The 72,089-nt window shown below is 48.5% G+C and overlaps 1 protein-coding gene across 1 annotated transcript; it reads left to right on the forward strand.

Moving 5' to 3' along the window:
- The first annotated feature begins 15,969 nt into the window (after positions 1 to 15,969).
- LOC123170967 (2-isopropylmalate synthase A-like) lies at positions 15,970 to 43,571 on the forward strand. Its single transcript, XM_044588658.1, has 9 exons — positions 15,970 to 16,111; positions 18,014 to 18,092; positions 18,271 to 18,361; positions 18,454 to 18,540; positions 42,323 to 42,423; positions 42,828 to 42,861; positions 42,961 to 43,038; positions 43,313 to 43,369; positions 43,467 to 43,571. The coding sequence occupies exons 1-9, from the start codon at positions 15,970 to 15,972 to the stop codon at positions 43,569 to 43,571; spliced, it is 774 nt and encodes a 257-aa protein (XP_044444593.1).
- The last annotated feature ends 28,518 nt before the right edge of the window (positions 43,572 to 72,089 follow it).

Raw genomic sequence — 72,089 nt, forward strand, 5'->3', positions numbered from 1 at the left:
GAAATCACATACTTATTGCAAAATCTATTAGTTATCGAAACAAACTACTACGCGCATGCTCCTAGGGGGATAGATTGGTAGGAAAAGACCATCGCTCGTCCCCGACCGCCACTCATAAGGAAGACAATCAATAAATAAATCATGCTCCGACTTCATCACATAACGGTTCACCGTACGTGCATGCTATGGGAATCACAAACTTTAACACAAGTATTTCTCAAATTCACAACTACTCCACTAGCATGACTCTAATATCACCATCTTCATATCTCAAAAGAATCATAAGGAATCAAACTTCTCATAGTATTCAATGCACTTTATATGAAAGCTTTTATTATATCCCTCTTGGATGCCTATCATATTAGGACTAATTTCCTAAGCAAAGCAAATTGCCATGCTGTTCTAAAGACTCTCAAAATAATATAAGTGAAGCATGATAGTTCATATATTTCTTCAAAATAAATACACCGCCGTGCTCTAAAAGATATAAGTGAAGCAGTAGAGCAAACAACAAACTACTACGAAAGATATAAGTGAAGATCGATGAGTAGTCGAATAATTATGCAACTATGTGAAGACTCTCCCATTTAATAATTTCAGATCTTGATACTTTATTCAAACAGCAAGCAAAACAAAACAAAATAAAATGACGCTCCAAGCAAAACACATATCATGTGGTGAATAAAAATATAGCTCCAAGTAAAGTTACCGATGAACGAAGACGAAAGAGGGGATGCCATCCGGGGCATCCCCAAGCTTAGGCTCTTGGTCATCCTTGAATATTACCTTGGGGTTCCTTGGGCATCCCCAAGCTTAGGCTCTCGCCACTCCTTATTCCATAGTCCATCGAATCTTTACCCAAAACTTGAAAACTTCACAACACAAAACTTAATAGAAAACTCGTAAGCTCGTTAGTACAAGAAAATAAATCACCACTTGGGTACTGTAATGAACTCATTCTAAATTCATACTGGTGTAATATCTAATTTATTCCAACTTATCTATGGTTCATACCCTCCGATACTACTCATAGATTCATCAAAATAAGCAAACATCACATAGAAAACAGAATCTGACAAAACAGAACAGTCTGTAGTAATCTGTATCAAACATATACTTCTGGAACTCCAAAAATTCTGAAATAAATTGTTGGACCTGAGGAATTTGTCTAGTAATCATCTTCAAAAAGAATCAACTTAATATCTATCTCCAGTAAAAAGTTTTAGCTAATCTCGTGAGCGCTAAAGTTTCTGTTTTTTACAGCATGGTCATAAAGACTTCACCCAAGTCTTCCCAAAGGTTCTACTTGGCACAAACACTAATTAAAAAAACCACATCTAACAAGAAGCTACATATATTATTTATTCCTAAACAGAACCAAAAAGCAAGAAATAAAAATAAAATTGGGTTGCCTCCCAACAAGCGCTATCGTTTAACGCCCCTAGCTAGGCATGATGATTTCAATGATGCTCACATAAAAGATAAGAGTTGAACCATAAAGAGAGCATCATGAAGAATATGAATAGCACATTTAAGTCTAACCCACTTCCTATGCATTGGGATTTTGTGAGAAAACAAGTTATAGGAACAATAATCAACTAGCATAGGAAGGCAAAACAAGCATAACTTCAAAACTTGAAGCACATAGAGAGGAAACTTGATATTATTGCAATTCCTACAAGCATATATTCCTCCCTTATATTTATTTTCAGTAGCATCATGAATGAATTCAACAATATAACCATCACATAAAGCATTCTTTTTATGATCTATAAGCATATAATTTTTATTACTCTCCACATAAGCAAATTTATTCTCATGAATAGTAGTGGGAGCAAACTCAACAAAATAACTATCATATGATTGAAAATTAAGATCAAGATGATAAGTTTCATGGTTATCATTATTCTTTAAAGCATACGTGTCATCACAATAATCATCATAGATTGGAGGCATGCTTTCATCATAGTAAATTTGCTCATCAAAGCTTGGGGGATAAAAAATATCATCTTCATCAAACATAGCTTCCCCAAGCTTGTGGCTTTACATATCATTAGCATCATGGATATTCAAGGAATTCATACTAACAACATTGCAATCATGTTCATCATTCGAAGGTTTAGTGACAAACTTCTATAGATTTCTTCTTCTAGCACTTGAGCACAATTTTCCTTTCCATCATTCTCACGAAAGATATTAAAAAGATGAAGCGTATGAGACAAACTCAATTCCATTTTTTTATAGTTTTATTTTATAAACTAAACTAGTGCTAAAACAAGAAACTAAAAGATTCAATTGCAAGATCTAAATATATACCTTCAAGCACTCACCTCCCCGGCAACAACGCCAGAAAAGAGCTTGATGTCTACTACGCAACCTTCTCCTTGTAGACGTTGTTGGGCCTCCAAGTGCAGAGGTTTGTAGGACAGTAAAAAATTTCCCTCAAGTGGATGACCTAAGGTTTATCAATCCATGGGAGGCGAAGGATGAAGATGGTCTCTCTCAAGCAACCCTGCAACCAAATAACAAAGAGTCTCTTGTGTCCCCAACACACCCAATACAATGGTAAATTGTATAGGTGCACTAGTTCGGCGAAGAGATGGTGATACAAGTGTAATATGGATGGTAGATATAGGTTTCTGTAATCTGAAAATATAAAAACAGCAAGGTAGCAAGTGGTAAAAGTGAGCGTAAACGGTATTGCAATGCGTTGAAACAAGGCCTAGGGTTCATACTTTCACTAGTGCAAGTTCTCTCAACAATAATAACATAATTGGATCATATAACTATCCCTCAACATGCAACAAAGAGTCACTCCAAAGTCACTAATAGCGGAGAACAAACGAAGAGATTATGGTAGGGTACGAAACCACCTCAAAATTATCCTTTCTGATCGATCTATTCAAGAGTCCGTAGTAAAATAACATGAAGCTATTCTTTCCGTTCGATCTATCATAGAGTTCGTACTAGAATAACACCTTAAGACACAAATCAACCAAAACCCTAATGTCACCTAGATACTCCATTGTCACCTCAAGTATCCGTGGGTATGATTATACGATATGCATCACACAATCTCAGATTCATCTATTCAAACCAACACAAAGTACTTCAAAGAGTGCCCCAAGTTTCTACCGGAGAGTCAAGACGAAAACGTGTGCCAGCCCCTATGCATAGGTTCATGGGCGAAACCCGCAAGTTGATCACCAAAACATACATCAAGTGGATCACGTGATATCCCATTGTCACCACAGATAAGCACGGCAAAACATACATCAAGTGTTCTTAAATCCTTAAAGACTCAATCCGATAAGATAACTTCAAGGGAAAACTCAATCCATTACAAGAGAGTATAGGGGGAGAAACATCATAAGATCCAACTATAATAGCAAAGCTTGCGATACATCAAGATCGTATCACCTCAAGAACATGAGAGAGAAGGATCAAACACATAGCTACTGGTACATACCCTCAGCCCCGAGGGTGAACTACTCCCTCCTCGTCATGGAGAGCGTCGGGATGATGAAGATGGCCACCGGTGAGGGTTCCCCCCTCCGGCAGGGTGCCGGAACAGGGCCCCGATTGGTTTTTGGTGGCTACAAAGGCTTGCGGCGGCGGAACTCCCGATCTATTATGTTCCACGATGGTTTTAGGGTATATGGAGATATATAAGCGAAAGAAGTCGGTAAGGGGAGCCACGAGGGGCCCACGAGGGTGGACGGCGCGCCCAGGGGGGTGGGCGCGCCCCCCTGCCTCGTGCCTTCCTTGTTGCTTCCCTTACGTACAATCCAAGTCTTCTGGATTGCTTCCGTTCCAAAAATAACTCTCTCGAAGGTTTCATTCCGTTTGGACTCCGTTTGATATTCCTTTTCTGCGAAACACTGAAACAAGGGAAAAACAGAAACTGGCATTGGGCTCTGGGTTAATAGGTTAGTCCCAAAAATAATATAAAAGTGTTTAATAAAGCCCATAAACATCCAAAACAGATAATATAATAGCATGGAACAATCAAAAATTATAGATACGTTGGAGATGTATCACTCTCCACTGCACCAGTCCTGGCTGCACCGGCCGAGAAGGAGCCGCTGTTGCTCTATATCGCCGCAACCTCGCGGACGGTCAGCACGGTGATGGTGGTCGAGCGACCAGAGAAGGACAAGGTCCAAGACATCCAGCGTCCCGTCTACTACTTGAGCGAGGTTGTCACGCCCAAGATGCGACCCTATCCTAAAGGAACACGAAGGTCCCACCAAGGATAGAAGCGCATCTTGAAGACGCTTTTGCAAGGTGGATATCATTACATCAACATTACGTAATATATGGGGATACATACAAGGCATACAAATGCCGCAAGAATACAACAATACATCATACATAACTCAGCATCCGACTACGGATGAAACATAAACAGAAACTCAAACGACATCCACCCTGCTAGCCCAGGCTGCCGACCTGGAACCTATCCCCTGATCGAAGAAGAAGAAGAAGAACTCCAAAAAAAGTAAACATCGTCTCGCGTCAAGATCATCGCAAAACCTGTACCTGCAACTGGTGGTGTAGTAATCTGTGAGCCACGAGGACTCAGCAATCCCATTACCATGGGTATCAAGACTAGCAAAGCTTAAAGGGAAAGGAAAGGATAAGGTGGTGAGGTTGCAGCAGCGACTAAGCATGTATGGTGGCTAACTTACGCAAATAAGAGCGAGAAGAGAAGCAAAGGAACGGTCGTGAAACTAGCAATGATCAAGAAGTGATCCTGAACTCCTACTTACGTCAAGCATAACCCAGAAACCGTGTTCACTTCCCGGACTCCGCCGAGAAGAGACCATCACGGCTACACACGCGGTTGATGCGTTTTAATTAAGGTCAAGTGTCAAGTTATCTACTACCGGATATTAACAAATTCCCATCTGCCACATAACCGCGGGCACGGCTTCCGAAAGATAATACCCTGCAGGGGTGTCCCAACTTAGCCCATGATAAGCTCTCACGGTCAACGAAGGATATTCCTTCTCCCGGGAAGACCCGATGAGTCTCGGAATCCCGGTTACAAGACATTTCGACTATGGTAAAACAAAACCAGCAAAGCCGCCCGAATGTGCCGACAAATCCTGATAGGAGCTGCACATATCTCATTCTCAGGGCACACCGGATTGTCCAAGCTTCCGATAGGCCAGCCCAGAGTTGCCCCTGGTGGCCACCGGCGACTGACAGGTTGGACCAACACTCGGAGGAGCACTGGCCCGGGGGGGTAAATAAAGATGACCCTCGAGAGCGCGACTCCCAAGCGAAAAGAAATAGGCTAGGCAAATGGTAAAACCAAGGTTGGGCCTTGCTGGAAGAGTTTTATTCAAAGCGAACTGTCAAGGGGGTCCCATAAATCACCCAACTGTGTAAGGAACGCAAAATCCGGGAACATAACACCGGTAAGGCGGAAACTAGGGCGGCAAGAGTGGAACAAAACACCAGGCATAAGGCCGAGCCTTCCACCCTTTACCAAATATATAGATGCATTAATAATATAAGAGATATTGTGATATCCCAACAAAACATAATCCAACATGGAGCAATCTTCATCTTCACCTGCAGCTAGCAACGCTATAAGAGGGGCTGAGCAAAGTGGTAACATAGCCAAACAACAGTTTGCTAGGAAGGGTGACAAAGGTTAGAGGTTCATGGCAAAATGGGAGGCTTGAGGAACAAGTGAATAGGTAGCGCAGCAAAGCGATAGAACGAAGCAACTAGCATAGCAATGATAGTAATGAGATCCAAGGTGACGGTCATCTTGCCTGAAATCCCGCTAGGAAGAAGAACGAATCCATGAAGAAGATGAAGCCACGAAGACGAACGAATCCTCACGATCGCAACGACACGGGAACTATCGAGAAGAAGCACACAACAAGGTAAACACACCACACAAGAACAAGGCATGATGCTCAACCAAGAATGATGCATGACAAGGCTATATGAAGCTACTCATGACAAGAGAGGATGCATACAAGAACAACACATCAAGGCAAGTTTAAATGAGGCCGGAAACAACATATAACAAATCCGGTAAGTCCTCATATGCAAATTTCGAAATTGGTCCAGAACTGAATAAACCTTAAGTTGAAGTTGTTAAACAGCAAGTTAAAGAGCACCATGATGATCTACACGAAATTCTAGTCAAGTTACATATAAAGTTCATTAGATTCGGAGCTACGGCCTAGAAGATATGAGCAAGACAAGTTAAACATGGCATTGGTGCAAAATGCATATAAACATCAAGCAAACACCTCAAAACAATGATGCATCATGATAATATGATACTACATGAAAAACTAAGCAAGTTTCATATAGAGCATGCTCGAAACGGAGCAACGGTGCAACACATACACTCCAAACAAGACATAGCAATAATCTGTCCAAAACAGCAACTAAGTATAAAGCAAGCATCAAAACAATATGCTACAGCAACTCAACATGAAAACAAAAGGCATGGACATGATGTACAGGTAAAGCACAACAAAACATGAACACTGAGCTATCTCTAGAAATCACTAGAACATGCTCAAAAAGGACATGACAAGATTGCAAAATAATAACAGGTTCACAGACTTAGAGAAATTACTGGACATGACAGAAATAATATCAGGTTGCAATGTTCAGAGCACGAAATCAACATGCTACAGGAACTTAACATGGCAAAACAAGGCATGGACTGAATCTACTCAAAGCATAAAACAAATGTCCCTTACTGACCATAAGCCAAAAAGGATCAGAATATATGATGGCAAGCATGTAAACATAGCAAGTTTCGTTATCAGGTTTCAGACTTAGCAGAAAACAGAGCATGGCAGAAATATTAATATGTAGGCCTCTTTGTGAGCTTGATGCACTCACTACCGAGCAATGCATGACAAACCAAGAACACCTAAAGCAAGATGGCAAGTTTATGAAGCTAACCATGGCAAGAGTAAAAGCATAGCATGTATGGATCAACTATAACAAGCTTGGCAAAAATGAAAATCATGTTAAGAATCTGCCAGGAATATTTTATAGCAAAAGTAGAGCAAGATTTAGTCATGCTATGGTACTCTACAATTGCAAACAATTGCAGGAATGGATCAATTAAAACAATAGGTACAAAACATCCTTAATGAATATCTCCAAAATATTCATAGATCTCTCTGTAGCATCAAGTTTACATGGCAACAAAATTACAGCAGACAAGGACTTGGAGAAATCACTGTCTCTGAAATCAGAAACATTACGGGACCTACTTTGCATGCTTGTGCTAGTGATCACAGAGGTCGCAAAAATACGTGGACTACACCAATGGAAAGACGGCATGGCATAATTCAAAACACATGTAGAGATCATGCTCAAAAGATGCACAGATTTAATGATACAAAAAAGACAAATCACCAAGTTCTGATAAGAACCAGAGAATAACAGCAACTAGCCCTCTTCCAACAGAGATTTGAGCATCAAGATGACCTCTAATGAACATGGTGAAATTGAACAAAATGAAGAGCATCACGAGTCGAACAATTTGACATATTACACGCGCGAAACGGAGCTATATGCAAGAAGTTACACACAGTTGAACATGCACACATATTAACAAAATTCAGGGACTTAGAGATTTCGAGGGGGAGGGGAAAAGTCAACGTACGGGCAACCGGATCGAGATATGGCCGAGGCGACGCTCGAGCTCGGGCCGGAGGACGGCGGCAGAAGCACGCCGGCGGGGAGAGGAGGGTGGACGCCGGCGGCGGCGGTTGGCGGCGGACGGAGGCGGGGCACGGGAGGAGGCGCTCGCGAGCGCGCGGCGGAGGAGAGCCGACCGGGCGGCGGCGGTGGTCGCCGGGCGGGGCGGCGCCGAAGTCGGCGGCGGAGGGAGAGGCGCCCGACGGGTGGCGGTCGCCGGGCGGGGGCGGCGCCGGCGGGCGGAGCCGCGGCCTCGGGCGGCGGGCGCGTACGGGCGAAGGACGGCGGGGCGGCGTCCAGTGGCGCGGAAGCTGAGGTGGCGGCCGGCGGAGTCCGGCGGAACTCCGGCGAGCGGCGCGGGAGGCGGGGCGCGCGGGCCCGGGGCGGGCCGGCCGTGGGCTCGCGGGCCGCGGCAGCGGGGCGCGGGCAAGACGGCGGCGGAGGACACATGGCGGCGGGGAGAGGAGCGGAGCTAGGGTTAGGGTGGAATTCATCCGCGAATTTCGGAGGAGGGCACCTATTTATAGATAGAGGGAGCTAGGAGAGTCCAAACGAGGAGCGGTTTTCGCCCACGCGATCGTGATTGAACGACCGAGAGCATGGCGGAGACTTAGAGGGCTTTTGGGGCTGTTTGAAAGGGGGTTTTGCTGCAATGCCAAAACGGTCTTCGCGGATGCCCGGTTAACCGTTGGAGTACCAAACGACCTCCACATGGGACGAAACTTGACCGGTGGTCTACCGGTAGTATACCAAGGCCACTTGACAAGCCTCGGCCCATTCCGAGAAAGTTTGACACACGCACACGAAAGAAAACAAGAGGGGTGCACCGGAGGAGATAGGAGCGCCGGATTGCAAAACAGACAACGGGGAAAATGCTCGGATGCAAGAGACGAACACATATGCAACTGCAATGCACATGATGACATGATATGAAATGCAGATGATGACATGGAAAAAAGCAACACGCAAGCAGGTGACATGGCAACGACAGCGAATAACTGGCAGACACCTGGCGCATCGGATCCGGGGCATTACAGAGGTGCTCTCCGCCTCGAAGCAGAATTACCCGCACTACCAGAAAATGTGTTATGGCATGTACTTCACCGCCAAGAAACTCAAGCAGTACTTCCAAGAGCATGTCATCACCGTGCTCAGCACGGCCCCTCTCGGCGAGATCATCGGGTGCCGGGACGCCTCCGGCCGGGTCGCCAAGTGGGCACTCGAGCTAGCCGGCCACACCATCCTCTACAAGCCTCGCACCACGATCAAGTCCCAGGCTTTGGCCGACTTCCTCGTCGACTAGACCGAGACCCAGTACCTGCCGCCGCCGCCAGACTTGACGCACTCGCACATGCACTTCGACGGTTCGAAGATGCGACTCGGCCTGGGGGCCGGCATCGTGATGTCCTCCCCCAAGGGTGACCGGCTCGAATACGCGCTGCAGATCCACTTCACCGCCTCCAACAACGTCGCCGAGTATGAAGCCCTTGTGCACGGCCTCCGGCTTGCCAAGGAACTCGGCATCCAGCGCATCCTATGCTACGGCGATTCGGACCTGGTGTTGCAGCAGAGCTCCGGGTAGTGGGACGCCCACGACTCCAACATGGCGAGCTACTGCTTCCTCGTCCAGAAGCTGTCTGGATTCTTCGCGGGTTGCGAGTTCCTCCACCTCCCGCGTGCAGAGAATGAAGCAGCCGACACACTCACCAAAATCGCCTCGTCCCGGCAGTCCGTCCCGTCCGGCGTCTCCCTCGAGCATCTGCACAAGCCGTCCATCAAGCCGTCCCCGGACTCCGAGTCCATCCATGTCCCAACCGACCCGGCCGCGCCTCAACCCGGCCCGGGGACTGCTCCGAAAAACCCGGCCGCGCCTCAACCCGACCTGGGGACTGCTCCGACCGACCAGGCCACGCCTCAACCCGGCCTGGGACTGCTCCAACCGACCCGGTCGTGCCTCAACCCAGCCCAGGGACTGCTCCAACCGACCCGGCCACGCCTCAACCTGGCCCGGGGACTGCTCCAGCCAGCCCGACCACGCCTCAACCCGGCCCTGGGGCCGCTGAACCCGGCTCTGGGGCTGCCACCACGGAACCCTTCATGATGGCCGTCCTTGCCGGGGTCACGGCACCATCCTGGGCCCTGCCCATCTCGGAGTTCCTAGAAAACGGGGTCCTTCCCATGTACGAAACCGAAGCCCGTCAAGTGCAGCGTCGGGCGTCCGCCTACAGCATCATCAACAACGAGCTCGTCAAACGCAGCTCTACCGGCGTATTCCAACGCCGCGTCAAGCAGGACAAGGGCATTGAGACCCTCCTCGACATACACCAGGGCGAGTGCGGGCACCACGCCGCCTCGCGGTCCCTGGTGGCCAAGGCTTTCCGCCATGGTTTCTACTGGCCCACGGCCCTCGAAGACGCAGAGTCGCTCGTCCTTAAGTGTGAAGGATGCCAAAGCTTCAGCAAGCGCGGTCACCAGCCGGCGTCAGCACTCCGGACCATTCCGATCGCCTGGCCCTTCGCGGTCTGGGGACTCGACATGGTGGGGCCTTTCAAGACCGCTCGAGGCGGCATGACACATCTGCTGGTGGCAATGGACAAGTTCACCAAGTGGATCGAGGCAAGGCCAATCAAGAAGCTGGACGGCCCGACGGCCTTCCGATTTATCAAGGACATCGCGGTGCGCTATGACATGCCAAACAGCATCATCACGGACAACGGCACCAACTTCTCCAAGGGCGCGCTCGCGTAGTACTGCTCCGTCTCTGGCATCCGCCTCGACCTGGCTTCCATGGCACACTGCAGTCCAATGGCCAGGTCGAGCGAGCCGACGGTCTCATCCTGTCCGGCATCAAGCCGCGACTCATCGAGCCACTTGTCCGGTCACCCGACTGCTGGCTCGACGAGTTACCGGCCGTCCTTTGGAGCCTCCGCACCACGCCAAACAGGTCGACCGGGTTCACCCAGTTCTTCCTCGTCTATAGAGCAGAAGCCGTCATCCCAACCGACGTCGAGTTCGACTCGCCGCGTTTCATGATGTACACAGAAGCCAAAGCAAAATAAGCCCGCGAAGACGGCGTCGACCTGCTCGAAGAGGCACGTCTCCTAGCGCTCAGTCGCTCAGCCATCTACCAGCAAGGCCTGAGGCATTACCACAACAAGAAGATCAAGCCCCTCGCTTTTCGAGTGGGAGACCTCATCCTCCGACTCATCCAAGAGCAGACTGGCCAACACAAGTTGTCCTCCCCATGGGAGGGCCCTTCATCGTCAGCAAGGCCTTATGCGACCGCAACGCGTACAACCTCATCGACGCCCGCAAGTCAAACAAGCGCAAGAGGGATATCGTCGGCGAAGAAACAACCCGACCATGGAACGCGGAGGTCCTCTGTCCGTTTTACAGTTAACCAAGTGCACGTATGTATCACTGCCTTTTGTAACTATCTGAAACTATGGGGTCCCCGAATGATGCTTGGGGGCTGCCCTTTCTGCGACCAAGCTATTGTGTCTCCTACATTTGTGCACCACTTTACTATTAAGCCAAACCCGGCCACCGGGTCGACTCGCTCAAACCTGGGGGCTCGGGGGCTGGCCGGTTTGGCCACCCGTCGTTTTTCCTTAAGCAGTTCTAAAACGCGTTGGGTCGCCATAAACCTATCGCTTCGCCCTAAGCCGCAGATCCGGCTCCGGCTGTCAGCTGGCAAGCACATGAGTCCAATGCACCAGCGCACCATGAGCGCTAAGTCAAAAACCGCCGAGTCGCCCAACCCGGTCCCGCCACTATAAATTGCTGCACGACCGGCTGGTCGCCAACCCGGCCTTGCCGGATTGCCGCAAGCCGGCCCTGTGGGTGTTTCGCTCGCGCTCAACATTTTGAAAGACCAAGTATTGAACACTCCTCTCAAAGGCCGAGCCCCTTGTCACGGACCAAAGCCCTGGCCGTCAGACTCGCGGGGGGGGGAGCCCAAAGGGGGAGAGTTACAAGAAAACGGCTCTAGAAACGAAAAGCAAAGGCGCCGGCACCTACGAAGTTTCTACACACCGCCGGATCGCTTGACCCGGTCTCACCTTTTCAAGTTGCCGCATGACCGGCTGCTCGCCAACCCGGCCCTGCCGGATTGCCGCCAGCCGGCCCAGTGGGTGTTTCGATCACGCTCGAAGTTTAGAAAGCCGAAGTACTGAACGCTCCTCTCAAAGGTTGAACCCCTTGTCACGGACCAGAGCCTTGGCCGTCAGACTCGCGGGGGGGGGGGGACTCGAAGGGGGAAAGGTTGCAGGAAAACGACTCCAAAAAAGAAAAGCAAAGGCAAAGAAATTCACGCAGCTCATGCATCATAAATTTGAAACAGGCCCAGTGCCAGACTTCATTACACCCAGACAACCCCCAGTGGGTGGGTGGACCTACTACCTAACGGAAATCTATGATAAGTTAAAAATTCAGGCGTCTCCATCGCCGGATCACGTAGCTCCCGGGTCCGCTGAGGTGCCGGTATCTTCCTCCCCAGCGTCTGCATCGCGGTAGAAGCGCGTCTCCTAAGAACTGCCCTCCGGGTCGTCCAGAAGCAGGCCATAGTCATCAGCAGGCATGACTCTGTCGTCTACCGCCCACTCCGGCCGAAACTCGTCGTGGAAGGCGAACCCGGCGATATAGCTGTCCCGAGCAGCAATCCGACCAGCTTCTGCCTGCAGCTGGCTCTCCGAGCCGGCTCGCTGGCCCATCAGCGCGTCCAGCGACAAGTTCGGATGCCAAGACATCTTGAACCGGAGCGCTATCTCGGCGCCCGCACGGGCGGCGGAGACTCGCCACTCATGGAGCCGCTCCGGACCCGCCTCCAGCCAGCGCGCGAGCCGCGTGAAGCTATTCGGCCCAACGGAACCCGGCCAAAGGGCCGCCGTCATCGCTGCGCCGGCCTCAGAAAGCCGCCCCATTTGTTCGCTCAGAACTCGCCGGCGAGCCTCGGCAGCTGCGATGATCTCCGGGAAGGTCCAGGCCACCGGCGGGTCCGTCCCAGAGCCGACGATCCCTTGCGGGTCAAGCTGGAAGCGGACCGCCTCCACCGCCAGCGGGTGCGTCTCCGGGAAGGCCCCTGCCAAGAAGAAAAGCAAGTCAGAAGAAATTTACTAAGGAAGAAGAGCCGGAGTCCCAACCCGGCAACGACAAAATTCAAAAAAATCACTTACTGGAGAAGGACTCTTCTAGGTGCTGCGCGTCAAGCAACGTACCGCGCCACTCCCAGGCAATAGTGCGATCGCGCTCCTCCAGCGCCTTGTCCAGGTGTGCGACCTTAGCAAGGGCCGCCTTTAGCTCGGCGTCCTTGTCCTCGGCCGCCTTCACGGCCTCTTCATGGAGTCGGGTCTCCCCCTGCCGGGTCTCCTCCGTCGTGGCCACCAGCGCCTTCAGGCGCTCCACCTCGGTCTGGAGTTGCCCCTTGTCATCGACAGCTTGCCGTGCTGCTGGTCCGCCTTGGCAAGGGCCCGCTGCGCCTCCACGACCTTGGCGGCCTCCGCCTTAAGACGCCCCACCACGGCCTCGAGGTGGCTCTTGTCGCCCGCCAGCTGCTCCTGCAGTCGGCTGGCTTCGTCGAGCGCCTGTCGGGGTCCCGTCGCCTCCTCCTTCGCCTTCTCCACTTCGGCCCCGAGCCGGCCGACGTCTACGACAAGCCGGTCATAATGAAAACCGGCCCGGATCAGCCGGGTCCTCCAAGACAGCACGTCAGCTGCAGAAGAAAAACTCAGCAATAAACTACTGTTTTTAGATTCGACCCAACTGCTACGCAGTTGGCCCGAATCTCGGGGGCTACACCCAGTGGGTGCGCTAGCGTGCCCCCACTAGAAAAGAGAATGAAGAAGAAGCACCTGCCGCAACGCGGAGCTCCTCCTCCTTGGCGGCAAGCTTCTCCTTGAGACGTCAGTGCGCCTCGAGGAGCCGGTTGAAGATAGTGACTCGGTAGGAGTCCAGTTGCTCTGAGAAACGACGATCAGCGCAAGACAACAAGATAAGATTCGACCAAACTACTACGCAGTTCACCCGAATCTCGAGGGCTACACCCAGTGAGTGCGCTGGCGCACCCCCACGAAGGAGAAAACAATGAAAAAGAAAAGCGGAGCAAATGAGAACTTATGAAGATGGCGCGCTCCAGCTCTTGCGTCGCCTCGACCTCGGCCTGGGCGAAGGCCTGGATCCGGTCCGTTCGTCCCCGCAGGCGGCAGGTCACGGCGGCCATCGCCGCCTCCTCCTGGGTCGGAGGACCGAAGAGGACCTCACCGGTCCCACTCCGCGCAGGCCGCGGCTCGGCGACCCGGCGCCCGCCGGACCTGAGCACCAGGGCGTGCTCTCCGCCGGCCGCCTCCCCCGAAGCCGGCGCCCTCTCCGGCGCCAATGTTGGCTCAGTGGGCAGAGCGGCTTGAGGCTCCACCACCGCCGGCGCCTCGCTCGCCAGCGCCCGGGACGCCTCCTCTGGCGCCGCTCCTGCCACGTCCTCCAAGACGGCGTTGCCGTCGCCCCCATCCCTAAGGACCACAACCTCCCGGTCGAGGTCCATCACATCCGCACGGCCGCCTTGGCCATGCTCCCTGTCCGACGCCGGCACGAAGACCGTCGTCGCCACCACCGTCCCCGCCGGCATCTCCGGCCATGCCGCCTCCTCGCCGGCTCGCGGCCACGCTGTCGCGGCGCTGACCCAGGCCTGGATCGATGCCGCCTCCAGCTCCGCCTCAGCCTGGTTCCGGTCCCGCCAGGCCAGGCCCTCGGCATCGGCCGGGTCCAGACCAAGGTCCGGATGCACTGGTGCCTCCTCGTCTCGGTCGACGGTGCCAGATCGGCTCCTCCGGAACGCGGCGCCCTCGGCAGACGCGGCATCCGCCGCCGCCAGCGCCAGCGAGATCGGCAAACTGAAGCACAAGACAAGAAACAATCACGCCGAATCGAGAGGAGCCACTCAGCAACTCAGCTCAAGCAAAAAGAGTTACTTACCCCGGCACTACCGGAATGGCGTGCCTTTCCGCCCTCTCCTGCGGAGCGTCGCGCCTCCTCTTGGTGGGCGGCCTGGCAACCCCAGCCGGGTCCGCCGCGCGCTTCACAGACGGGGCCCGCGGCGGGACGCTGTCCTTCCTATGCGGGCGCCTCGCCGCCGCCCCCCCGGCACGACCCGGCTCCGGCCAAGCCGCCGCCTCCTCAACCCGGCGCCGCTACATCAGCAGCTCACGTCAGCATCCGCAAAGCCATCCCACAACTGGTGACTCAAGCAACACACACAAGACTCACCTACTCGGCGCCCTGCGCCCATGTCGGCGGCCGCCGCCTCCCCTCTGCCATGGGCCTCGGGCTCCTCCGAGGCGACCGGCACCACCTGCGCCCGCGCTCGGTGGTAAGGACGCCGGATGGCATTCAGAAGCACCTCGCGCGTCGCGTCGGGACGAACGAGACGATAAGCAGCAGCGAAGTACGGGGACCAGGGACTCACCAGCGGTGCCGGGTCCGAACGGCTATACGGGGCCTTCCCGAACTCCCAGTTCACCCCCAAGTTGGCCTTGGAGATGTCATTAACCCGGCGCGCAACTGGGTACGCCGCCAACCGCGTGTTCCCATGCGGTTGGGATCTTGGAGGCCGGTCATCTGACCGATGAGATGACTGCGCTGCTGCAGCGGCAGCACTCGCCGAGAGATAAAGGCGGCGATGAGGTCGGTGCCGGTGAGCCTCTCCCGCTGCTTCATCACCAACACCCGCTCGCAGAGGTTGAGCACCTCCTGCGACGGGCGCTTGGGGTAAAACCCCCAGTTCTGCTTCCCCCACGGCGGCGAGTTTTGAACGGCGGGAGGTTGATGCGGTCCTCGCCGAGGTTGTGGACGTAGAAGAAAGAATTCTGCCATTTCTTGGCAGAATCCTCCAGCGGCACCTTCGGGTGGTCGGCGCCCGACCACTTGGAGATGACGGTCGCCCCGCACTTGGACATCTCCCCGGCCTTCGGCCCCTGCTGCTTCAAGGAGAGGAAGCGCACCCAGAGGTCGATCGAAGGCTCGACCCCCAGGTACCCCTCGCAAAGGGTAACAAAGCCGGATAGCTGCACAATGGCGCCGGCACCAAGATGGTGCGGCTAGAGCCCGAAGAACTCTAGAAAGTCGCGGAAGAAGCCGCTCGCGGGAAGCCCAAACTCGCACTTGAAGTGCGGCAGGAAGACCACCCGCTTCGAGCCCTCGGGCCGCGGCTGCCGCTCGCCCTGTGGGAGGCGCACCTCAACCTCCTACGCCCTCGGCAAGAGCCTGGTGTCGTGGAGGTAGGTGATGTCGTCGAGGGTCACGGTGGAACCCATCCACGATCCTGACGGCAGCGCCATCGACTCGAGCGTGGGGAAAGAGGGAGGAGCAGAGGAAGAAGATGGCGAGAAAGCTCTGCTCAAGATTGCGGGCGTCGCGGCTAGCAGTGGTCGTCGGAAGTAGATCGAGGATGAAGAGGCAGGGGCGCGAGCGTGAATGATCTCCGCCGCCCCTTTCGCCCCCAATTTATAAGCCACGGTTTGAAACGTGGGGAAGTGGGATCGTTTGCGCTGCCCCCCCACTTCCCCACAATAAGTGCGCACGTACACGCGCAGTAACAGTTTGGGGAATAGAAACGACCGACCCTGGGCGCTGCAATAAATCCGCCCGCGCAGGCCAAGGGCGCGCAACGGCGGGCCCCCTCCCTGGCCATCGCCCAGTCCTGTCACGCGCGTGGCCTGTGAGGCCCCTCCGGCTCCCAGGTGCCACGTGGTGACTACGCGAAGCCCGAAAGATTGCCCAAGATTCGTCGAACCCCTCGGTTCCCGCCGCGGGCGGGATGCCGCGATCCGACTTCCGGAAGCCGGCACACAGTGGGTGTTGCCGGACCCGGCGCTTACCAAAACCCGCCTCTGCAAGTGGGGGAAACCGCGAAGGCCCTCCCATCTGAAGACGGCGGACCTTCACAGCTTCGTTGACTACTGTCGGGGGGACAAACCCCAGGCAGGCAGCGGAACCCGGATCGTTTTAAAAACAACAGGGGCCAGCACCGCCCCTTGATCCGGCTCGCACTTGGCCGGGTCGCTCGACCCGGCCAGGCCTCGCGAGCCGGCAGGATCAGCAACCCGGCCGGACACCTCGACCCGGCCCCAACAACCAAGCTCAAGACTTCTCCAGCAAGCCAGCACCGCCCCTGGCGTGTTCTCCAAACCCGGCCAAGGGTCAGTGCCCGTCCCATACCGGCCGTATGATGGGACGAGTCTCCACCAACTGATGAGCGAAGCCACAGTTCCCCGCCCATGCCTCTGGTCAGCCGGACGAGGCAACAGTGCCCCCCACCTACTCGCTGACCAGGGCTGGCGTGGCAACAGTGCACCAGACGTCACCCATGACGCCAGCAAGCGGTGACCTGACGGAGCACCACTGTGGATCGACTCGACTCGGTCATGCCCTCACGGTCGATAAGACGGCGCACAATACCCCCAGGCGCATGGGGCTCGCGCCCGGAGAACCCGGCGAGGCCTGGTACCCGGCGGGTCCCAGCACCGGGTTCCCTGGACACTAACGACCCGGACCTACGGCCTTGTAACATTACCATTTTATCCCTCGGTGGTTGACCTATAAAACCCCCCAGGAGCCCTCATGCATACGGGCAACTCCTTGGCTCACTCATTCACACAGGCAGCGCCACACAGACCTAGCAAGCAACACCCGAGGAGAGGGAGCAGCCTAAGCTTTGGCCCGACCTCCTTCTTCCTCCATACAGCTCTAGGAGCAACTCTGTACTGTTACATAAAAATCACACTCAGCAGGACTAGGGGTGTTATCTCTCCGGAGAGCCCTGAACCTGGGTATGTCTTGCGTCCCACGCTCGCTCATGCCGACCTCGCCTCGGCAGCCCACCAGTGCCCTCGAGCCTCCTCCTATCTTTAGCCATCCCATGGCATCTTATGTGCCCACCACGACACAGACGGTTTCATTCTCCATTTTAATGACTCTTTACGAGAACTGCCTATGCATCAGAAAGTTATTGTACACCCAATAGTTCCCAAAGTGTTACTTGAGAAAAAAAGCCATCTGTGGATGCAAGAGGTCAATAGTTACAACCTGCAAGATACAAAGAAATGAAGGGGGAGAAGGGGCATACCTTCTAGACTGCAGAGGCGGCGCGGACGGGAGGGGCGCGAAGAGGCGGGTGCCGAGAATCCCCAGCGTCCTCGAAGGAGGCGGGGGCAGTGGTAGAGGCATCGCGTGGCAGCGGGGGAGGTGGCGGTGCATGTTCCTTGGCATCTGCCGCCCGGTTTGGCTTGTAGCAGGGGCGTCGACGGTTGATGGCTCGACGGTGGTGCAGATTATGGACAGGGGGCGTCGGGGAGAAGCGGCCTTCGAAATGGTATCAGTGAAAGTGCTGGAAATGCTTCGTTGAAGGAGGTGCGCCCTATAATATTTCTGGGCACTGCTTTATGTTCTTCTTCTTTTTCTTTTCTTTTTATTTTCTTTTTTTTTGCAAAATTCATGCTCATTTGAATGGGTTGTAAAGTTTAGGAATGTGATCTGATATGGCTTCAGTACTTGCTAGCTACATGTCTAATATTTAACACAATTTTTGGTTGTGATGGCACTTAAATGTCGCCCAGAACTCTTAGATGGCATGTATACTGGAATTAATACCAACCATATTACTATGACAAGCAAAATGGTACAATTTTGTGTATTGGACGCTTTTTTCGGGTACCTTTTGCATTTCTTACAAACTGAAATTTCTTGTGAAAAATGATCTAACTATTCAAGGTACAAGAGTATACTAGACTTCACGTACAACCTCATAAATCTATTGTTGGTGCGAATGCCTTTTCTCATGAAAGTGGAATTCATCAGGTGACTAATTTTACCATTTCTTACTACCATTGTAGTTCCTAGATTGGCTTATTAGTATGGATGGGTTGACATCTTTCGTTTTTATAGCATAGCTCCAGTTTGCTTCATTCTATGAAATAATTCAATTTTGTAATGTTGATTCTAATTTATGACTATACAGTTTACTGCTTAACAATATTTTTGGGAATTTGAATGTTTCTGCCATCTGTTTACATGCATGTGACGGCTAGGAAAACTTAGCTTAACTGTAATGGACATGGGGCAGTCAATTTATTTTTGTGAATGTAGTTAACTTGGTGTCGGGGAAACGAAACCTATGGGAGCACGGGGAATCCCTACTACGGTTGATAGGGCGCGGGGCTGTGGAAAGAGCGGGTTTAGGAAATCAACATGGGGGAATTTTTATCCAGGTTCGGGCCGCAAGCGATGCGTAATACCCTACTCCTACCGGTTTATGTTTATCTGGTGTTCCTGGACTAGCTACAAAGCGTGCAGGGTCCAAAAAGTTTGAATCCTTCCTCAGTACGCCTCGGGCCTCCTTTTATAGTCAAAGGGGTCGCCATAGTGGCACACAGGAGGTGGAAAGTATGTACTATACACAAGTCTATTCCTGGCACCGTAGGACAAAACGCATTTAATGCGCTGCCGATGTGCCATCTGCCTTTATCGGGGACGGCAAGGAAGCTTGTCCCGTCCATCACTGCTTCGCCTCACTCCGACGTGCGTCCATGCTGACAAGGCGTGCAGCGTCACGCTGGATGGCTGGCTGCTGAGCTGGTGCGGTGGCAGAGTCTTCACGAAGATCTGCATGCAACCACGCAGGTGCTTGCTGAGTTGGTCTGGAAGCTGCACGTCGCCATGCAGGCGCCTGCCTAGTTGGCGGGCCGACTGCTGTGTTAGAACGGCGGTGGAGCCTTGGCAGGTTTGGGCCTGGCTGCGGCCCCGCGGATGTCCCCAGCAAGGGTCTTGCCGGGGTCTTGTGAGCGTCCCCGACAAGGGCGGTTTCCGTCTTCCGGTTCTCATCTAGTCCTTGTATGTTCTTGGTCTTCACAAAGATCTGCATGCCACCAAGCCGGCGCCTCCCGAGCCTTGGTTCCAATGTTGTTGGTGGTGTTGGAACTCTCAGGCTCAAGGGTGGCGGCCTCGCTGGTGTTGGGCAAGTTGCCCCGGCAAGGCTCTTGCCGGGGCTGCGTAGGCTGCCCCGGCAAGGCTCTTGCCGGGGAAAGTCCCTTTGCTCCTCGCGCCTCTGGCTTGGCGCTGCTCTGCTTGTATTGTGTCTTCGCTTCCTCTGCCCTGCCGAGTGTGGCTGCAGGCGCGGCTACAACTGCCCGTGCACTAGTAAAGGGTTACAGAAGGCCCCTACTTTTGTACACCGATAGGAGCCCCCGGGCCTGGGCCACACATAAGTGCAGAGCATTGTTGGGGCAGGCCCAGAACGGTGTGTGGGCATGTGTGGCAGAGTCTTTACTACGGTAATTCACCAGTTGCGCTTCCCCACGACTCGCGTTGAATGCATGACATGGGGGGCGTGCGTGGAGCGGTTGCTGCACGCTTGCATCACATCATGGCAGATAGTAAAGAGGCGGCTCGCGCCTTTCCCATAAAAGGAGGAAAACGCAGGGGCGCGGCTCATTTACTAAGTGGACTCGGGTCGTGGCCTTCAAGGGGCCCGCGCCCCACGATCACGGTGTGGAAAGCAATCACTTCACTTGTCTTTTCGATTCTGTCCCGCTCGCCACGTGTCCTCCATGCCCCAAGGAGGGTAGGTGGTGGATGTGGAGGGCACGGGCCTTAATGCCAAGGCAGGAAACCGGGTCATCGCTGATTGGAGCAGCGGGTCGGTCTTGATTCCCTGCGCCCCTACCGGCCGGATTGGTTAAGTGGGGCGGCCGTCCTCAGATCGTGGAGGCCGAGCCCGGCCCCGCCCCTTTATAAGAAGGGGACGGGGACGACATCTTTCAATCCTTCAACATTCATTTCCTTCCATCTTGACTCCTTCCTTCCCTTCGCCATGGTGAGAGGGCGCGCCAACGCTCCAATGGCAGCAACGAGGGCCTCTGGTCGACAACGCGTTACCCCTCCCCAAGAGCTCGTGGTGGCAGAGCCCGCGTGAGAGGAAGAGGGAGGGGGCGAGGCAGAGGCCGCCGTGGCGCTCGGGGGATAGGAGGATGGGGTGGCGCACCGGCCGCGCCTCCGCTAGCGGCTCTTCCCCCAATGGAGGGCCATGTCGGAGACCAGCCCCGCGAATTCTTCATCAGGCTGAACAAGCCAGTGCATGGTCGCCTCCGTATTCCCACTCCGTTCGCTCGGGAGATGGAGCTCGACCAGCCACAGACCTTGAGGCTGCATATGAGGGGCTGCGGGAATGGCAGCATGCGGGTCGAGGTCGACTTCCCCGTCCCTCACGTCATGTATCTCCGTCGCTGGTGGAAAACCTTCGTCCGTGCCCATAGCCTGTCGGAAGGGCTCGTTCTCCACTTCGCATTGACGAAGAGTGGCCTGCTCTCCGTAAAGGTCTTTGGGCGCTCGGGAACTCTCCTAAGGTGTTGCGTGGAGAGCTCCACCGACGATGAAACCTCCTCCTTGAGCGAGAGTGACGAGGAGGACAGCGACAGGGACGACGAGGGCGTCAAGTGGGAGGACGCCGACTCCGAGTCCGACTGACCGCGTCGCCCTCCTCCCTCGGCCACATGCCCTGCCGAGGATCTTCCTCGTCAAGCTCTCCATTGGCGCGTTCCCCATTGCTTCATTTTTGCCTTCACCTGCCGCACCTGGGAGGAAAGGGGCAAGAACGGAGATCACGGGGCACTTATATTTCTTTTAAATCGTAGGCACTTGCCAAATCTTATCTAGAAAATGTAATCTCCCGAGCCCATGCTTGTGTCTTGTAACCTCTGTTCTTGCATCAGCATGTTAATGAAAAAGTCTAGCCTTGCCGAGAACCTGTGTACGCATATGTTCGTGCAGAGGCAAAACGCCTCCTTAATGTAAATAAACGAGTCGTCCCGGCAAGCTGCCCTGCCGGCGCCCTTTGCGCCTGCCGTAGAATCATATCTGCCGGGTTACAGACAAAGGGTCCAGCCTCCCGTCCACCTCCTTTTAGCAAGGGCTACTACAACCATTCCGACCGAAGCAGCGTTCGGGCCGGAAATGGGAGGACCCGAGTTTTTAAAGAAGAGTGGCGTGGTTTTCAAATGCACAAGTCATAGGTTACAAACACGAATGGGCAAGAGGTAAACTTTATCTGTTTGGTTTGTCGGGGATCGCCGTGCCAGGCGGTCTTCTCAACTTCTTGCTGGAGCCGGGTCCTTGGCGGGATCACGCGTCCTTGCCGTGTCTGGAAAGAAGAGAGGGCAAGAGCATGGAACCTCGGTGGTCCACTAACATTTCTTGGAATCAAAAAGTAGTACAGTACCCTGGACAAGCATGCATATACGTATACACATAAACATGGAAATCGACAGGAAACTATAAATACTAAGGGATTCCTTTCCCTGACTACGCACAGGGTCTGCGCCTGGCTCTGTACATATGGTTACATGCCTTGCCGGCAAGGCTAGTACAAAATGGGGGTCGTCGGGGCTCCCAGCAACCACACCTTAGGGGTAAAACTTGCGAAGATGTTCGATATTCCAGGAATTGCTCACCGAATGCCATCTTCGGTCTCCAGGCGGACTGCGCCGGGCCTGGTGACTCATATTACCCGATAAGGGCCTGCCCACTTCGGCGTCAACTTGCTTGAATTCTTCGCGGATTGAATCTGCCGAAGAACAAGGTCGCCTTCCTCTAGGCTTCGGGCGTGAACCTTGCGGCTATGATAGAGGCAATCTTCCTCAAGGAGCGTCGCATCCTCTTGGCGCAACTGCTCTTGCTCAAGCTCATCATAAGCGAGCACTCGAGGTGACCCGTATAGGAGTTCCGTGGGGAGAACTGCTTCTGCCCCATATACCAGGGCAAAGGGTGTCTGGCCAGTGGCTCGATTTGGCATCGTTCTGATCGACCAAAGAACCGTTGGCAACTCATCAATCCAGCGCCTTCCGGACTTGTGTAGCTTGTCAAAAGTTCTGGTCTTGAGGCCCCGCAGCACTTCTGCATTCACCCTCTCAGCCTGGCCGTTACCTCTGTGATGAGAAACAGAAGCAAAACAGGCCTTGCTGCCGAGGTCTTGAATGTACTGCATGAAGGTGCGGCTTGTGAACTGTGTGCCGTTGTCGGTGATGATCCTGTTGGGCACACCAAAATGGCAGACTAGCCCCTTGAAGAACTTGATGGCTGACTGTGTCATCACCTTTCTCACCGGCTCCACTTCTGGCCACTTTGTGAACCTGTCGATTGCGACGTACAAGTACTCAAAGCCCCCGACAGCACGGGGAAAAGGGCCCAGTATATCAAGCCCCCAGACCAAAAATGGCTAGGAAAGAGGGATTGTCTGAAGAGCTTGAGCCGGTTTATGGAGCTTCTTTGAATGGAACTGGCACGCTTCACACTTGGTTCCTAGTGCAGTCACATCCTGGAGAGCGGTGGGCTAGAAGAAACCTTGCCGGAATGCCTTACCGGCAAGGGCTCTCGACCCTATGTGGGAGCCACACATGCCTCCATGTATCTCTGCCAATAGCCTCAGTCCATCTTCTCGAGGAATGCACTTCAACTTCACGCCGTTCGGACTCCTTCTATATAGGGCATCATCCACAAACTGGTACATACCGCACTGACGGGCTACTTTCTCTGCTTCTTCCTGCTCCTCGGGGAGCTCTCCTGTTTGGAGGAAACGTACGGTGGGCTGCGCCCATGCCGGAGCCTGGGGCTCAACGGCGAGGACTAAAGGCACATCTTCAGACGCAAGGGTAGCTGCCTCTACGGCCAGGGCTTGGGGCCCTGGCTAGGGTTGCTGCTCTCCGGCAAGTTTGGGGCACCCGGCAACGTCCTTGCTGGCGGCTCCTGGGAGCTTCGTGGGAAAGTACTTGCCGGGGCCCGCCTTCCTTCGTTTGCTCTGCCCTGCTGATGGTTCAACAGATGGCTGAGTTAATTGAAGCACAAAGGTACCTGGTTCCACAGGCAACTTGAGGGCAGCGCGTTTTGATAGGTCGTCAGCAATGGTGTTCTCCGCTCGGGGAACATGCTCTGCTTGCAATCCGTCAAAGCGCTGTTCCAATTTCCTCACTTCATCCACATAGTCCTCCATCAACGGGCTCTGGTAATCCTTGTCGACTTGCTTAACGCCGAGCTGCGAATCACCTCTGATGATGAGCTTCCTGATTCCGAGGTCTGCCGCGATCCTGAGATGAGCAAGCAATCCCTCTGAAAGGATCTAGATGACGACTAGAGGGGGTGAATAGGCGTTTTAAAACTGTTACGGATTTGGCTTTATCCTAATGCGGAATTAAACTAAACGGATACCTTTCAAGCACAAATCCTGAATATGCTAGGCTCAACTAAGTGCACCAACAACCTATGCTAAACAAGATAGGCACTTAAGGAAACTAGCAAGCACAAACTATATCACAAGATATGGAAATGTAGGAACAACCAAGCAATTCAACTAGCACAAGATATATCAATATGAGCAAGTATGAATTGCGGTAAGTAAAGGGTGTGGGTAAGAGATAACCACAAGTGAGTCGGAGACGCAGATTTATCCCGAAGTTCACACTCGTGAGAGTGCTAATCTCCGTTAGAGCGGTGCCGAAGGCAAAGCTCCGGGGCGTCACCAAGTGACTCACCGTATTCTCCTTTTTGAGTCACCCCCAACGGATGAGCCTCGATTCACTCGGGGTTGGTCTTGAAGGCGACCACCACACCTTTACAAACTTCTCCTGAGCACACCACAAACAAGGAAGCTTCCGGAGGAACTTGACCACCTAGGCCACTTCAACACCCTTCCCCGGAGCACACCACAAGAGCAAGCTTCCGGGGGAACCTTGGCCACATAGGCCTCTTTCACAATCTTCTCAATGTATCACCAAACCGTCTAGGAGGCGGAGGCCTCCAAGAGTAATAAACTCACGGGCTCACACTCAAACAAATCGATGCAGGGAGCTCAAACCAATGCAACAAATGCAATGCAAGGTCAAGCAACAAATACTCAACTCACTCTCTCAATCTCATAAGATGCACTCTTGAAAGTAGGAGATTGAAGAGAGGGGATGCTTTGGATATGATCAACAAATGGCTCACTAATCCATCCACAAATCGCCCTTCACATAGAGGGGAGATAGGGGTTTGGGAGAGGTGGAGAGAGGCTCAAAATGGTGTTTAGAATGTGTGTGAACCAACCCCCAACCAGTGGGAGGAAAGGGCCCTTAAATAGCCAAACTCCGAAACTAGCCGTTGGGGCTCCAACGGGCATTTCCTGGGCACTCCGTGCGCACGGGGGTTGAGACCCCGTGTGCATGGGGTCCCGTGTGCACGGTACGAGCCCGTGTGCACAGAGTACCCAGAATTCTGGACACCCCGTGCGCACGGGGGTCAAAGACCCCGTGCACACGGGGTCCCCAGGACAGCAGCTCAGCCCACTAAAACATCGATAACTTGGGCATACGGACTCCGAATTCGATGATCTTGGGCTCGTTTTGAAGCTATGAAAAAGCCCAAGGTCCTCACATAGAGAACCACCCAAGATCAACAAGAAAGAATGATGCAAGTAATGCAAAGGTTTGAGCTCTCTACATGCGACGTGATCAAGCTACTTGCCCGAGAGTCCCTCTTGATAGTACGGCTATCAAACCTATAATCCGGTCTCCCACCAAGCACTATGAGACCGGAAAAACTAGGAAAACCTAGCTAAGGTATACCTTTGCCTTGCACATTCAACTTGAGCTTGATGATGACTTTAATGCTTGCCTCAAGTTGGAATCCCTTTCTTGTCCACGACCACTTGGTGAAGATACTCGAATTGCTTCCTCATGATGCAATGAGGGAAGCCTTATCTCAAGCCCATCTTCACATGCACATTATCATGATGTGGACCGCAAGCTTCAAAGCATATAACCTCCGGCTTCTCATCTTGCACCTGGACTCCCCGAACTCGATGACCATCACCACTTGATGTCATCTCATCTTGCACTTGGACTCCTCGAATCCGATGACCATCACCACTTGATGTCATCCACACATAGGCTACACGAGATCTTTCCTTTTGATGCAAGCCTATGAGAAACACCTAACCCACATAGACATAACAAACATATAGCATGGGTTAGGTAACAAAGCACAATTCACAATTACTTACCATACCACTAGATCACTTGATCTCACGTGGTACATTGTTTGTGCTTTGTGAGTTGACCACTTAGATATACTCTTCGAGCTTCATCTTGGTCAACCAACATCTTTACTTCAAGCTCCATCTTGGTTTCTTGAAAGCCACAATGAACTCTTCATTTCACTTCATTGCTTCAAGACAATATCACCAAAGACTCTTTCATGACCATATCAAGTTCCACTATGAATATCATCTTGGTCACCACTTGCCCTTCTAAAAACTCCATCCCAAACTCTTGAGAGGCATAATGAATTCGTCACTCTAGTTGCTTGCTTCAAGACTTGATCAACATGATCTTGTCTTGAGAGGCATAATGAATTCTTCACTCTAGTTGCTTGCTTCAAGGCTTGATCAACCGAAACCCAACACATGAGCTCACCATGATCTTGTCTTGAAACCATAACTCGAATTCTTCTCTTTGGTTATTCTCTCAAGCCTTGATCCTCAGAAGACCAACTTGAAACCTCGCTGGATATGGAATCTCGAGAGCCAACACCTAGGCCCCGTGAGCACGGGGTATCCAGAGAGTTGACACTCGACCCCGTGCGCACGGTATAAGCCCGTGTGCATGGGGTATCCAGAGAGGGATACCATGAGGACTTCTTCGGATGCTTTGATGGCAATCTTCACATAACAACCCAAAGAACTTCAAGCATCACTATGGAACATATCTTCATATAAGATCCAATGCACTTGATGCTCCATAGGAATTGTCATTTAATACCAAAGCTTAGAGCAAATATAACTTCATCTATATGGACTTCATCCTTGATTCCATCCAATATCCTTGAGGCATTATCTTCATATATATGGACTTCATCCTTGATTCCATCCAATATCCTTGAGGCACCATCTATGGACAAAACCTTCAAATATATCTCACTGAAAACATTAGTCCATAGAGATTGTCATTCAATTACCAAAACCACACTTAGGGGCTACATGCCCTTTCAATCTCCCCCATTTTGGTAATTGATGACAATCTCAACAAGAGGGTTTATATAATGAATTTAAAACAAGTATGCAATCTATCCGAGAATAAATTGAATACTTGAGGTGGTTTTGATAGCCTCAAATATCACAAAGATAGTTGATGTTATCAAAACCGGTTGTACTAGCATCGAAATACTACACAAGAATTTGATGCTAGTAGAACCACACTATATAGAGCAAACTCCCCCACAATATATGCATGGAAGAACTTGGTGGAGTTTCCTCTATATACACATCCATGCAACAACCACAACAAATGTAGATATGCATGAACCAACCTACTTCACCTAAACCCTCTAAACTTCTCCCCCATTGGCAACAAGTGCCAAAATGGAGAAAAAATCTAGAAGACCAATATAGTATGAGTTCCTCCTTAATTTGTGCATTTCTCATATTGTGAGTGGAATCAAATGCACATATCCAGTTACGAACAAATGAAGAAATTCACACTATATTGAGGATCCATAAAATGCACCAAAAAGATATTATGATATGAGCATAGGAGTGTTCTAAAGAACATAGAGAAGCTCCCCATGATTTGTGCATTATTTAGTTTTGTACTTGGATACAACGTGCACAAAATAGGATCATCACTTGACTAAGCAAGGGTCCAAAATATATCCAACAACTCATGAGTGCAATGATATATGCAATACATACAAGCACTCACTACTCAACCTCTTACCGGATCCACCAAAGAATAAAAAGAGACAATTCCAAGGACCGGCAAGGAAACGAAAGGATATCAAAGAGGGATATGCACTTTCTCATGTGTATAAGTTTCTTACGTGGCCAATAATCATCAAGATGAGCATCCACAAAGAAACTTGCACACACAAAAAGATACAAAAGATAAGAACATGATATCCAAGAATGAATCCATTATTTATACAAACTTGATCTTAGCGTAGGGCTTTGTCACATGGCACATGGCACAAGGCACATGGCGCAAACTGATCTCATTTGCATAAAAATGAATTACTAAGCATGAGAGCAAATACCACAACCAAAAAGATTGTTTCTTGCAATTTTATCAATATTGCACATAAGAGCACTTTGAGGAATTGGTATGCAATAAATTGCTTAATTGGCATATTTGGGATAAGTGAACCATGAGCATGGTTTTATAGATCCCCATGATATGCTTCTTCTCAAAAGTCTCATAGATGCAATAAGGAGGTTTAAGCTGTTGCAAGAAACACAAACTCAACAAGTACTAAACATGCCATGATGCAACATACACAATGTTGACTCTAATTTAAACAAACGCATGAAGTAAGTACTTGTTACCGAGAGAGCATTGGTTCAAGGGGCCCTTGATCTAGCCCATGAACATGAGGGACTTGATCTTGTTCTTGGATAGGTAAATGATCTCCCATAGCATCTTGCTCTTGTGTTGGGGGTGATGACTTCCCTTGTGGTGGATCCACAAGAGGGGCTCTTACTCCTTCTTCTTCTACATGGACAAGGGGTGTTTCTTGTGGAAGAATATGACCAATCCCCATTGTACTTGTAGCTTGGGAAGGAGCCTCATCACCTACAACACTTGAAACAAATTGCTCCGCATGGAAGCTGTTATTCTCATCACACTCCACATTCACCATTTCCTCAATACATCCCGTGGATTTATTGAGAATACAGTAAGTGTGGGAGTTTGATGCATATCCAACAAAAAGACCCAAATTATGTTAACCGGGTTGAATTGATGAGAATGAAACACTTACAACCGAATCGGGTTTTCATTTATCTTCTCCCTCAAATCAAAGAATCAACCAAGCTTGGCTCTAATAATTTTCCATGGTGTCTCCACCTTCCTTGTGAATAAGCCAAGCATCCAATGCTTCTCCACAGTACCTAAAACACATTAAGGTACAATTTGGTCCCCAAACATATTGGGTCCGAAGTAGTTAGGACAACCACAATATATAGGGCAAACTCCACATTAAATATGTGCAAAAGGATATGAACTTGAAGTTCATGCACACTTTTAACCATTAATGATTTTATGGAGTTTACCCTACATAGAGGATCAAGTAGCAAGCAAGGCATGAAGAAGAATATAAATAAATATGCATGCTCATGCCTACCAAGATCCAGAGAGATACAATTTGGACAAAAGAACACTTAACCGAAGAATACTCCGATAATATCACAAAGTATTCAAGTTGTCCAAATTATATCAAAGTGACGAATCCACACAGGACCGCACACAAAGTACAACATATGAACTAAGCAAAAACCAAAGAGCATATAGGATATACAATACACACATGCTCAAAGGCTTATCTTACTCAAGTAGATAATAGATAGCACAAGCAGTGAGATAAGGCAAGTTGAAGCACAAGCCGAGAAGAAGATGATCATAAGGTTCTACCACATGAGGAAATACCAATTGTAAGAGAATACAAATGGTATTTGGAATTAACACTCGGGGGTAGATTACGAAGATGCACAGGATCATCAACAACTCCAAAGCAAAGAAAGATAAATAAAGCGTACTTGGCCGGGTGGACATTTCTGCCCATAGGACCCCGTGCGCACGGGCTAGGTCAGCCCCGTGCGCACGGTGTGTCCAGAGAAAAAACACCACCCCGTGCGCACGGGGGTCTAGGACCCCGTGTGCACGGGGTGTCCAGTGATTTTCACCCACCCCGTGCGCACGGGGGTCCAGGACCCCGTGCGCACGGGGTGTCCAGTAAGTTTCGTGGTACCCCGTGCGCACGGGGGTCAGAGACCCCGTGCACACGGGGTGTCCAGAAACTTACTGAAGAACCTCACAGGACACCGCGACGAAGCACGCAACAAAGGTAAATAACAACCAACAAGAGATAATTAGTGGATACTCTGAGAATTTGAATTTCAAATGAGCTTGACATACCACATAGTGACTAGATAAGATTGAATATCAATACTATGTGGCATTTCTCATATTCACATTTTGGGTTTGTGATGTGCACACAACAAAACACTCCCCCATAATGTGATGATCCACTAATATCTTGCAAGAGCCAATCATGATACAATACAGGCTCAAAACAGCAAACACCACTATATAATGTGCAATGCAACCTACACATGCTAGATAACACAAATCAAGCATACTAAGAAACACAACATATAGATGCACATGCTAGATACAAAACCTAAGCATGCAAGGGGCGAGCAACTTTCAATGTAAGCAATATAAATACAAGTTACCGCAAAGAGGAACATTGGATAGATAATATGAAGATAATCCACATGACTTGGCTCGAACAAATAAATGGTGGATATCCTTTTCTTTATGAACTAGCCAAATCTCCAATGTCCTCCACACACCTATTGATCAAGTTTGAGCTTGATGGTACCCAACCAAGTTGGGTCCTAAGAAGTTAGTCACAATAGGCTTGGCAACCCAAATGGCCTTTTCCATTTCCAAGCCACTTTGGGCGCCAACAAACTTGGCAAACAAATTGCCAACAACATCCTTCCTAAGCGAATAATGATCATTGACTAGAGGAGGCTTAGGGATGTTACCGTTGGGACAAGATGAGGATATGTGTCCCTTCTCACGACAATTATAGCAACATGTGCTCCCCCTTCTCTTCTTCTTTATTTTCTCAACTTGGGGAGCATTATCTTGGTTCATCATTGGTAGTGGCCTTTCTTCAAGTTGAGGTTGACCTTGAGATTGAACTTGAGGCCGCTTCCCTTGTTGCTTCACATTTGAAGCCTTCTTCTTCAATGGACAATATCTCACATGGTGTCCAACATTCTTGCACTTGAAGCATGTAATGTTGGCATCATTCTTGACTTGGTCTTGTCCCTTCTTCTTTTTCTTGGACTTCTTGTTGTTGGAGATGAAACCAAGTCCACCCTTGTCATGAGGGGATTTTTGAACACTCAAGATAGTGTTGAGAGTGGAATTTCCTTCATGACACATTTCCAAGTCTTTCTTCAAATTAGTGACTTGGGCCTTGAGCTCTTTGTTTTCCTCTACAAGGTTAGTATCAACAAAAGTACTAGAGGAAGTAGAAACTTCATTGTTAGAGCAACAAGGCAAGGAGAGCAATTCATCACAAGAATTGGGAATAATATGTCTAGATGAATCACTAGGACTAGCACATGTCAATAAAGCATTTTGAGTAGAAATAGTGCTAATGTCCACATGAGGCTCACAAGATGTTACCTTAGTCACAATAGCCTCATGAGCTAACTTTAGCCTTTCATGGGAGATTAGAAGGTCATCATGAGAGCCCGAGAGCTTTTCATGACTTTCTTCTAATTTCCCATAATTGCTAGTTAGCAAAACAAGTTGAGCCCGTAGCTCAACATTCTCCTTCAAGATAGATGCTTCACAAGAAGTAGAGTTAGTAGCACAAGCATCATTGACAATATGAGAGGAGCTAGAAGAAACTAGAGACTTCACATGAGTAGCTTGAAGTTCCTCATAAGACTTAGAGAGTTTGGCGAGCTCTCCTTTGACATTCTTGTAGCCAAGGTCAAGGTGCTCAAAATCCTCTTTAAGTTTATCATGAGCAACTTCAATCTCTTCTTTGGAAGATTCTAAGTCTCTAAGAGTTTCTAGAGCATCAAGAAGGTTACAATCAAGTTTATCATTTTGTTCTTGCTCTTCGTGAAGTAAATCATTACACTTTCCAAAATGAGTAATAAGATCTTTAAATATCTCATAAGTGTTCTTATTTACTCCACGAAGAGAATTACCAATTTCATATATTTCTTGACTCATATCCCTATCACATTCATCATCACTCTCATCATTATCATTACTAAGAGTAGATGATACCTCGGTAGTACCTCTTGCCATGAGGCACATGTGAACATCGGAGGTTGATGATGATTCTTTTGGAGAGGGAGATTCTTCATCATCAAGAGTAGGATATCCATGTCCATCCTCTTGACACTCATAGCATTTCCTCTCCAACATAGTGATTTCCTTCTTTGCTCTTCTAGCAAATTCTCCATTAGTGATGTGTGCACCATTTTCTCTTATTTCCTCTACATGGTTAGTCAAACAACAACTAGAGGAAATAGAAGCATAGATATCATGGCAACAAGGAGAATCAAGCATATCATCACAACAAGTATTCAAGGAATCTCTATATGATATGTAAGGACTATCAACACAAGAATGTATGTCATTTTTGCTAGATGTGTTCAAGTCCAAAGAAGCTACAAAATTAGCATTTATGCATGAAAGATCATCAATGTTGAGCACAACATCATCATCACAAATTATATTTCCACTCACCATGTCATTACCTTGGGACATGTCATATGATGGTGAGGTGGAAGAAGTTGAAATGTCCAAGCACACGGAGGAAGAAGCAATATGGAGTTCTTCATGATATGAAGATGTGGAGAACTCCTCAAGAGACACCTCCGAAATATGATTGACCTCATCAAGATTGGACCCACCATATATTTCTTCAAGTTTTGTCCACATCTCATGAGCCGACGCACACGTCATAATTGACTCAAACACTTCGAGGGATATAGACCGGATTAAGGCATTCTTTGCACCATACCCACAAAGCATATCATCATTTTCCTTAATAGATGGAAAAAGTTCATCCTTCCATGGAGAAGCCCCTACAAGAACAATTCGCACAAAATTTGGACCCATGGCCCAGAAATGACAAAGCATGCGAATTTTCCACAAGTGATAGTTTGTGCCACTAAAACAGAAAGTGTCATCGTGCACTATACCACTAGTCGACATCTTTACTCTCTAGGCGGTGAAGCCTAGCAAGGAGAGACCAAAGCTCTGATACCAATTGAAAGGATCTAGATGACGACTAGAGGGGGGGGTGAATAGGCGTTTTAAAACTGTTACGGATTTGGCTTTATCCTAATGCGGAATTAAACTAAACGGATACCTTTCAAGCACAAATCCTAAATATGCTAGGCTCAACTAAGTGCACCAACAACCTATGCTAAACAAGATAGGCACTTAAGGAAACTAGCAAGCACAAACTATATCACAAGATATGGAAATGTAGGAACAACTAAGCAATTCAACTAGCACAAGATATATCAATATGAGCAAGTATGAATTGCGGTAAGTAAAGGGTGTGGGTAAGAGATAACCACAAGTGAGTCGGAGACGCGGATTTATCCCGAAGTTCACACTCGTGAGAGTGCTAATCTCCGTTAGAGCGGTGCCGAAGCCAAAGCTCCGGGGCGTCACCAAGTGACTCACCGTATTCTCCTTTTCGAGTCACCCCCAACGGATGAGCCTCGATTCACTCGGGGTTGGTCTTGAAGGCGACCACCACACCTTTACAAACTTCTCCTGAGCACACCACAAACAAGGAAGCTTCCGGAGGAACTTGACCACCTAGGCCACTTCAACACCCTTCCCCGGAGCACACCACAAGAGGAAGCTTCCGGGGGAACCTTGGCCACATAGGCCTCTTTCACAATCTTCTCAATGTATCACCAAACCGTCTAGGAGGCGGAGGCCTCCAAGAGTAATAAACTCACGGGCTCACACTCGAACAAATCGATGCAGGGAGCTCAAACCAATGCAACAAATGCAATGCAAGGTCAAGCAACAAATGCTCAACTCACTCTCTCAATCTCATAAGATGCACTCTTGAAAGTAGGAGATTGAAGAGAGGGGATGCTTTGGATATGATCAACAAATGGCTCACTAATCCATCCACAAATCCCCCTTCACATAGAGGGGAGATAGGGGTTTGGGAGAGGTGGAGAGAGGCTCAAAATGGTGTTTAGAATGTGTGTGAACCAACCCCCAACCGGTGGGAGGAAAGGGCCCTTAAATAGCCAAACTCCGAAACTAGCCGTTGGGGCTCCAACGGGCATTTCCTGGGCACCCCGTGCGCACGGGGGTTGAGACCCCGTGTGCACGGGGTCCCGTGTGCACGGTACGAGCCCGTGTGCACGGAGTACCCAGAATTCTGGACACCCCGTGCGCACGGGGGTCAAAGACCCCGTGCACACGGGGTCCCCAGGACAGCCAGCAGCAGCCCACTAAAACATCGATAACTTGGGCATACGGACTCCGAATTCGATGATCTTGGGCTCGTTTTGAAGCTATGGAAAAGCCCAAGGTCCTCACATAGAGAACCACCCAAGATCAACAAGAAAGAATGATGCAAGTAATGCAAAGGTTTGAGCTCTCTACATGCGACGTGATCAAGCTACTTGCCCGAGAGTCCCTCTTGATAGTACGGCTATCAAACCTATAATCCGGTCTCCCACCAAGCACTATGAGACCGGCAAAACTAGGAAAACCTAGCTAAGGTATACCTTTGCCTTGCACATTCAACTTGAGCTTGATGATGACTTTAATGCTTGCCTCAAGTTGGAATCCCTTTCTTGTCCACGACCACTTGGTGAAGATACTCGAATTGCTTCCTCATGATGCAATGAGGGAAGCCTTATCTCAAGCCCATCTTCACATGCACATTATCATGATGTGGACCGCAAGCTTCAAAGCATATAACCTCCGGCTTCTCATCTTGCACCTGGACTCCCCGAACTCGATGACCATCACCACTTGATGTCATCTCATCTTGCACTTGGACTCCTCGAATCCGATGACCATCACCACTTGATGTCATCCACACATAGGCTACACGAGATCTTTCCTTTTGATGCAAGCCTATGAGAAACACCTAACCCACATAGACATAACAAACATATAGCATGGGTTAGGTAACAAAGCACAATTCACAATTACTTACCATACCACTAGATCACTTGATCTCACGTGGTACATTGTTTGTGCTTTGTGAGTTGACCACTTAGATATACTCTTCGAGCTTCATCTTGGTCAACCAACATCTTTACTTCAAGCTCCATCTTGGTTTCTTGAAAGCCACAATGAACTCTTCATTTCACTTCATTGCTTCAAGACAATATCACCAAAGACTCTTTCATGACCATATCAAGTTCCACTATGAATATCATCTTGGTCACCACTTGCCCTTCTAAAAACTCCATCCCAAACTCTTGAGAGGCATAATGAATTCGTCACTCTAGTTGCTTGCTTCAAGACTTGATCAACATGATCTTGTCTTGAGAGGCATAATGAATTCTTCACTCTAGTTGCTTGCTTCAAGGCTTGATCAACCGAAACCCAACACATGAGCTCACCATGATCTTGTCTTGAAACCATAACTCGAATTCTTCTCTTTGATTATTCTCTCAAGCCTTGATCCTCAGAAGACCAACTTGAAACCTCGCTGGATATGGAATCTCGAGAGCCAACACCTAGGCCCCGTGAGCACGGGGTATCCAGAGAGTTGACACTCGACCCCGTGCGCACGGTATAAGCCCGTGTGCATGGGGTATCCAGAGAGGGATACCATGAGGACTTCTTCGGATGCTTTGATGGCAATCTTCACATAACAACCCAAAGAACTTCAAGCATCACTATGGAACATATCTTCATATAATATCCAATGCACTTGATGCTCCATAGGAATTGTCATTTAATACCAAAGCTTAGAGCAAATATAACTTCATCTATATGGACTTCATCCTTGATTCCATCCAATATCCTTGAGGCATTATCTTCATATATATGGACTTCATCCTTGATTCCATCCAATATCCTTGAGGCACCATCTATGGACAAAACCTTCAAATATATCTTACTGAAAACATTAGTCCATAGAGATTGTCATTCAATTACCAAAACCACACTTAGGGGCTACATGCCCTTTCACCCTCGTACTCTGCCGTGTTGTTTGTTGATTTTTCCCGGGGAAAGTGCATCTGGATTATGTACTTGAGGGTGCAACGAGTAGTACGCCAGCACCAACACCTTGGAGTGAGAAAGCTCCATCAAAGTACATAGTCCACTCACTGCTCGTCTCCTTGCCGGGAAGGGTGGTAACTTGAATCTCCTCGTCGGGCGTTGCGGTCCATTCTGCTATGAACTCTGCCAAGGCTCGGCTCTTGATTGTTGAAGTACTTTCAACTTGAGGCCAAAGCTTGACAATTCCAAGGCCCACTCCGCAATCCTCCCGGTTGCATCCGGGTCGTGCAGGATTCGTTGCAACGGGAGGCGGGTGACGACGGTGATCTCATGTGCTTGGAAATAGTGGCGCAGCTTTCTCGAGGCCATGAGGAGACCGAAAAGTAGCTTCTGCATACCAGAATATCTTGATCTAGCCCTCTGCAGGAGGGAACTAACAAAATAAACCAGGTGCTGCACCACCTTCTTATTTTGTTCCACTTCGCCCATCTGTGCACACTCTACCTTGTTGGGGTCGGGCCTTGCTGGGAAGGACTCCGACCCACCATCCGACGGCTCCGCCGCTATCGCTACTTCTTCCTCAAGTTCCCTCTGCGCCACCAGCGCAGCACTAACCAGTCGATTCGTTGCTGCTAAGTTTAGCAGCAATGGTTCTTGCGGTTTAGGCGCGACTAGTATTGGCATGGAGGAGAGGTACCTCTTCAAATCTTGAAGTGCTGCCTCTGCCTCCGGAGTCCACTTTACTGGACCCTCCTTTTTCAAAACCTTGAAAAAGGGGAGGGCGCGCTCAGCAGATTTGGAGATGAACCTACTCAGGGCAGCAACGCAGCCGGCGAGCCTACGGACATCTTTGACCCGTTTTGGCGCCTCAATCTGCTCAATTGCCTTGATCTTGTCGGGATTTGCTTCGATTCCGCGTTGAGGCACAAAGAACCCAATAAGTTTGCCGGAGGGGACACCGAACACGCACTTCCCTGGGTTGAGCTTGAGGTTGATTTTGCGCAGGTTTGCAAATGTTTCTTCTAAGTCTTGCACGAGCATGGCCCTGTCCTTGGTTTTGACCACTATGTCATCCATATAAGCTTCCATATTTCTATGTAGCTTGGGCTCAAAACCAATTTGGACCGCTCGGGCAAATGTCGAACCAGCGCTCTTCAACCCGAAAGGCATTCGTACAAAACAGTACGTACCACATGGGGTGATGAACGTGGTGTTTTCTTCGTCTTCCTCCACCATGAAGATCTGGTGGTATCCTGAATAGGCATCGAGGAATGACAGCAGGTCACACCCGGCAGTGGAGTCCACAATCTGATCGATGCGTGGCAGAGGGAAAGGATCCTTTGGACGGGCTTTATTGATGTTTGTGTAGTCAATACAAAGCCTCCATTTCCCATTTGCCTTACGCACTACCACTGGATTGGCCAACCACGTGGGGTGGAGCACTCCTCTAACCAGGCCTGCTGCCTCCAACTTCCGGATCTCCTCGATGATGAACTCATGTCGCTCCAAAGCTTGCTTCTTAACCTTCTGCTTGACGGGCCTCGCATGAGGACACACGGCAAGATGGTGCTCAATCACCTCCCTGGGAACGCAGGGGATGTCGGATGCTTGCCATGCAAACACATCGACATTCGCCCGCAGGAAGGCGACGAGCACGCTTTCCTATTTGCTATCGAGGGTGGAGCTTATAGTAAAACCCCGCCCGTGCCGTCCTCCGTGACAGACATCTTCTTGGTTTCCGGTGGTGCAGCCTTGGATTTCTTGCTATTGCCGGTGGAGCTCTCTGGCACGTCCTCGATGGGAGTGCTGCACTCCGGAGAGGCGCGCTTGCCGGAGTGGGTGCCGGATGTCTTGCCGGAAGAGGTCTCGCCAGAAGGGGTCTTGCCGGCAGAGGTCATGCCGGCCTTTTTCCTTCCAGGGGCTTCAGCGGCAGGAGCAAGTGCTTTGGCGGCAGCTGCTACAACTGCCTCTCGGTAGAGTTGGTCGGCGCAGATGAGCGCGTCTTTCTTGTCAGAGGGGACAGTGATGATGGTCAGCGACCCCGGCATCTTCAATGTGTTGAGGGCTTAGTGCGACGCCGCCATGAACTTGGCCAGCGCTGGGCGGCCAAGGATCCCATTGTATGGCAAAGGGATCTCGGCGACATTGAAAACGATCTTCTCCGTCCTACAGTTCAGCTCGCCCCCAAACATAACGGGCAGCGTGATTTTACCTTTTGGCTAGCTCCTTCCCGGGTTGACGCCTTGAAACGTGCCTGTCTCCTCGAGATCTCCGTCAGGAATCTGCAACCTCTTGATCACATCGGGCGAGATCAAATTCAGACCGGCCCCACCGTCAACCGGCACTTTTGTCACCTTGAGGTTGCGTATTGTTGGTGAAACCAACAACGGCAAACACCCGACCGCTGTTGTGCGATCAGGGTCATCCTCGGTGTCAAAAATGATGGGCGTGCGGGACCACTTCAGTGGCTTCTGGGCATCGAATGATGGCTCCGCCGCAGTGACCTCGCACGCCCACTGCTTCAGTTGGCCGTGTGAGGTGTGCAACGAGGTGCCACCGTCGACGCACATGGCCTCTGTAGCTTTCTGGAACTCGTGTTCGCCGGACTCGTCGTCCTCGTCATGATCATCATCTTCCTCCTTCTTATTGTGGCCCCAAGCGGGCCTCTCTTGTTGGTTATCTTTGCCACAACGACCTCCTTGGCCGCCATGCTTGTTGCTGGACCCCTCAGCACCATCCTGACCCTTCTCCTTCTCCCGCATTTCATATTCAGCTTTCTGCTTTTCTGCAAGCAGCTCAACCTGTCGGCAGTTCTGTAGGTCATGGCCCTTGGCGTGGTGGATCTTGCAGTATTGCTTGTCGAAGCCCCCTGGCTTGTCGGCGGCCACCAAGGCCCGGCAGGCGGCGCACCCGGCAACCTCTTTGCCATGGTCGTCAGCCTTGGCCTTCTTGGCGGCGCCGGGGTCGCCGGATCCCTCAACGGCAAGCACAATCTTGCCCTTATGCTTCTTGTTGCGGCGCCGGCCCTTCTTTGACGGGGCAGCGGTATCTTCGTTAGTGGAGTCGGTTTCCGCGGCGGCATCCTCGCCGGGGTACTTCCTTCCTTCCTCAGCCCGAGCACATCTATTAGCCAGAACATAAACTTTGGCTACATCCCTGACCTTGTTCATCGCCAGCTCTTCACGCATCTTGTGGTTGCGTATGTTCTGATGGAACGCACTGATGACAGCGGCGGGATGAACATCTGGGATGGTGTACTACACATGGCTGAATCTTTGTATGTACTTACACAGTGACTCGCCATCCATCTAGGGGATGACATGCAAGTCACTTGCCTGGCCAGGAGCTTGGTGGCCTCCGGTGAAGGCGCCAACAAACTCGTGGCACAGATCCGACCAGGAAGAGATGGAATCCACTAGCAGGTGTATCAACCACGACATGACGTTGGGCTTAAGTGCCAACGGAAAGGAGTTGGCGAGCACATTGTCGTCGCGAGCCCCGGCGGCTTGCATCGCGATGGTGTAGATGCTGAGGAACTCCGACGAGTGAGTCTTGCCGTTGTACTTTTCCCCAACATCAGGCTTGAACGTGTGGTGGGAGGGCCATTGGAACTGCCGCAGCGCTTCGGTAAAGGCCGGACAACCCACCTCGTAAGGCAGGTCGCCGGGACACCCCGGCGCCGGGTGTTCCATAGTAGGCCCCGCACGCCGATCTGACTGGTGGCGCGTCTCCCGCCGTCGCTCGATGGTGGTTCGAGCGTCTTCCTGAGCTCGCTCCCGAAGAACTTGGCATTGGTCGCGGCGGGCTCGCGGGTCGGACGACGTCGTAGAAACATTGTCGCGGGTGTCGGCCTGGTGAGCCAGTGGCTGGTGCCGTGGCAGCAGGGGAGGAGAGTGTACCATGGTCGCAGCATCCTTGGTCCTCCCACCGCCGGCACGTGTCGGCTAGACAGAACGCCGACACGAGGGTCCTGCTGGGAGTGGCTCATCTTTGTTGGCGAAGTTGACGAGGCTTCGAATGGTGGCTCTCCACTCGTCGAGGTTCTCCGCGGCGGGCGGGAAGTCGAGTAGCAGTTGTACGCGCGCCAACGCTTCTGCTGGCGTGGGTGGCGGCGAAAGCTGCGTGGACCGTGACGCGCTCCGACTTCTAACCATGTTAGAAGGAGGTCTATCACGGTCTCGCGGTCGCACGCCGCTTCCGCCAGTGTCCCGGTGCACACGCTGGCCCGATGCGTCCTGGGAGTGACACAAAGGGCTCTTCCCGTGGCGGTGCCCGGGGGCGCCGACGTCGCGGTGTTGCTCGTCGCGCGTGACCTGGGAAGGCCACGGCGCGGGCGCCTGCTGGGGCGTCCGGGAGGTCGCGGCGCTGCCCGTGGGCAGCACAGCCCCATCCCCGGGCCCAGCGGCACGTGGCTCATCGTCTTGGACCCGGACAGCGCCGCTTCCTTGGCTCCGATCGCCAGAGTGTCATGGATGCTCGCGGGTGGCGCCTCCGGCGCCATCCGTGGCCACCCTGTCGCCTGCCCGTGCTGGTGCGGACGGGCCGGCTCCGGATGACCCGACGGCAGCGATCCCCCTCTTCTTGGGGGCCATGGTGATGATGAAACCGATATGCTAACTCCCAAACCAGATTTTCACAGCTTGCGCCCCCTACCTGGCGCGTCAAAGATGTCGGGGAAACGACACCTATGGGATCACGGGGAATCCCTACTACGGTTGACAGGGCGCGGGGCTGTGGAAAGAGCGGGTTTAGGAAATCAACACGGGAGAATTGTTATCCAGGTTCGGGCCGCGAGCGATGCGTAATACCCTACTCCTGCTGGTTTGTGTTTCCCTGGTGCTCTTGGACTAGCTACAAAGCGTGCAGGGTCCAAAAAGTCTGAATCCTTCCTCAGTATGCCTCGGGCCTCCTTTTATAGTCAAGGGGTCACCGCAGTGGCACACAAGAGGTGGAAAGTATGTACTGTATACAAGTATATCCCTGGCACCGTAGGACAAAATGCATTTAATGCACTGCTGACATGCCATCTCACTTTATCGGGGACAGCAAGGAAGCTTGTCACGTCCGTCACCGCTTCGCCTCGCTCCAACGCGCGTCTAGGCTAACCGGGCATGCAGCGCCACGCTGGCTGGCTGGCTACTGAGCTGGTGCGGTGGCAGAGTCTTCACGAAGACTTGCATGCCACCACGCATGTGCTTGCTGAGTTGGTCTGGAAGCTGCACGTCACCACGCAGGCGCCTGCCTAGTTGGTGGGCCGACTGCTATGTTGGAACGGCGGTGGAGCCTTGGCAGTTGTGGGCCTGGCTGCGGCCCCGCGGATGTCCCAGGCAAGGGTCTTGCTAGGGTTTTGTGAGCGTCCCCGGCAAGGATCTTTCCGGGGGTTTCCGTCTTCTGGTTCTCATCTAGTCCTTGTATGTTCTTGGTCTTCACAAAGATCTGCATGCCACCAAGCAGGCGCCTCCCGAGCCTTGGTTCCAATGTTGTTGATGGTGTTGGAACTCTCAGGATCAAGGGTGGCGGCCTCGCTGGTGTTGGGCAAGTTGCCCCGGCAAGGCTCTTGCCGGGGAAAGCCCACCTTGTCCCTTTTCTCCTCGTGCCTCTGGCTCTGCGCTGCTCTAGTTGTCTTGTGTCTTCGCTTCCTCTGCCCTGCCAAGCGTGACCGCAGGCGTGGCTACAACTGCCCGTGCACATGTAAAGGGGTACAGAAGGTCCCTACTTTTGTACACCAACACTTTGGAGATTATTTTAGTTCATTTATGATTGATTAATCACATTAGAGTATAAATTATAGGGATAATTAGATTTATGCCCCTAGTTGTGTCCCACTCGTCTGTTTTACCCCTAATTCCCAAAAGTCACCGGTTCTGTCCAAGTCACTTTGATCCTCTTATGCTTTTGCCCTTTGACCGTTTGACCGTCAGTTTGAAAACTTCATAACTAATTCATACAAAATCAAAAAAATGCAAATAACATACCAAAATGTTCAGAAAAACATCACCTATATGTCAGTGTCATTTGCATTCATGAAAAAAGTGTTGGAAAGTGCACATCCGAGTTTTAGCTCTTTTGATACCACCATGAATAGTAAACTCTAAACAAATTCAAAAAAATTCAAAAAAATTATGGTGGCAAAGAACGACAAGTGTTCTAAGTGCTTGCCAAGTTTCATTAGGGAACGGCATTCGTGGAAGTCGTGGCAAAAAATTATCTATTTTGGAGTGCTAATTGTTTTTTTTTTTGCCGCGGCACCCACGAATGTTATTCCCTGATGAAACTTGGTAGGCACTTAAAACATTTGTCATTCTTTGCCACCAAATTATTTTTGAATTTTTTGAACTTTTTTAGATTTTACTATTAATGTTGGTAGCATAAGAGCTAAAACTCGGATGGGCACTTTCCAACACTTTTTTTTCATGAATGCAAATGACACTGACATATAGGTGATGTTTTTCTGAACATTTTGGTATCTTATTTGCATTTTTCTGATTTAGTATGAATTAGTTATGATGTTTTCAAACTGACGGTCAAACGGTCAAAGGGCAAAAGCATAAGAGGAGCAAAGTGATTTGGAAAGAACCGGTGACTTTTGGGAATTAGGGGTAAAACAGACAAGTGGGACACAACTAGGGGCATAAACCTAATTATCCCTAAATTATACCTTGGATGCTCATTCTAAGATGTGCTAATTTTCATTCCTCTGAGTATGCATCATTGTTATATATATTTTACTGTTATATAATTTCAGGTTGGTTCATGAACTAAATGGCTAAATCTAAATTTTGTCAAGTTTTTTTCAGGATGGGATGCTTAAACACAAAGGAACTTATGAAATAATATCCCCTGACGATATTGGTTTAACACGTGCCAACAACTCCGGTATTGTTCTTGGGAAGCTGAGGTATCATGCAAATGTCACCCCCACCCCCATGGTAAGTTTAGTGCAAAGAATCTTCTGTGATGGCCCTTGGTTTTATCTCTTTTATGAACTCTAGTAATTGATGCATGTTCCAATGGCCTAATCCGAACGCTTACACTTTGAGTATTTATATATTATGATAAATCATTCACATTTATACTAAAATCTATGACATACTATATATTCATGAAGTTGAACATGGATCACTTCTCATAGAGGAAACCTCCACTACATTTTGTTTTTTTACTATATTTATAAACCGTCAAGGTGTTCTAGAGTTGCTGGGGTCGAATGTATCTGCCATGTTTACTCTTTTAGATTAGCCAAACTCAATATTAGATTACAGATTCCCATTCCTAATTATGCTTTCTGATATTCCTTTTCAGTGGAAGGCATGCTGTTAGATCTGTACTAGTGGAGGTATTGCTCTAGGAGGTCTTCTTGACCTTCAGTCTCAACTTACAGCAGGAGGTCTTCTTTTCCCGATTTTATAGTGACACCTTGTTGCCAAATGTGTAGCTTGGGTATAAGATCAGTGACAACGAATTTAAGGATTTTCTTAAACGCTACAAAGAGGTTGCGGAGAAGAAAAAGGTGGTACTTGATACATCATATCGTTTCAATGATATTCTCAACCTTCTTAATTTTCTCTAATAATCAGACACTAATTGATAATTAAGAAATCCATTGATTTCATTTTCCAATAACCTTTGGTTCTATATTTTGTTACTCAACAAGTACATTGTCTTTATATATGTTACTCATTTTAATGGTTAGTTAGTTTCCTTAGAAAGCTGTGTCCTGATATTTGCTTGCAACTATAGAAGTCTACTATGCATAGCAGTTGACGAGTTATTCTCATTATTTGTAGCGTATGACTGACGAAGACATCGAAGCATTACTATCTGATGAGATATTTAAGCCCAAGGTTATTTTCTACCTTGTTGACCTAGTTGTCTTCTTTCTGTACTTCCGAATACCATTTTCATTGTTACCTAATACATCTAACCGTCTAATGTTTATAGCTCAATCCGAGTGTTGGATCGAACAATATGCCAGGAGGTGCATCTGGCCACATTCTTGGAAGTCAGGAGACGGCTCATGGCACTTCGACCTCTCAACAACAGTAACTCCATGTTAGTTCCTAATATGCTTGCTTCTGAACTGGTAATAAGCTAATGATTGTGCTTCTCGACCGTTTGCTTTCAACTTGTAAACTCATGCTTGTGCTCCCGAACTTGTAGGTTTTCATCGCGGATGCAGTCGACCGGTGGAGCTCATTTCATTGTTGGAGTATCTTGTTGCTTGTATGGCGGTAGCGTGCTTCTATATGTGACTTGTTGCTTGTATGGAACCTATTTGTGGCATACTTATGGGCCTATATGTGGTAGTTATGGACCTATTACTATATTTGATGTTGTGCTGATGTGCTGCTGTATATGTGAAGTTGTGTTGTTGTTTTACATTGTTGTGATATTGTTGTGCTGCTGTTATTTATATGTCACTACCAAAAAAAGAGACATCCATGACATTTTGGGCCGAATGAAAAAAAATTGTCATGCTTATGACACTTCTATGACGATAATTGTGAAAAAACCCGGTATCATCATAGATGTGGTGGGCTCCTACTTCTATGACAAAAAATCATGACAGAAAATGGCCTTTTCATCCTAGGCTGGCCGGAGACGCAGCTGCATGACATTCTTTGGGCCGTCCATGACAGAGAAAACCGTGGTAGAAGCGAGGGCGAGGAAAATATTGGGGGAGTTCCCAGTTACGGTGGGTGGTCGGGGGCCGAGCGATGTGTGTTTCTCCCATACGTACGCGCGTGTGTGTGCGAGGCGTTGTGTTCTAACTGAACCCAAGCGATTGCACTAGCTACATTACCGAACCCCGATCGATCCCTTGCTAGTAACTGAACCTGAGTGTGATTCCTTCGCTACTACTGCTAACTGAAGCCGATCGATGCTGCCTCTGGATGAACAGTGAGCGTTGTTGGGGGGTTTGGATGAACAGTTCCCGGTGGGGGGTGGATGAACAGGACCCCGTGGTAGTAGAGGTCGTTGTCGCTAGATGAACAGGACCCCGATCAATCGAGCCGGTGGATGAACAGGACCTCGTGGAGGGCTGGTTGAACAGGACCCCGTGGAGGGCTGGTTGAACAGTAGCCGGTGGAGGGCTGGATGAACAGTAGTCCGTTTAGGGGTGGTTGAACAGGACCCCGTGGAGAGGGCTGGTTGAATAGTAGCCGGTGGAGGAGCGCGCGGTGGAGGCTGGATGAACAGGAGCCCGTGGATGAACAGTCACAGGTGGAGGCTGGATGAGGTCGACGGTGGATGAACAGTAGCCCGTGGAGGCTGGAGGAGGTCGACGGTGGCGATGAACAGTATCCCGTGGAGTCCCGTTTTGCGGTACGCCACACCCCTCACGATGAACAGGACCCCCGTTTCGACCGTAGCGCTCCAACACAAGTCCGTTTCCTCCGTTTTGTGGTACGCCACACCCCTCCCGATCAACAGGATCCCGTTCCGACCGTTGGAGGTCCATTTCCTCCGTTTTGCGGTACGCCAGACCCCTCCCGATGAACAGGATCCCGTTTCCACTGTGGCCGGTCGGACACAAGGTTGTTTCCTCCGTTCTACCGTACGCCAGGCCTCATTTCCATCGGCTGTTCCGTCCGAGCCGGTTGGCTCCTTATGAACAGCACGCATTCCCTTGCCTCCCGATGAACACGACACATGCCGTTGCCTCCCCATGAACACGACGACGCAGTTTCTCCGTTCCAACCCAGCAACAGCAATGTACACGAGCCCTGTCCGTACGTATGCGCGAGTAGGCGTTCGAGACCCCGCCCGTATGTACGTACGTGGCCGTATTTACTTTCTTGCACCCTAGCTGTTGTATGTACGTGTACATGCTACGTGTGCACATCTACTACGACACCTGCGTGCCTCTACTACCACACGTGCCCTTCCTTACACGGCCACGGTTCATCGCTGCAGCCTGCAGACAGACCGATCGACCAGTATGTACATACACGTTCGTGACCAGAATGACAACGCTACATACGCTTCGATCGGGTGGGTCCCGACTGTCAGGCACTTCCTTGCGTGCAAAGATGTAGCTGGTGGGTCCCAGCAGTCAGGGGCGAATCTTTTTTTCTTTGACCGTAATATGGACGCACTTCCTTGCGTGCGAAGATGTAGCTGGTGGGTCCCAGCAGTCAGGGGGGAAACGTTTTTTCGTGAAATACGGTGGCCGGTCTAGTGGGTCCCCACTGTCAGATGGAGGAATCATTATTTTCCGTGTAATAAGGAGGCACTTCCTTGCTGTGGCCGTGGACCCAGCTGTCAGCCTCTCCATGTACAATACTCTTCCGATGGAAGTCCTTCCGTGACCACGTTGACCACGCCACGGTGAGAACACCAGGGCGGTGGACGACGGCGAGGCCTAGGAAGGGGACGACGCGGAGCCGGGGAAGACGCGGCAGTGGAAGCCCACGCGGAGAGGAGTACGAGGGTTCACTGGTTCGGCTTCGATGTGAGCCTGCCGTTGCCGCAGGTCCTGTCCAGCGGTGGGAGTAGTAGGGGGCGGTGAGGCCTCAACGGCAGCACAGCCGGCCACTGGAGGCAGGAGTAGGGGTGTCGTCGGCGCTGGTTTGGGCGGCTGGTGCAAGAAGAGCAGCGATTGAAGAAACAGGAGGACCGTTCGATTCAAATCCAACGGTCACTGCTGCTAGAATCGTTTGTTGACTAAGTTGACAAAGCCCTGCGTACGCATCAACTTAGTAGGCCCACAGGTCAGCCTCCGAACCGGTGCACCCCAGATGTCAGTGGGAGGAAACTTTTTTCGCGTAATAAGGAGGCAGTTGATTGCGTGCGGCCAGGCCAGCAGAGGGAGTAGGGTGGGCCAGTGAAGCCTGCGCAGCATGACAGCGGGCCACAAGAGGAGGGAGCAGGCAGTCCCGCCGGCATTGGTTTAGGCAGCTGGAGCAGGAAGATCAGATATTGAAGAAGCATGTCGGCCGTTGGATGGACATCCAACAGTCACTGCTGCTAGAATCGTGTGTTGAGTGACAAAGCCTTGCGTAAACAAGTCAGCCTCGAAATTTGTGGCGTGTACAGCCCATTTGCTATTACTTTTATAATTTTTACTCATTTTCTAATTCATATGGAATTTATTGCAGCCCATTTTCCATTTTGAGAATTGCTGCCCATTTTCTGGTCAGTATGAGGGTTAAAAAATTGAACTAAAAATGTGCGAAATTTTGAAAATTCGCAATTTTTTCTGGGAACAAAATATTCTTAATCCAAAAATTATTACCCATACTAAATCAAATTTAAAAATAAATTAGTACTATGTCATGTTAAAATCCAATGAAATATAAAATATCAGTGAAGAACAAAAACAAAAAAGAAACTAATTTTCCCATTTACTTTTAATAGATACTGACCAAACTCTTTGGCCAGGCCGGAATGCATGCCTCCTCGTCCTGAAAGATTTGCAGCCCAGTAAGTCAGAGAAAACAAATAGGCCTAGCTTGGGTATTCTTCAAAAAGATATAGTGACCTACCTATTTTCCCAAAGAAAAAACTGCTGGGCTGGTCATGTTGTTAGACGGGCCATAGAGGCCGCACAACCCAGTTTATAGCCTGCTCCTCCGAACAAATCCTCAAAAAAAAGAATGTGCAATTCTGTCGTTAATTGACTATACGTTGAAAATGATGTGGGTCCCAGATATCAGCAGGGTGGATTAGAGTAAAAAACGATGGGTGCATCTGAGTAGTAAAAGAGGCGCTTTGCTTGTCTTCGAGAGTGGACCTGGTGGGTCCGTACTGTCATACTCAGATCTATAGTGCTGTCCCGATTCACTATGTTGACAGGGCCGGATGGTGGCGCCGTGGCGAGCGCACCAAGGCGGAGGATAAAGTGGTGTCGCCAATGTGCTGGGCTGGGTTGGACATTCTTATTGAAAAATAAAAATGGACCGGAACTATTTACGACGTTGACTATGATTTGCATGGGTCCGCTGGTTGCAGGAAGAAAATGGTGTGAGAAAGAAGACTGGTCGCTATCTTTGCCTAAGAATTATATCGACTGAATGTAACGACACTATGATAGGAAATAATATCCTCCTGTTAAATCATGAATTTAAAGAATTGCTGCATGAGCATTTAGCTTTATTTATTTATTTATTTACTTACTTATTTTTGTTTAGGGGACCATGAGCATGTACCTGGGCCGGATTCAAGTGAGAGCCTCCCTTCCAGTTAATTATGGGCTCCTCTATTGGGCCTTCGTCAGTGGGCTGCATGTTATCAACAAGTGGAAAATGTGTTCCGTACGAAAAATAGTATGCGCTACGTACGGTACGGGGCACTAAAGGATCGTACCGTGCAACGACTTCCAAAACATTGTGTTTGTTGTTCTAACAACACATTTATTCAACCAACAGACGAAATATACTACTGATTGTACATTGAAAACAGCAGCAACAGCAACCAGGGCTGGGGGTGCAACAGAAGCAGTAAGCAGGCCAGAAGAGTAAAGACGCAGCTCTCTCTTCCAAACCAAACATCAGCCATCATTACAAAAGGTCTACCAAAAAAGAACAAGTGTATGCATCAAACTAAATAAAGATCCTACTACACCAAGAGTATGCATCCAACTAACTGGCTCGGTTAGATGTTACTATTTATTAAGCTGTGGAGATTGGCTGACGGCTTGAACCAGATGGGTGCCTGACGGGGGAAACTCCAGCCAGCAGGTCGAAATCTGATACTTGCGACCCTCTCTCCTACATTGGGCTATAGAGCGTGGTGCCACATCTCAGGGTATGGTGCATGCAGAGACGCATCGTACGCTATGTACACACAGTTTTGCCTGATGAACGAAACCGCGCTGCCATCATGATCCTTACCGTCGGTTATCTCCTGGTTAATCGGATAATTTAGTCCTAGAAACAGAGAGCGTGTACCAAGGCTACTTACCAGGCTCAGTCAAAAATTCCTGAAGGCCCAGAGAAGCTGGGATCCTGCTTAAAGACCTTGCAGCGACTGTGATTGTATTCCGCGAAACAACACATCTGGTACGTGCGAACGATCATCTATCGTTCGCCGTCGTCTGATCGAGCCAGGAACCACCTCCAACTGCCATGCCGCTTTTCTTTAAAAGGTTCTGGGATTAGGGAGGGTAGGGACACCAGACGGCCTACAACATCATATCAAGTTGGAGTCAGATAAAAAAGGGCTCTTAATGTAGTCAATCTTAAGAACAGCATGTTATGCGCATGAATATTTTTTCAGTATACGTTGACAGCAATATAAGCAAGCCATCATGATATCATAGGAAAGTAACATACTGCTGTAACAGCCATTTGTAGCAATGACTGGAGTAGGCCAGCAATACGTCCAGCCATAGAAGGAGTCAACAGCATAAATGAAGCCCTTGTGTTCAATGGCATCAGAGAACCATGGAGGATGTATGATCCTATGATGGACGTGCAGATTTATCCACTTACCGCAGTGACCTATCAAATAACGCGAGACCGTGGTTGAAGAACGCAATTAGCCTGAAGTCTTTATAATTCGCAGATCTTGTGGGCACTTGGCACAACATTGAGCAAATCAAACTTGGTATCATGTTGGCTACTGTAAGATTCCGAGTATTCTGGGCCGCGGTGCCAAAGCAGTGCAGTGTTAATCGAAGGAAGGGGGATCAATCGTCGGGTGTAGACCTCCACGAGCATCCAGCTGCCGCCACTGTCGACGAGCACCATCCAAGACGTGTTCATGCCAACCCAGTACATACCGTTAATGTAGTTGAGGGTGACGGGGATCGGATCGCAGTCAAGAGGGTTGATACTCGCCACCCTACGATCGTTATGCTGCGTGACATGCCGTTTCTGAAGATCAGGCGACATCAGCAAGCAAGGAGCTGGCTTAAAAAGCTCCGGCCTGAGGGATTTGAGTAAACGGTACAGCCCCGATGAGCACGCGGTGAGCGGCATGGTATTGAGATTGTCCACACGCAAAACAATGAGCTTGATTACCTCTGTGGGGAGCGAATTCCAGCCACTCTTTCGAAGAACGCTGCTCGGTTCTGCCATTGTTATTGCTTGGGTTTCAGAAGAGGGGGGAGGCGCCTTAGCGGGGATGGAAGATTGGATGATTATGTGCGAACAAGGATGGAGAAGCGAATATGTGCTGCGGGAAGTGGACAGGTGACGATGACTACAGCATGCCGCTTGACTTACGAGACACATACCAGCAGCGTAGGGTCATATCGATGCCAGACAACTTGCTTGAGTGATCACAGTACTGGTACTCCCTACAATACCTACTACTATGCCCTAACTTGCTTGACTAGAGTAGTAGTGGAGTAGGACTCTGCTCTACTACTAGCACCGGAGGATTAGTATATTCTAATCTAAAATAGTTACAAACTTCAATGCCCGAGCATGGAACGACTACGAACTGCCATCGATGCTAACTCCAATCCCCAACAAACGTTCACTAGCAGACATGGCAGTTGCAAATGCCCGTGATGCAGTTACAGTACGTGTGTAAGGATGGCGGTTTTGTCAAATACTATGGCTTAAAAATAGACCACCGTCGGATGGAAATCTGACGGTTACGTCGGATTCGCCATGATTGAGCTCGTGGCGAACAATCGCCAGATATCATTACTAAAAAAAGGTTAAAAAACCCGGGGCTATAACTTGCACCGGCTAACCACTAACAATGATACTAACATGGTTGTAAATGGTCAAAGACCGTGTCTACGTGGTGTTTGGAATTATATGCAAAAAACTAGCAAGATGCACGGAACATCAAGATGCATTTTTTTACAAACACCTGTTGTGATTGACCCATGCAGGAGTAATCCCATGTGTAAAAACTAATGATATCTTGAGAATTTTATCGGAAACATGGTATCTCAACCATTTCATCGAAAAAATGATATCTCGAGAAAGATGATAGATAAGGTGAGGAGGAGTGGGGCGTGGTGGTGACTAGTGGTCGGACCGGGCGGAGGCATGGGGATGGACGGCGCTGGCAGTGGCCACCATGCCAGATTGTTCCAAAGACTTCCTTTTTTAATTGCTCGGGAATGAGGTTGTGGGAGATAAGGATGAACGAGGCAAGGCCTTATCTGTAAATGTGGAGAGAGGTGTGGGTATCTTTTGTAAAATTGTCATAGTTTGCTTTCTATCGGTCAGATATAGATCGGACGGTCTATCCTATAAGATGGAAGGCACACCATCATCACCAACTCGGTTTTTTCTCTACTCCTACTCCTATCTCTACTCTTATAAAAAAATGAGTTGGTGATGATGGTCTGCCTACCATCCTGCAATATGGACCGTCTGATCTATATTTGACGGATAGAAAGAAAACAATGACAATTTTGCAAAAAGATACCCGCACCCCTCTCCACATTTGCAGATAAGGACTTACCTCGTTCATCTTGGTCTCCCACGAGATAAACAACTCGTATAAATGCATCTTGATGTTCCATGCAAAGCATGGGCCTCTTGCTAGTATTACTTATACTTATCTCTACTCTTATAAAAAATAGAGTTGTCTATGATGGTGTGCCTGCCATCCTGCAATATAGGCCGTCCGATCTATATCTGATGGATAGGAAGGAAACTATGGCAATTTTGCAGAAAGATACCCGCACCCCTCATCACATTTGCAGATAAGGCCTTCCCTCATTCATCCTTATCTCCCACAAGATAAAGTACTCATATAAATGCATCTTGATGTTCCATGCAATGCACAGGCATCTTGCTAGTACTCCTATAAAAGACTCAGTTGGTGATGATGGTGTGTCTGCCATCCGCCATTTCTGACCATTAGATCTGCATCTAACGGCTGTGATGTAAGTTGTGGCCTTTTGCAACAATTCCCACTTCTCTGCTCCAGTTTACACAAAACCCCTTAGTATCTTGAAACCAACCACATTCCTCCCTTACCTCATCAAAACAGCCCAAAGAATATATTTGGAATGAAACATAAGATATTTTTAGTGATATGTATATCAAAACTAAACTGTTTTCTTTCAAATTTGTGTATATGTATTATTCTACGTTGGATCCGTTGCAACAGACGGGCTCATTGCAATAAAGGTTTATCTCTTGAATCGTCTGCAACGAACACCTGGTGTACTGGTCTGGGCCAGATACGTGCAGTGCGATGGCCTGAGTTCGAATTTGATTAAGGATGGATTCATTTCTTTCTAAATTTCTGTACGAATCTGTAGCCAGCCTGCAAGTAATGTACACTGTACTAATAGTGGAACCCACAGAGTACTTAGAATACAAGATTAAGGATGCAATTAACTTTTTATAGAGGGAGAATCATACACGCAATTAACTCAAATGGATTGGACGTGACTCTATTATTCTCCAACGGCAACAGGCAAATTTCCTCCCGCGGGCCGGAGTAGGTTTCTCGGTTTGCATGCGGATTTAACGGAGGGGTTTGATGGAGGCGAGGAGGCGTGTTCAGCCAGGCGTGCAGTGGGCGGTGCAGTACTATTCGATTTGACAGCTACTAGTATATTATAAAAAAAGAAAGAAGAGTAGTAGAGATAGAGATAAGAGTAGAGATAGAGACTAGGGAGGAGCACCATTCCTAAATTTGACTGCTTCGTGTGCTACTCCTGCGCTCCATTCGGCGGCCGCAACGTCCCCTACAGCCACTCCCTCCTACGCTCCATTCGGCGGGCGCTGTTGAAATTTGGGGAGCGCACTCTCGCGACTGCTGGCAGCGACGACTTCACCGACGATGACTTCTTCCCCGACCTCGGCAACCTCTTCCTCAATGACATGGGCGACAACCTCAACACCAACGGTGCTGCTCCCGTTGCACCGTATGTGTTTCTATCCTTCCTGTTCGAAATCGTGGTCGAATTCATGTTTCTAGTCTGTGTCCTAGATTCGATTTGTTCATCTACTATGCTAGTCCACATGATTAGTTTAATATCTGTTATAGCCGTCATGATTTATTTTGTGCTTATTCAGACTGAATTTCATAGTAACTTGCTCATATATTCAACTGGCACACCGTCCCCTACAGCCACTCCCGTTTCATGGACGGCCTGGTTGATGCCTCCAAGGAGCCCTTCGTCTACTGCTATGAGTGCCCGATGCCGTTTTGGGGCTCGCTGGCGGACCTCATGCATCACCTCACACAGCCGTCCGTCTATCACTACTGGCCCTTGGCGGAGAACATCAAGTACGAGATGTGCTACCCGTTCACCGTGTCGGAGTCGCTGGAGGATCACCGCCGCCTGCTAGTCTCGAAGGAGGACGGCAGCGTCTTCCTCTTGATCATGGGCACCGGTGAGGGCCGCGACACTGGCTACGTCAAGCTGACTAGGACTATGCCGAGGTGGGACCTTCCCGCTGATGTGGACATGGAAGACGCATGGTATGATTTGACCCCCAATAATGTGCACGGGGACTCCAAGGAGGTTCACCTGGACATATGCATTACCAACTTAAATGTTGATCAATAGTCTTCGCTCAATGTAATCCGCTGTCTAAGCATGTGGAGACTTCCATGCATGATCTTGCTCTATTGGAGTATCGCGCATGAATAAAAGTGTATCCATTTATGGTTTATTCTAGAATCTTCCATGTATGAAATTTTTACTACAATACTGGTGAAAGACTTATGATGAACCATTTCTTACATCTCCTCTGCCCCCTTCGAAGTCATCCTGATTTAATCCCTCCATCTAGGTGTATAAGGGCATGGTTAATACTTAATAGTATAGCCAACTGTTGACTATATGAAAGTGCCATGTCATTTGTAGCCAACATGTATATCAATCGATACTCAAAAACTAATTCTTAAAGATCATTTCTTGCAAAGCACAATAAGTGTTATTTCTTCACAAGTTTTGGATGCAGGTTGAACAGTTGAACGCTTTTTTTGCAAAAGATATTTTTTTATCTATTTCACCCAGATGTTTGTGAGATCTAGAGATTAAATAATATCCGAAGAAATCTATCGATACCTGTTACACATGAGATGACCCCCACATCCTTTGTCAAAATAAACAACTCCCCGATCAATGCATTTCACTGTTCCGTGCAACGCACGGGCACCTTATTATAGATTAGAACGACCAAAAATTGGACTAACATTACATATAGTACGATAAATGCTGATGCATGTCACCTAAAATTATATCATTGAAAACTATGTTCAAATACGAATCCAACGATATAGTTTTCGTTGACATGCACTAACATTTTGTTAGTTAAATCTTCAGTCAAATTCAATGGGGGGCTGATAAACCACGACCGATGTAGTACTAGTGTAGAGGGCGAGGCTGCATGCGAGTCTCACCCCGCTCGTGCCGCGGCAGTAAAGCCGTCATATCACAAAACCCAACCACTCCCAGTAATAAGTGGCCTGGTAAAATAAACGGACAAGCAACTGATACGTCTCCAATGTATTTATAATTTTTTATTGCTCCATGCTATAGTATATTCTGTTTTGGACATTATTGGGCTTTATTATACACTTTTATATTACTTTTGGGACTAACCTATTAACCGGAGGCCCAGCCCAGAATTGCTGTTTTTTGCCTATTTCAGAGTTTCGCAGAAAAAGAATATCAAACGGAGTCCAAACGGAATGAAAGCTTCGGGAACGTGATTTTCGGAACGAACGTGATCTAGAGGACTTGGACCCTACGTCAAGACATCAACCAGGAGGGCACGAGGTAGGGGGCGCGCCTAACCCCCCAGGGCGCGCACTCCACCCTCGTGGGCCCCCTGTTGCTCCACCGACATATTCCTTCCTCCTATATATACCTACGTACCCTCAAACTACCAGATACGGAGCCAAAAACCTAAATCCACCGCCGCAACCTTCTGTACCCGTGAGATCCCATCTTGGGGCCTGTTCCGGAGCTCCGCCGGAGGGGGCATCGATCACGGAGGGCTTCTACATCAACACCATAGCCTCTCCGATGATGTGTGAGTAGTTTACCTCAGACCTTTGGGTCCATAGTTATTAGCTAGATGGCTTCTTCTCTCTTTTTGGGTCTCAATAAAATGTTCTCCCACTCTCTCGTGGAGATCTATGCGATGTAATCTTCTTTTCCGGTGTGTTTGTTTAGACCGATGAATTGTGGGTTTATGATCAAGCTTATCTATGAACAATATTTGAATCTTCTCAGAATTCTTTTATGTATGATTGGTTATCTTTGCATGTCCCTTCGAATTATCAGTTTGGTTTCGCCTACTGGATTGATCTTTCTTGCAATGGGAGAAGTGCTTAGCTTTGGGTTCAATCTTGCGGTGTCCTTTCCCAGTGACAGTAGGGGCAGCAAGGCACGTATTGTATTGTTGCCATCGAGGATTACAAGATGGGGTTTATATCATATTGCATGAGTTTATCCCTCTACATCAATGTCATCTTGCTTAAAGCGTTACTCTGTTCTTATGAACTTAATACTCTAGATGCATGCTGGCTACCGGTCGATGTGTGGAGTAATAGTAGTAGATGCAGGCAGGAGTCCGTCTACTTGTCTCGGACGTGATGCCTATATACATGACCATATCTAGATATTCTCATAACTATGCTCAATTCTGTCAATTGCTCAACAGTAATTTGTTCACCCACCGTAAATACTTATGCTATTGAGAGAAGCCACTAGTGAAACCTATGGCCCCCGGGTCTATTTTCCATCATATTAATCTTCCAACACTTAGTTATTTTTATTGCTTTCTATTTTAGTTTTCAACTTTATCATAAAAATACCAAAAATATTATGTTATCATATCTATCAGATCTCACTCTCGTAAGTGACCGTGTAGGGATTGACAACCCCTTATCGTGTTGGTTGCGAGGATTTATTTGTTTGTGTAGGTGCGAGGGACTCGTGCGTGGCCTCCTACTGGATTGATACCTTGGTTCTCAAAAACTGAGGGAAATACTTATGCTGCTTTACTGCCTCACCCTTTCCTCTTCAACGGAAAACCAACCCAGTGCTCAAGAGGTAGCAAGAAGGATTTCTGGCGCCGTTGGCAAGGAGTCTACGCACAAGTCAAGACATACCAAGTACCCATCATAAACTCTTATCCCTCGTATTACATTATTTGCCATTTGCCTCTCGTTTTCCTCTCCCCCATTTTACCCTAGCCGCTTTATTCGCCTTCTTTTTCGTTTGCCTTTTTTCGCCAGATCTTTTGTTTGCTTGTGTTACCATGTGCCTTCTATTTGCTTGCATCTTTGCTTGCTAAAAATCTATTGCTATGGATCCACTTAATGTGTTCTACTTGGATCATCTTCGATCCTTATGCGCTCGTGCTGAAACCCCAACTAGCCTAGTTGATGGGAAATCTTTAGATGAGCATGCTCATTTTGTGCATCACCGTTTGTCTGAAAAGGGGAAACTCTTATGGGGTCAAATAAAAAGATTGCTATGTTATTCTTGGAATCTTTGTGAAATTTGTGATTTTACTTGTTGCTCTAAGAACCCTAAAAAACACCTTCCCTACCTACGTGAGTTTAATGATAATGAAATCTTATCTTCTTATGCAAAGGGTGTTTATAGTAGCTATGATATTGATCAAATTGAAGAATTTGTTGCTTTTAAGGGTGCTTATGAAGTTGCTTCTTTGATTGAAAAGTATGATATTACTCTCTATGAATCTGAAAATTTTGACATACTTAAATATTGCTATGAAAACTATGCTCATAATGTTTATGTCAAAGAATTTATAGAGAGAATGGCTGTTGCTTTGGAAGAAGATAATGATATGCATGAATCTATAGATAATGATGATTCCGATGATTTGATTGAAATATCCCTTGATGAACATGATGCTTGCTATTCTTGTGCCCATGATGCCAATATTTATGAAGATGAATTTGCTATTGTTCCTTATGTTAAACATGAGATTGTTGCTATTGCACCCATACTTGATAGTTCCTTCGATGAAGAGCATGATTGCAATGATGTTATTATAAATTCTCTTGATGTCAATTGTGTTAATGATATGCAAAACCCTAAGCTTGGGGATGCTAGTTTTGCTATGACTACTATTTGTTGCAATGATCATGATTGGGGTGATTCTTCTTATGATCTTGAAAATTTATTTAAGCCCCATGATAAATATGAGATTGATAATAGTGTTTGCAATAATATTTAAAGTGGGTTTGGAAGAGTGTCAACCTTAGATCCCACATATTTGGAGAATATTCAATGTTATGGTATTTTTGATAAAAGTGGGTTTGGAGAGGTCATGACTTTCGGTTATGTTAATCCCAATATTTTGGAAGAGTGTCAACTTTGCATACATGTGGATCATGTTAATACTATGTTTTGTGATAGCTATATTGTTGAATTTTCTTATGATCCTACATGTAATTATTATGAGCGAGGAAAATATGGTTGTAGAAATTTTCATGTTACTAGATTACCTCTCGTTATGTTGAGATTGCTATTGTTTCTTTTCCCTTCCTCGCATATGCTAGTTTTTGCTTGCCTTGCAAATTTGTTTGCTTATAATATGCCTATGCATATTAAGTATGTTAGACTTAGATGTGTTTGTCACGTGTTTTATGATGCTCTCTTTGTGCTTCAATTCTTGTCCTTCATGTGAGCATCGTTGAAATCTCAATGCCTAGCTAGGGGCGTTAAACGATAGCGCTTGTTGGGAGGCAACCCAATTTTATTTTAGTTTTTTGCTTTTTGATTCTGTTTAGGAATAAATCTTTGATCTAGCCTCTGGTTAGATGTGTTTTTATGTTTTAATTAGTGTTTGTGCCAAGTTAAACCTATACGATCTTCTTGGATGATAGTTATTTGATCTTGCTGAAAATTGCAGAAACTTTCTGTTCACGAAAATAATTGTTAAAAATCACCAGAAGGTGATAAAATATTGATTCCAATTTCTGCTGATCAATAAACAAATTGTCTAGGTCTTCCTATTTTGGCTGAAGTTTTGGAGTTCCAAAAGTTTGCGTTAGTTACAGATTACTACAGACTGTTCTGTTTTTGACAGATTCTGTTTTTCGTGTGTTGTTTGATTATTTTGATGAATCTATGGCTAATAAAATAGTTTATAAACCATAGAGAAGTTGGAATACAGTAGGTTTAACACCAATATAAATAAAGAATGATTTCATTACATTACCTTGAAGTTGTGTTTTGTTATCTTTCGCTAACGGAGCTCACGAGATTTTCACTTAAGTTTTGTGTTGTGAAGTTTTCAAGTTTTGGGTAAAAGATTTGATGGATTATGGAACAAGGAGTGGCAAGAGCCTAAGCTTGGGGATGCCCAAGGCACCCCAAGATAATCTAAGGGCACCAAAAATCCAAAGCTTGGGGATGCCCCGGAAGGCATCCCCTCTTTCGTCTACTTCCATTGGTAACTTTACTTGGAGCTATATTTTTATTCACCGCATGATATGTGTTTTGCTTGGAGCGTCTTGTATGATTTGAGTCTTCACTTTTTAGTTTACCACAATCATATTTGCTGTACACACCTTTTGAGAGAGACACACGTGATTCGGAAATTATTAGAATACTCTATGTGCTTCACTTATATCTTTTGAGTTATATAGTTTTTGCTCTAGCACTTCACTTATATCTTTTAGAGCACGGTGGTGGTTTTGTTTTATAGAAACTATTATTCTCTCATGCTTCACTTAGATTATTTTGAGAGTCTTAAACAGCATGGTAATTTTCTTAAATAATCCTAATATGCTAGGTATTCAAGACTAGTAAAAACTTTCTTATGAGTGTGTTGAATACTAAGAGAAGTTTGATGCTTGATGATTGTTTTGAGACATGGAGGTAGTGATATCAAAGTTGTGCTAGTTGAGTAGTTGTGAATTTGAGAAATACTTGTGTTGAATCTTGCAAGTCCCGTAGCATGCACGTATGGTAAACGTTATGTAACAAATTTGAAACATGAGGTGTTCTTTGAGTGTCCTCCTTATGAGTGGCGGTCGGGGACGAGCGATGGACTTTTCCTACCAATCTATCCCCCTAGGAGCATGCGCGTAGTGCTTGGTTTTTGATGACTTGTAGATTTTTGCAATAAGTATGTGAGTTCTTTATGACTAATGTTGAGTCCATGGATTATACGCACTCTCACCTTTCCACCATTCCTAGCCTCTTCGGTACCATGCATTGCCCTTTCTCACATTCAGAGTTGGTGCAAACTTCGCCGGTGCATCTAAACCCCGTGATATGATACGCTCTTTCACACATAAACCTCTTTTTATCTTCCTCAAAACAGCCAACATACCTACCTATTATGGCATTTCCATAGCCATTCCGAGATATATTGCCATGCAACTTTCCACCGTTCCGTTTATCATGACACGTTCATCATTGTCATATTGCTTTGCATGATCATGTAGTTGACATAGTATTTATGGCAAAGCCACCATTCATAATTCTTTCATACATGTCACTCTTGATTCATTCCCATCCCGGTACACCGCCAGAGGCATTCATATAGAGTCATACTTTGTTCTAGTATCGATTTGTAATCTTTGAGTTGTAAATAAATAGAAGTGTGATGATCATCATTAATAGAGCATTGTCCCAATAAAAAAAGAGAAAGGCCAAATAAAAAAAGGAAGGCCCAAAAAAAAGGAGGGACAATGCTACTATCCTTTTTCCACACTTGTGCTTCAAAGTAGCACCATGATCTTTATGATAGAGAGTCTCTTGTTTTGTCACTTTCATATACTAGTGGGAATTTTTCATTATAGAACATGGCTTGTATATTCCAACAATGGGCCTCCTCAAGTGCCCTAGGTCTTCGTGAGCAAGCAAGTTGGATGCACCCCCACTTAGTTTCTTTTGTTGAGCTTTCTTATATTTATAGCTCTAGTGCATCCGTTGCATGGCAATCCCTACTCCTTGCATTAACATCAATCGATGGGCATCTCCAGAGCTCATTGATTAGCCTCGTTGATGTGAGATTATCTCCCTTTTTGTCTTCTCCACATAACCCCCATCCTTATATTCTATTCCACCCATAGTGCTATATCCATGGCTCACGCTCATGTATTGCATGAAAGTTGAAAAGGTTTGAGATTACTAAAGTATGAAACAATTGCTTGGCTTGTCATCGGGGTTGTGCATGATGAGAGCATTCTTGTGTGACGAAAATGGAGCATGACTAAACTATATGATTTTGTAGGGATGAACTTTGTTTTCCATGTTATTTTGAGAAGACAAAATTGCTTAGTTAGTATGCTTGAAGTATTATTATTTTTATGTCAATATTGAACTTTTATCTTGAATCTTTTGGATCTGAATATTCATACCACAATTAAGAAGAATTACATTGAAATTATGCCAAGTAGCATTCCACATCAAAAATTCTGTTTTTATCATTTACCTACTCAAGGACGAGCAGGAATTAAGCTTGGGGATGCTTGATACGTCTCCAACATATCTATAATTTTTGATTGCTCCATGCTATATTATATTCTGTTTTGGACATTATTGGGCTTTATTATACACTTTTATATTACTTTTGGGACTAACCTATTAACCGGAGGCCAAGCCCAGAATTGCTATTTTTCTGCCTATTTCAGAGTTTCGCAGAAAAAGAATATCAAATGGAGTCCAAACGGAATGAAACCTTCGGGAACGTGATTTTCGGAACGAACGTGATCTAGAGGACTTGGACCCTACGTCAAGACATCAACCAGGAGGGCACGAGGTAGGGGGCGCGCCTACCCCACCAGGGCGCACCCTCCACCCTCGTAGGCCCCCTGTTGCACCACCGACGTACTCCTTCCTCCTATATATACCTACGTACCCCCAAACTACCAGATACGGAGCCAAACACCTAATTCCTCCGCCGCAACCTTCTGTACCTGTGAGATCCCATCTTGGGGCCTGTTCCGGAGCTCCGCCGGAGGGGGCATCGATCACGGAGGTCTTCTACATCAACACCATAGCCTCTCCGATGATGTGTGAGTAGTTTACCTCAGACCTTCGGGTCCATAGTTATTAGCTAGATGGCTTCTTCTCTCTTTTTGGGTCTCAATACAATGTTCTCCCACTCTCTCGTGGAGATCTATTCGATGTAATCTTCTTTTGCAGTGTGTTTGTTTAGACCGATGAATTGTGGGTTTATGATCAAGCTTATCTATGAACAATATTTGAATCTTCTCAGAATTCTTTTATGTATGATTGGTTATCTTTGCAAGTCTCTTCGAATTATCAGTTTGGTTTGGCCTACTGGATTGATATTTCTTGCAATGGGAGAAGTGCTTAGCTTTGGGTTCAATCTTGCGGTGTCCTTTCCCAGTGACAGTAGGGGCAGCAAGGCACGTATTGTATTGTTGCCATCGAGGATTACAAGATGGGGTTTATATCATATTGCATGAGTTTATCCCTCTACATCAATGTCATCTTGCTTAAAGCGTTACTCTGTTCTTATGAACTTAATACTCTAGATGCATGCTGGCTAGCGGTCGATGTGTGGAGTAATAGTAGTAGATGCAGGCAGGAGTCCGTCTACTTGTCTCAGATGTGATGCCTATATACATGATCATATCTAGATATTCTCATAACTATGCTCAATTCTGTCAATTGCTCAACAGTAATTTGTTCACCCACCGTAAATACTTATGCTATTGAGAGAAGCCACTAGTGAAACATATGGCCCCCGGGTCTATTTTCCATCATATCAATCTTCCAACACTTAGTTATTTTTATTGCTTTCTATTTTACTTTTCAACTTTATCATAAAAATACCAAAAATATTATCTTATCATATCTATCAGATCTCACTCTCGTAAGTGACCGTGTAGGGATTGACAACCCCTTATCGCGTTGGTTGCGAGGATTTATTTGTTTGTGTAGGTGCGAGGGACTCGTGCGTGGCCTCCTACTAGATTGATACTGTAGCGACCCGACCTCAAACGGTCAATTCTCTGTGCTTCCATGTCATCCCTGGATCGGCAATGCTGACACACAGAGTACTCGAAGGATTTATAACAGAGTAGCAATCACACACTTATTACATCGAATGTCTCAAAAGAGAACTTATTACAGTAAATATGGCTTAAGGCCATCTAATACGATAACAGCGGAAGGCTTGGAAGATAAAGTGAGTCCATCAACTCCAACGGCATAGCTGAGCTGCACGGCAACGACCTAACGAACCTTACTCCTCGTCTGAAAAGTCTGCAACATAATACGTTGCAGCTCGAAAACGGGTCAGCACATGGAATATGCTGGCAACAAACACAGTAGAGCAAGAACAGAATAAATGCTATCACTACATGCATATTTGGCTGGTGGAAAGCTCTATGGTTATAGTTTTTGCGAAAAGCCAGTTTTTCCCTATAACAAAGGAATAGATTTTATTTAACTATCATGGTAGTTGAAACATCATTGAGAAGGTTCCTCCAACTCAATCCCAATTAAAAGTAATTATCAACCCAACAATATTAAATTAAAGTGATGAGATACTTAGGATAATCCAAGTACTAGATACTCAAGATGTCCATAACCGGGGACACGGCTAACCATGATTAGATTGTACACTCTACAGAGGTTTGCGCACTTTTCCCCACAAGACTCGATCTCCTCCGTTGGATTTCTCATACTACCTGGTGTTTGAGAAACGGATGACTGAGACACAGTCTTTCAGAAGCATTAACTCTAACCCCGGGTAGACAGTACCAACCTACATCCCTCTACATCTGCTAGCCTATGTCGGTGTCAAAACCGGCGGATCTTGGGTAGGGGTTCCTGAACTATGCGTCTAAGGCGGATGGTAACAGGAGGTAGGGATCACGATGTTTACCCAGGTTCGGGTCCTCTCGATGGAGGTAATACCCTACTTCCTGCTTGATTGATCTTGATGATATGAGTATTACAAGAGTTGATCTACCACGAGATCCTAGAGGCTAAACCCTAAAAGCTAGCCTATGGTATGATTGTTGTTGTCCTACGGACTAAACCCTCCGGTTTATATAGACACCGGAGGGGGCTAGGGTTACTCAGAGTCGGTTACAAGGGAGGAGATCTACATATCCGTATTGCCAAGCTTGCCTTCCACGCCAAGGAGAGTCCCATCCGGACACGGGACAAAGTATTCAATCTTGTACCTTCATAGTCCAACAATCTGGTCAAAGGATATAGTCCGGCTGTCCGAGGACCCCCTAATCCAGGACTCCCTCAGTAGCCCCTGAACCAGGCTTCAATGACGATGAGTCCGGCGCGCAGATTGTCTTCGGCATTGCAAGGCGGGTTCCTCCTCCGAATACTCCACAGAAAATTTTGAACACGAGGATAGTGTCTGGCTCTGCAAAACAAATTCCACATACCACCGTAGAGAGAATAATATTTCCACAAATCCAATATGCTGACAGCTTTTCATAACATGACGTTCTGCCGTGGTCTGGTCATGATGAACCGTTTTTCCCGTGCATGCCATTGCACGTGTTGCGAGGCGGTTTTACTGGCACGTCTTGTCGAAGCAGAGATCGTGTCCCTCTTTTCACGGGATTCTCATCAATACGGGTGTGGGTAACCCAATCGTGCCTGTTGGTATAACTCCTCGATTTTAGGCAAGTTCCAAACGGCCACGCGGAGTACGCTTGATATCCACCCTCTTTATAAAGGGGCCAAGGCCTGTCCTTTTCTTCTCGCGCTCAATCGAATCCTTCCCCCACCTCGAGTTCCACACCCAAGGCTCAGGCTAGGCGCTTTGGACCTTCAGTCATGTCCGGATCCAACCTTCAAGGTCGGTGGATGCCCTCCTCTGTCACAGAGGAGGACATCAAGAAGCTAAGAGAAGCCAGGTATCTGACCGCCGAAATCTCGCACAGGCTGCCTGCTCGAGGGCAGGTCATTCCCACTCCCGAACCCGATGAGAGTGTCGTATTCGTCTCCCACTTCCTCCGAGGGTTGGGCTTTAGTCTAGATCCCTTTGTTAGAGGGCTCATGTTCTATTACGGGCTTGATTTCCATGATTTGGCCCCGGATTCCATCCTTCACATCTCGTCGTTCATCGTCGTGTGTGAGGCCTTCCTCCACGTCACCCCACACTTCGGCTTATGGCTCAAGACCTTTAATGTGAAGCCAAAGATGATTAATGGGCGACACGCAGAATGCGGAGGTGCCGTAATAAGCAAAGGCGCCGATGTTCCGTGGCCAAAGGGTTCCTTCCCGGAGGTTTCCAGCTTATGGCAATGGGAGTGGTTTTACATCACAGCTCCCCGGGGTACTAAGTGGGTAGCCGCCCCTGCCTTCCGCTCGGACCCCCCGCCACAACTGGCGTCATGCATCAACAAGGGGCTGGACTGGGGGCCAGTAAATGATGTGCCGACATTGCAGAGTCGCATCCGAGATCTCCTCGAGAGAGATGTCAGCCTTGTCAAGGTAATGCAAGTCATGCTAGTTCTTCGAGTCCTGCCTTGCAAACGTCGACCTCTCCGTATGTGGGAGTTCAACCCGGAAGGACCGCGAACCATTCAACACTTCTTCGGCGTGATGCTCGAAGAGATGTATAGATTGTTCTTCGAATCACAAATAAAGTGTCCGGACACCACCGAGGATCCGGGTCTGAGCTCCAATCGTCCAGACACCCAAGTAAGTAATTCAACGGCCGAACACGTTATCTTTTAATTTACCACAATATCATTCTGAAAAGTCGCCTTTCGACCAGGACTGGGTAAAAAAGGCGAAGATGATCAGGTGTTCGGCCCCTCTTCCCGAAGGCTCACCGGATCCTGTATTAGCCAGGATGATTGAGCTTGCGCCTTATCAAGCGCCATCAGGGGAAGATAAAGGGAGGGACAAAGAAGCCGAAAGCGAGCCTCACTCACTATTCACCCAAACCGGGGGAATTAGTGCCTCCACGAAGGAGGATAACTGGGGAGAAGAATCTAAAATTCCCTCTCCCCAAGGAAGGAAGAGGGCCGCCTCTGAAGACTTGGAAACAATGGTTTTCAAACGAGGGAAGAAACCTTTGTCAGGGGGCCCTACCCCGGAGGGCATCCTTACCGCACAGTACCCGCAAGGGGACCAGCCCTCCACCGAGCTGTAAGTAAACAAAAGTACTTTATAGTAAATATACCCTGCTTCAATTCTGAGAACAATAACTGAGACGTATGTCTTGTAGTTCGGAACGTAGCCCTTCTCGACAGAGTTCGTCTTCGGGGGATCTTCTTCCGGAGATGATGGAGTGCAAAACGCCTCCCCGTACCTCCCCGCTTCGTGAAGCGGATGACACTGAGGTGTCGTCACGGAGGATTTCTCCTGATCCGCCTAGGCCAGAGGGTAACCCTTTGGCCACCCGAAGTCCGGAGTATTCGGCTCCTAAGGAGAGCAACAAAAAGGGTCCGGTACTATCCGGTGCGCGACCAGACTTACTGCGGAATCTTCTGGATCAAGCGGCTATCTCAGAAGCACACCGTACGTTAATGGGTTCGGTAATTGAGAAGATTTCATCCGCCAAAAGCGGGTTGCATGAAGCTTTCATGAGCCTGCTGAGAGGCTTTGAGGTACGCGAAGTAATATGTGTATTTTTTACGGTACCGCACACGCCCGGTGTGCCCTATGTAGATAGTAGCCCCTGAGACCTTGGTTGCTGTCGAAAAAGACGGCAAATAGAGGATCATAGTCCCAGGTAATAACCGTGTTGCTTTCACGTGCAGGCGGCTGAGAGTCCGGTGGCTAGCCGGACTGGTGAGTTTGCCGACATCGTGCTTGTAAACAAGCGGCTTGACGAGGCATAGGGTATGTATTCTCCTATGTTCGACACATATTAAGAGGAGCATGATGCTAGTATCTGTAATATGCTGTGACTGCAGATGGAGCTGTCGCCTGGAGACCCTTCGGGCGGAACTTGCCCGAGCCAAGGAACAAGCCAGGAAGAGTGATGCGGCCGCCCTAAAGGCGGTAGAAGGGCTAAGAGCCGAACAGGCTGCGCATTGCCAGAGCAAAGAGAAAATAGCCAAGATGGTTCTTGAGCTGAAAGATGCCGCCGACCGTTATGAGATTCTTGAAAAGGAAAGCCAAACGAAGACGGCGGACCTGGAGAAAGCCACGGTAGCAGCCAAAGAAGCCCGCTCTAAAATCAGAGCGGCGAAGGAGGAGCTACGTCAAGCTGGAAATATCACGGCTGGGAAGCCCTTTTTGCTGCAGACGAAGTTCGGAGATCCTAAGTATGCCCTTCTGGATCAATTATGGAGTTCTGTGGACGCTTACCTGGATTTGGAAGCAAGTGCAGATGATGCGACCAAGTTTTTCGAAGATCAAAAAGATCACGAAGTGGAAAAGTTATTCTGGTCGCAGTTCAATGCTCCGGCGCGTCCGCTGCTGTTAAATGAGCAAATGGTCGAGTGGGCCGAGCTTCATATGTTGTCCGGGCTTGCCATGAGGTCTGTTGTGGATCATCTTTGGACGGAAGGACCAAGGCCGAATAGTTATTTTGTCTTAGTGCAATGATTCCTTGGTGCTGTGCCGCATATCGACGTTGTGAAGAGGTCGGCGTGCATAGAGGGTGCGCGGATGGCTCTTGCCCGTCTCAAGACATACTGGGCAGAGATGGAGGCCACCGTTATTGCAACCCAGAGTTCGGCCGTAGGCCGGATATCGGCCGAGCACTATTTTGAAGAAGTCTTAGAAGGCGCTCGTTTAATAGAGGCTCAGTGCTCGAAGAGTATCATGTTCTAATGACATGTATCCCAATTGTAAGAACAATGTTATTTGAATTATAAAGGCTGTGTTTATACTTTTGCCTGAAAGTATTATTATGCCTCCTGTGCGGTCGTTTATGTATATATATATAACCTGAAAGTTTGCAGTCGTCGGGCCCCCACGCATATAATGCGGGGGTGTTCGCAAAAGCACGTCTTCACACTTGATCCAACGTCTTGGTCCATTAAGGAGGTGGTAGTGCGGCGAACGAGGCAATCAAACTATATTGGTTTAACACTTTCACTTAACCATAGGAGTTTGACGGTGGGGCTACTATATAGCCCGTGGTAGTTCCGGGCTCGTCCGAGTACGGGGCGCGTATGTACATGACCGGGAAAACCGGTCCTTCGTTAATGCGGAGGAATCCCGAAGATTCCGATGAGCCATCGAGTGGTTGACCAGTATCGCGCTTTATCATGACAGTCAGTTTTCGGCTTTCTCTACTGAGGTGCTCTTCCAGATGAACCAGGGCACAATCGCAGTAGTTCTCCCGGTGTCACCTTAGCCAATAGAGCGGAACGTAAGGTAGCAAAATGCGGGAGCCGGGCAAACCCAACATTTCACCAAAGACATGATTCGGAGCTGATGCATATGAGGCCAAACCCGCGACGCCGAACACTCCCTAAGGTATTCGGTCTTTACAACATATACAGGGCTGAGTAATGCCCTTGATAATGAACCCCGAGTGTCCAGGTACGTGCATTATCCTGACGTGCCAAAATGCCAATAACGTCAGCATCCCTCTCGGTTGTACTTGGTATCCGGAGGATGTAAAGTAACAAGAGACAGTAAAAAAGGTTTACACAGAGTCTTAATCTAAAAAGAAACCTTTGAGCGGGGCCCTGCTGCATGTCTGCGCCTGTGTCCCCATTGTGCCATATCCTGGAAGGGTGTAGCACGATTATCATCTGTAAAAGAGAAGAACTTAGGTGTAAGTTGTCATGCGAAAAATTGGTTATTCTCAATAAACCATTAAAATTCAAGATAAGTAAGGTCGAGCCGAGCTGTAGTACTTTTTACATGCGGGAAGCCCCTGGTACCGCCTATGGGGGTATATCCATCAAACCAATCTCAGGTTTATCTAAGCTGTTACAGCTGGTGATGCACCGGACTCGTCTAGCTGTGTCCGTGGTCTTGATGACCGATCATTTATTCTGGTTGGAGAGGTCGTTTAGTGTTCAGCTGCTAAAGCCGTCACACGTTCTTCCGCGCATAGAGAACGCTCGACATTTCCGCTAACTGTGATGATGCCACGTGGACCGGGCATCTTAAGCTTAAGATAAGCATAATGCGGTACTGCATTAAAACGAGCAAAGGCCGTTCTTCCTAGTAGTGCTTGATAGCCGCTTCGGAATGCAGCGATGTCAAAGGTTAACTTTTCACTTCGGAAGTTGTCGGGGGAACCGAATACAACCTCTAGTACGAGAGAGCCTGTGCAGCTGGCCTCTGGTCCTGGTATTACTCCTTTAAAGGTAGTATTGCTTTGGCTAATTCTCATTGGGTCTATCCCCATTTTGCGGACTGTGTCCTGATATATCTGATTAAGAGTACTGCCGCCGTCCATGAGGACTCGGGTGGGATGGTATCCGTTGATTATTGGGTCGAGCACCAAGGCGGCCGATCCTCCGTGCCAGACATTGGTCGGGCTATCCCTGCGATCAAAAGTTATCGGGCAGGTTGACCAAGGGTTGAACTTGGGGGTGACGTGCTCTACGGCGCATACGTCTCGGAGTGCATGTTTGCTCCTCCTCTTCGTCACGTGAATCGTGTTCACTGTTTTGACCTCTGGTGGGAACTTTTTCTGTCCCCTAGTGTTTTGCTGACAAGGCTCATCCTCGTCTTCACTTTGTGTCTCCCTCCCCTTGTGTTCGGCGTTTAGCTTACCGGCCTGCTTGAAGACCCAGCATTCTCTATGGGTGTGATTTGCAGGTTTATCGGAGGTGCCATGAATCTGACATAATTTGTCTAGAATCTTGTTTAGGCTGGACGGTCCATCTTTGTTGCCTTTGAAAGGCTTTTTCCACTGACCGGGTCGAGAGCCCCTAAATCCGGCGTTTACCGCCGTGTTGTCTGGGCTGTCTTTGTTTGTTTTTACTGCGTCGTCGTTTTCCATTACCATCCCTGACTTTAGATGTGCCTGGGTCGCTGGTGCTACCATGGGCCAGGCAGCTGTCTTCGCCCACGCAAAAGCGGGTCATAAGGCTTGTTAGGGCTGCCATTGTCCTTGGTTTTTGTTGGCCGAGGTGTCTGGCGAGCCATTCGTCTCGGACGCTGTGTTTGAAAGCTGCTAAGGCTTCGGCGTCCGGACAGTCAACAATTTGGTTCTTCTTAGTGAGAAATCTGTTCCAAAGCTTTCGGGCTGACTCTCCGGGCTGTTGAATTATATGACTTAAATCGTCTGCGTCCGGAGGTCGGACATAGGACCCTTGAAAGTTAGCCCTAAAGGCATCCTCAAGCTCCTCCCAACCTCCAATTGAATTTTCGGGGAAGCTCTTCAACCAGTGCCAAGCTGGTCCTTTCAGCTTGAGGGGCAAGTATTTGATGGCGTGGAGATTGTCTCCGCGAGCCATATGGATGTGGAGGATGAAGTCCTCGATCCAGACCCCAGGGTCTGTCGTTTCGTCGTACGCCTCTATGTTCACGGGTTTAAATCCCTCTGGAAATTCGTGATCCAACACTTCATCGGTGAAACATAGGGGGTGTGCGGCACCCCTGTATTTGGATGTGTCATGGCATTCTGACGGTTGTGGTGTTCGGTTTTGATTATGCGCTGGAGCGCGCTTCCTAGATCCGTAGATGGATCTGGTCACGCCGGCCTTTTGATGTAAGTCCTTCCTTGAATCGTGTGCTGACTTATTTGTGGCTTATGTGCGGCCTCGTTAGCCGCCCTATCGCGGCCACGAGGTGGTCGAGCCGACCGGTCGGCCGTTTTATTTTTTGGCTGTGTGGGCTCTAAGGCCTCATCATCGAATTCAGGCAATAGCTTGCGCTTTGGATAGCTCTTTGTGTGGCGACTACCACCATACTTTTCTTCAGTGTCGAGCACTTTGTTCCATCTACTGTTGAGCGTATTCTGCGCGGCCTTAAGCCTTTGCTTCTGCTTCTTCAGACTCCTCGCGGTGGCAATAAGCCTTCTACGGAGGTTCTCTTGTTCCAACTGCCTTTCTGGGATGATGTGTACATTGTCGTCCGGACTGTTTTCCTCTCCGGAGAGAGGTTGAGGAGCTTTATCCTCGGCGTCGCCGTGGTCGGACAGCGGCTCCGTACTATGTTCGCCGTCCGCTGGTTCATCCTGTTCTGTCGCTGGGTCAATGTGGTCGTCGTTTCCTCTGGAGTCGACCGGGGTGTTATTTTTTCTTGCCCTATTATCGCTGTTCTTGCCGAGGCGGGATTTGGAGTGGCGCCTACGTCGTCGCTTTGGTTGCTTCTCGAGGGAGCTATCCTTCGCTGCATCCTTCCGTTCCTCGTCACTGTTTTCTTTGGGTGTATCCACCATATATATCGTATGATGAAGTGGCTGTCCAGTGCTCTGTGGGCGGTGTTCCAGTTCCTCTCCTCTATCGTCGTCCATACCTTTGATGTCTTCGGAGTCGAAATCGAGCATGTCGGTTAAATCGTCGACAGTGGCTATTAAGTGGGTGGTGGGTGGGGAACGAATTTCTTCGTCGTCTGCTTCCCATTCTAGCCGGACATAGTTCGGCCAACGGTCTCTTGACAAGGAGAGAGACCTCAATGAGTTTAGCACGTCGCCCAGTGGCGTGTGCTGAAAGATATCCGCAGAGGAAAACTCCATGATCGGTGCCCAATCAGATTCGATAGGCACGGACGCTGGCGGTTCGGAGCCTGTTGCCGGGGACGAATCCAAATTTCCGGCAACATGGGTCTCATCAGAGGTGAAGTCATTATTCGGCTCTATCACCGCTGAGTGTGCAGCCCCCAGGGCGGGGTCCATCCACCCGTCCTCGGACGGCGTAATCTGCTCCGGATCGAGGGCCAGAGTAGCTGCAGGTGGGATCTCCCAAACACTGTCCGTCGGCAGAGCTAAGTCATGCCTGTCGTGACTGTGCGGCGCACCTGACATGGGCTTGAATCCGTCGAAGATCAAGTCTCCACTTATGTCGGCAGTATAGTTCAATTTTCCGAACCTGACCTGATGGCCAGGGGCGTAGCTCTCGATCTGCTCCAGATGGCCAAGCGAGTTGGCCCACAGTACGAAGCCGCCGAATACGAAGATCTGTCCGGGGAGGAAAACCTCACCCTGGATCACGTCGTTGTCGATGATCGAAGGAGCCATCTAGCCTTACGGTGATGGTACAGTGGAACTCTCAATGAAAGCACCAATATCGGTGTCAAAATCGGCGGATCTCGGGTAGGGGGTCCCGAACTGTGCGTCTAAGGCGGATGGTAACATGAGGCAGGGAACACGATGTTTACCCAGGTTCGGGCCCTCTCGATGGAGGTAATACCCTACTTCCTGCTTGATTGATCATGATGATATGAGTATTACAAGAGTTGATCTACCACGAGATCGTAGAGGCTAAACCCTAAAAGCTAGCCTATGGTATGATTGTTGTTTTCCTATGGACTGAACCCTCCGGTTTATATAGACACCGGAGGGGGCTAGGGTTACACAGAGTCAGTTACAAGGGAGGAGATCTACATATCCGTATTGCCAAGCTTGCCTTCCACGCCAAGGAGAGTCCCATCCGGACACGAGACGAAGTCTTCAATCTTGTATCTTCATAGTCCAATAGTCCGGTCAAAGGATATAGTCCGGCTGTCTGAGGACCCCCTAATCCAGGACTCCCTCAGCCTACCACTGGAAAAGGCCATGCAACTTACTCAACTATGCTAGAGCCCATAATAACTTGTGGCTGCACACGAAAGTTTCTAGCATGAAATACCTCAGTTCCCATTGATCCTGGGTGGCGGACCTTAGGATGATCACACGGGTACTCCGGGATATCCTAGGACAACATAGGATTCTCCAGGTGTCCGACAAGCAATCCACCCAGATGTGTATTAAAGTTGCCACCTTAAGTTGAACCATTAATAAACAAACTCACATCTGTCATGGATTCACTCACCCAAACCACATCTACGAGCATAGCATAGCAATATAAGCATTACGTAGAAGTAACTCCCAAGGGTTTTATAATAACAGGGCAATAGGTTCTACCTCATCAACTACTTCCCAATACCCACAAGTTAATCACATCCTATTCATGCAGTGTTTGAGGATTGGAGCTAATGCATAAAAACTGGGTATGAAAAGAGTATGATCAATGTGTTACTTTCCTTGCTGACGATCCGCAAAACCTAGGGACTCGTAGTAGCAAGCTTCGCACTCCGGGAATTCTATCGCAAACAAACAATAGCACACATAAGCAATCAATCACAGATGCACGGGCAAAACTCAAATAAGAAGCATTGACCAGAAAGTTCAACATAAGAACTCCAGTTTGCAAAAAGAATCAAATCAAACGGAGCAACGAAACTCAATCTGCGAAAGAAACAAGATCCGATTACTAATCTGGACTAAAGTCAAATTTTACAGTACCAAAATCTTGTTCAAGTTGATTAAACAGGAAGAGGGTTTCGAGACAAAGATCTAGGCGCTTGAATCGCCTGATTCCGATAAACGAGCGAAAAGATAAACTAAAACGAAAATCGGATCAGAAATCACGATCGAAAATAATCACGAAAAACCTGAGAAAAAGAAAAACTGACGAACAGGCTAACGAATGAACGTTCATTGTCTGTGACTAACGGACGAAAACCTTTCGTTAAAACGAACGTACGGACGAACGTCCGCAAAATAAACTAAACCGAGAAAACCGGCAAACTGATCTAAAAAAATGAACTAGGGTTTTTTTTAAACCGATGGTTTTTACCTAAACCGAAAAAACGAGCGGCTCCGGATC

The sequence above is a fragment of the Triticum aestivum genome, chromosome 7D (genome assembly GCF_018294505.1).
Source record: "Triticum aestivum cultivar Chinese Spring chromosome 7D, IWGSC CS RefSeq v2.1, whole genome shotgun sequence".
Taxonomy (NCBI): domain Eukaryota; kingdom Viridiplantae; phylum Streptophyta; class Magnoliopsida; order Poales; family Poaceae; genus Triticum; species Triticum aestivum.

What these genes read in the sequence shown, in the direction of transcription:
- LOC123170967 (XM_044588658.1), top strand. Translation starts at nt 15,970, where the DNA reads ATGTCGTCGAGGGTCACGGTGGAACCCATCCACGATCCTGACGGCAGC. An exon ending in GGGCGTCGCGGCTAGCAGTG is followed by an intron (nt 16,112 to 18,013) that starts GTCGTCGGAAGT and finishes ACGGTGGTGCAG; the next exon opens with ATTATGGACAGGGGGCGTCG. An exon ending in TTGCGGAGAAGAAAAAGGTG is followed by an intron (nt 43,039 to 43,312) that starts GTACTTGATACA and finishes CATTATTTGTAG; the next exon opens with CGTATGACTGACGAAGACAT.